At 39.9% G+C, this 50,929-nt stretch overlaps 1 protein-coding gene and 1 pseudogene across 4 annotated transcripts; one reads left to right on the top strand and one right to left on the bottom strand.

The window, feature by feature from the left end:
- Positions 1–9,678: 9,678 nt before the first annotated feature.
- Positions 9,679–37,512, bottom strand: CHRNA6 (cholinergic receptor nicotinic alpha 6 subunit). Of its 4 annotated transcripts, none has more exons than XM_047855806.1 (7): positions 37,502–37,512; positions 26,163–26,268; positions 24,367–24,506; positions 15,512–15,556; positions 14,484–14,593; positions 13,404–14,382; positions 9,679–12,060 (listed from the first exon to the last, which is right to left on the bottom strand). In XM_047855806.1, the coding sequence occupies exons 2-7, from the start codon at positions 26,239–26,241 to the stop codon at positions 11,929–11,931; spliced, it is 1,485 nt and encodes a 494-aa protein (XP_047711762.1). In that variant the 5' UTR covers positions 26,242–26,268; positions 37,502–37,512; the 3' UTR covers positions 9,679–11,928. The 4 variants fall into 4 exon arrangements, with proteins under 4 accessions (XP_047711762.1, XP_047711763.1, XP_047711761.1 ...); XM_047855807.1 differs by having other exon boundaries at positions 26,163–26,262; XM_047855805.1 differs by lacking the exon at positions 37,502–37,512 and having other exon boundaries at positions 26,163–26,312.
- On the top strand, positions 27,594–28,276 carry LOC125163698 (small nuclear ribonucleoprotein Sm D3-like; annotated as a pseudogene).
- Positions 37,513–50,929: the final 13,417 nt, after the last annotated feature.

The raw sequence follows: 50,929 nt of genomic DNA, 5'->3' as shown, positions 1-50,929 counted from the left end.
TGGTAGTTTTATTCCCATGTTTGTTGATTTTTGACATTGTTTGTTTACCTAACAGTGGAAATCATTTCTAATGACAGAATACCAGGCTCCAGTTGCTTTCCTTTACTGTCTATGTCCAAGAAAGCATTTTTCTAGAGTATGTGAGTAGCTCATCTAATACATTCAAGGAACCCCTTTCTTCATGGCAGCCATAAATAATCTTGGGCTAAACTATTTCTAAACTAAACTATTTAACTGACTCCAGTGCTCACTCTGGTTTCTCATGTGTCAGAATGCCCACCAGATGGGACAGACTGTGAAAGCCACTATGAAAAGTAGAGTACTGCTACAGCTGTGCTTGGTCCTTTACTTGATTACTCAACAATTATACCTGAAGTCTCCCCTGTGTATAATCTTAGAATTGTTAGAAAGAAAATAATTTCTTTGGTGGTCCCATCTTTCTTTCATGGGACCAAAATTCCACTGCTCTGTTAGGTTTTATCATAAACCTGATCTGTGCTGCATATTTCAGCTATTCTCCACCAATCTGGTCTGTGAAGATGCCTCAGCCAACTTTCCAGTGCAGTCATGGATGTATTCATTTTACATTTATTTTGATATATCAGTAGGATTTGGAGGACACACACACACACACACACACAAAATGAAACATATCAACCAGCCTTTTTTTTTTAATGTTTATTTTTGAGACAGAGAGACAGAGAGACAGAGAGAGAGACAGAGCATGAGTAGGGCAGGGGCAGAGAGAGAGGGAGACACAGGCTCTGGGCTCTGAGCTGTCAGCACAGAGCCCAATGTGGGGCTCAAACTCATGAACTGTGAGATCATGACCTGAGCCAAAGTCAGATGCTTAACTGACTGAGCCATCCAGACGCCCCCAGCCAGCCATTTTATACTGATCTTTTCTAAATCTCAATCCTTAATATATATGTCCAATTGTATATGGAGACTAGGACACTGAAAAATCACCACAGGTGACACTATGCCATGAGAAGAGTGTGGATCTCTTTTAAGGACTCTGATTAATCTTGACTTTACAGGCTGGTGGATGCTGGACACAATAGGGACTGGAGAGATGATTCTCTTAGGAATAAAATTGCTAATTATTGACCAAAAAAAAAAAAAGTGAAGCACATCTTGAAGTCAGTGGTCCACATATGTTGTTAGATTTGGCAGGATATCCACTCCAGTGGGGTTCTTCACGCCTCGCTGTCTATAATCTCCTGGACATTTGCACTGGTTTCCAAACTGTTTTTCCTGCTTCCAGTCAGATCTCCATCCTCTTCGTACCAAATAGCCCTTGTCCTTTTCAGACCTAATCTCTCCCTCCCTTGTGCCCTTGGTCTCTCCTCCTGGATATGGTTTCTTTAATTACTCTGGCTGTCTTGTAAGGCTCCCTTTCCTAGGCCTAAAAAGTACCCAGATCTACTTTCATTTTAGAACAAACACAGGCCATAGTGAACCGAAATAATAGAATATTTTCAAATAGCCCAGACTGCTTTATTACAGAGATTCGTGCCATTCTAATAACCCTCAAAAGTAGTTATAAATTCCAAAACAGAAATCACATTTATATATATTTTAAGTGTGTAAGTAATATTTGACACGGGCAGTTTATTTTTCAACATATACCAAATTTTATACCATAGAATTATATTTTTATGTGCTATGCACACACATTGTGGAACATTGGGTTCCTTGCTTGGTCTACATATCTATTATTTCTCTGCACATTTTACTGGGTTTTTTAAAAGGGAAGGGCGCCTGGGTGGCTCAGTCGGTTAAGTGGCGGACCTCGGCTCAGGTCATGATCTCACGGTCCGTGAGTTCAAGCCCCGCGTCGGGCTCTGTGCTGACAGCTCAGAGCCTGGAGCCTGTTTCAGATTCTGTGTCTCCCTCTCTCTGACCCTCCCCTGTTCATGCTCTGTCTCTGTCTCAAAAATAAATAAACGTTTAAAAAAATTTAAAAAAAAAAACTCCTTCTTTTAAAAAAAAAAAAAAAAGGGAAACAACATGGTGAGGTGGAAAACAAGACACTAGGACCCAAAGGGCTCTAGACCACCTATTACCTCGCTCTGTGGGCTGTGGGGCCTTAGGTGGGTCACTTGCCCCCTCGGGGGTTTTAGTTTCCTGGTCAATTAATTAAAGGTTAAGACTCATATTTCTCTCCTGCTCTAAAATTCTATACTTAGGAGATTTTCACAATTTTTAAAGCACACAACTTCTAATTAGAACTTTGTTTCTTTGGGAAAATGTAATCTTTTTACACTGCTTTAGAACAGGATTTGCAGGGATACATTGTGATGAAAATCAAGGCTTCCCTGCTTTAAATCCCTGACTGGATTGTGGATTCAAAGGGCAAATCACTGTTCTTTCCTTTATTGAGAACACTGTTGACTTTAACTCATTACTTAACTGTATCTAACTCATTAGTTTGCTAGATAAATGACAATACTAATCTTAGAAAAATGCATTTAAATTCAAATTCAGTTTTAAAGTTTGATAAATACTGCATGAAACACTTTCCACAGCAAGCCTCTTTCTGACCAGACACAAATACAGCAAAGGTCAAACATTTATATGTGTACACACAGCTTTTCAAATATGGAAAAGCATAAATATTTAGACACCTCAATAACCCAAAGATAGTAATGACAAAGGATAACTTTAAAGCAAAGAAATTTTAATTTCAAATGTATAACAAGAAAAATCTATGGGAGTAAAACCTTCCAGCTCTTGCAACCGGGGAGCAGCAGGGGTGCAAGAGCATGTGGCCCAAACAGACCAGCATCAGTCACTCATTGCTGACAAAATCCAAAGGCAGAGAGACTAGTGGCGAAACCAGAAAGGAATGTATTTCCGTGAAGCCAACACCTGAAAGACAGCAGACTGATGTCTCAAAGACTGCAAAGTGCTGAAAATACTTTCAGATCTGTATAAGGAAAATGTGGGGCGAACGTCATGGGTACACGCAGGTAGCCAGTAAAGGTCAAGTGGACCAGTGTCTTGGAGTTGGTCATATGGGGTCTTGCTGGCCACAGAGCAGTCACCATTATTGCTTGAGGGACAAGAGTTTCAGTCCCCATCACGGATGCTGTGCCTGCAGCTAGGTCTTTTGCCTGAGTTAAGAGACGTGCTAGAAAGAATTTAATCAGTTAGAAAGTACAGACTGAGGTGAAAATGGAGGTAGATAGTTGAAGTCCCCCTTCACTACTTCCAACAAGTGGATGTTGTGAGACCCGTACAACTCTCCATCACAAGTGTAAGCGTGTGGGACACACACCTGCACAGACCCACAGAGAGCTGTCCTAAATTGTCCTTATCCTTCACATCTCTGCTCACACCCCACTTCATAAAGCCTTCAAAGAACACGTGGCCCAACTAAGCTGCCTGTCTCTGAGAGCCTGCGGTGTTTTCAGGCTCTGCTAGAGAGTACAGAATGTAATTGTCCCTTTGTATCTTATCAAGTGAATTTTATTTCCTTAGTTATATCATAGCATATCGTTTGTTACAACCCCAACAGTCTCTCTAATAGAGCTGAGTACATGGTCAAGGCCTAATTAATATTTGTTGATTAATTTTTTTAATGTTTATTTATTTTTGAGAGACAGAGAGAGAGAGCACAAGTGGGGAAGGGGCAGAGAGAGAGGAAGACACAGAATCTGAAGCAGGCTCCAGGCTCTGAGCTATCAGCACAGAGCTCGACATAGGGCTTGAACTCACAAACCATGAGATCATGACATGAGCTGAAGTCAGAAGCTTAACGGACTGAGCCACCCAGGTGTCTCATTCATTAATTAAACCAGCACCTAAAATGAGAGCAAACTTGTACTCTTCCTCAGCCTCTTCCAGTATTTCCAGCTGTGCGTGTGTGCTTTTGTGTGTGTAATTTTCAGTGTGCGCCTTAAAGAAACATTTTCTTATATTAAAACATTTCTAGGGGCGCCTGGGTGGCACAGTCAGTTAAGCGTCCGACTTCAGCCAGGTCAGGATCTCGAGGTCCGTGAGTTTGAGCCCCGCGTCAGGCTCTGGGCTGATGGCTCAGAGCCTGGAGCCTGTTTCCGATTCTGTGTCTCCCTCTCTCTGCCCCTCCCCCGTTCATGCTCTGTCTCTCTCTGTCCCAAAAATAAATAAACGTTGAAAAAAAAATTTAAAAAAAAACATTTCTAAAATATTATTATTATACTTTGAAAAATTAATAATTCCACACTCAAATTTCTAACTAGCTGAAAAACAGCCTAAATTTGTAGCTAGCTTGTCTAAAGTAGCATTCAACCCATAGTGTTATGCCTCTTAAATCTATTTTTTTTTATTTTTTTTTAACGTTTATTTCTTTTGGGGAAAGAGAGAGACAGAACATGAACGGGGGAGGGGCAGAGAGAGAGGGAGACACAGAATCGGAAACAGGCTCCAGGCTCTGAGCGGTCAGCACAGAGCCCGACGCGGGGCTCGAACTGACAGACCTCGAGATCGTGACCTGAGCTGAAGTCGGACGCTTAACTGACTGCACCACCCAGGTGCCCCCTCTTAAATCTATTTTAATTTCTTTCTTGTCACTGACTTGTTGAAAGGACCAGATCAGTTTCCTCCAAGAAAGTCTCATTTTGGGGGTTCGTCTGGTTGCTTGCCTCTGGTATCATTTAATGTATTCCTCTGTTTCCTATATTTCCTATAAATTGGAAGTTTTGTTATAATTCTGGCTAAGTAGTTTTGGCAGAAGACATCAGAGATTATACTGTGTAATTCATATTGTACCATGGGAGGAGAATACTATTTGGCTATCTCATCATTAGTGTTAAGACTAATCTCTGGATCAAGATGATGACAGTCCGATTGCTCCACCTACCCAGTGGTAAATTTAGTAGTACAGCCTATGACAATAACACACAGCAAGGTTATGAAGTCTCTTACCTATGACCTTGGGCCCCTTAAAGATGGTCTCTAACCAGCTACATTAGAACACTACAATTTCCACAAAGTAACATTTTTCCGCTGGCTTGAACCTTTTGGCTGTGTCATAATTCTTTCTCAGAGCACCTACTATTATATATTAAAGTGAAATCATTTCATGAACACCATGGTGACTACCATTTATGTTTAACCTAATATGAATTCTTCCTTTTCATTAAGACTTTCTGTCAATAAAACAATGGTGAAAATAAACGTATCATTACTTCTTTAGTTCATGGACAATCTTAGGTTTGGGAAAACTAGCCAAGAGCAGCAATACATCCAGTGGTGTATATTATCACACTCCATGCAGAGTGACCACTATTGGGGTATGGCAGCCTGGCCTGTTGTACAATTAGATGTGCCTCTGAGCTCAAAGGTAGTCTCAGCTTTGGGCAACAAAAGGAGATCCAGCCAGGCCAGAAGAATGCAGTATAAAAAGGGAAATAATATAAAAAAAAGAATACACATTATGAAGATTAACTCAGGCAACCTTCTAAACAGCCCTCTGAGGAAAGCACTACCATCATCTCTGCTCACAGGTAAGGTCCTCTTCATGGGCAAAAAGTCAACCCTCAGGAGAAAAGAGTGTCAACAATCAACTTTACTCTTTCTTCTGCTGGGTGTGACAGGTGTGGTGTGTGACTACCCCTCAAGAAGCCTGCTTAGCATATGCTCCAAACTAATGCCCTCAAGAGGGCTCTGATTTTTCATAGGCGGCCTAATGGGTATTTTGATAATTCTACATTGGCCTGTCCCACACATTGCAGGATACTTAACATCCCTAGTCCCCAGGCCTAAAGGGCAATGGTCATTGCAACAAGCAAAAATGACCTTTTAGACATTTCCAAATACCAACTGGAAATAGAATGTGTGTGTGTGTGTGTGTGTGTGTGTGTGTGTGCGTGTGTGTAAATGGGGTGCAATAGCATTTCTGGTTCACAATGGCTGGATACTGCTGAAGGGTCCAAATGACAGTTTAAGTCAAAAGGGGGGATGGGCAAAGAGAGGTGCTCAGACGTTGTTCCCCTGTTCTTGTTGGCCTATCCCCTCGCTACACACAAGAGGCATACCCTGGGCCCTGTGGAAGGATGGGGCTAGGTGAAGACATCCCAAGTAGATGCTCCCTAGGCCCTCAGGTGGTACCTCCATGCTTCTGAGTCCACTCCTCCCCTTCCCACTTCTCACACTTCCCTCCACCAGGACTTAGCCTCCTCTGGTATGACCTCAACCAACAGAAGGAATCAAGCACCAGTTTGTTCAGCCAAAGCTGCAAACTCATGTCCCTGCTACAAACTCCAGGCCCAGCACATGGGTCTTGTTTGGCTAACATGAGGACATTATTCTTGTTTCTTCATTTAGTTGCCACACTTTAAAACTAGGAGATTTTATATAAAAAGCTGGATTTTCAGCTTTTCTCAAAAAATCCAAAGTTCAAGCCCATACCTATATGCCCTGTCACCATTAAAATAAAGCTTGACCCTAATAGTCCTGACCTTCCCCAAATAAGAGAGTATGTGCAGCTTCATCTCTCTAGCCTCATTTCCATTTCACTTGCATTACATGTCTCCCTCCTTCTGATTACTGTCCGTGAGAGAGGCTTTCTGCTTTGTAAGGCTAGTCTGGGGGTGTTGAGGGGAAAAGATGGGCCACCTCAGGTGAGTTACTATCTTTTTCTATTCCCTTCTCACAAGAGCGACTGAATTGCACTGGGGTCAGGGAAATCGTTTAAGAGTCAGGAGATGTGGAACCTATTAGCTGTGTGATTGTGGGCAAGCCACTCTACCTCTTGAGATTAAAAAAAAAAAAGGAGTTGAGTTAAATAACCCATGAGCTCCATTCCATCCCTAAAAGTCACTGATCTAATAGTTCAGATACACACTGATCTAATAGTTCAGACACTCCCATGCATGTGCACTTGTGTGAACACATACACACACACACACACACACACACACACACACACACACAGATATTGATAATGAAATCATAACCAAGAAAATTCCAGGTCAATCCTAAAAGTCAAAAATCTCAGTTAACAAAGAGTTCTTTAATGTTTTACTGTCTTCATGACCCTTTATGAATTTTCAATCCTTGCTTCCCTTGTTCTTCTGAACAAATGCTGTGACTTCCCTCTAATTCACGTGCTTATCTCATTTCTTTTGCATATGCTAGTTTGTTTACTTGTGAACACAAGATCCTCTCTCATCGGAGGATCACTGAGCAAACTCTGGAGAGTTGGGCTGGAAAGTCTGAGGTATGTTCATGTATAAAAGAAATGTAAAGAAGTCAGGATCAGGGTTTCCCTGCTCCTGGCTGGGAGCATTTTCCTCCCATCTTCCTGCTTTGCAGTTCTTGTAAGTCTTGTGTTTATACCTAATAAGAGGTTAATATCCAGAATATATAAAAATTCCACAACTCAAATGCAATAATAAAAACTAACCAGATGTTTAAAGAGGCAAAGGACTTGAATACACATTTCTCCAAAGAAAATATGCAAATAAAGAGGAGGAGAAAGAAGAGGAAGGAGGAGGAGGAGGAAGAGAAGAAGAAGAAGAAGAAGAAGAAGAAGAGAGGAGGGAGGGGAAGAGGAAGGGGAAGAAGAAGAAATATAAATGGTCAAAAAGCACATGAAAAGATACTCAACATCACAATGATTAGGGAAATGCAAATCAAAACCACAAAGAACTATGGCCACTAAAAGGGGGAAAAAAGTAGAAAATGGCAAGTATTGGTGAGGATGTGGAAAAATGGAGGCTTTGCACACTGATGGTAGGGATGGAAATGGTGCAGCCACTGTGGAAAAACAGCATGGCAGTTCTTTAAAAAATTAAACATAGAACTACCATATAACCCAACAATTCTACTTCTGGGTATAAACTCCAAAGAACTGAAACTCAGAGATTCTTGTATGCTCCTATTCATAGCAGCATTATTCATGACAGCCAAAAGGAAGAAGCAACTCAAATGTCCACTGATGGATCAGTGGGTAAACAAAATGTTGTAAATACATACAATGGAATATTATTCAGCCTCAAAAAGCAAATAAATTCTTTTTTTCAATTTTTTTTAATCTTTATTTATTTCTGAGGGAGAAAAAGAGAGAGCAGAGCATGAGCAGGGGAGGGGCAGAGAGAGAGGGAGACACAGAATCCTAAGCAGGCTGCAGGCTCTGAGCTGTCAGCACAGAGCCCGACGCAGGGCTCAAACTCATCAACTGGGAGATTATGACCTGAGCTGAAGTCAGATGCCCAGACAACTGAGCCACCCAGGCGCCCCACAAATAAATTTTTATGTCAACTGTACTTCATTTTTTAAAATTTAATTTATTTTTTTAATTTACATCCAGGTTAGCATATATTGTAACAATGATTTCAGGAGTAGATTCCTTAATGCCCCTTACCCATTGAGCCCATCCCCCCTCCCACAACCCCTCCAGTAACCTTCTGTTTGTTCTCCATATTTAAGAGTCTCTTATGTTTTGTCCCCCTCCCTGTTTTTATATTATTTTTGTCTCCCTTCCCTCATGTTTCGTATCTTAAAGTCTTCATATAAGTGAAGTCATATGATATTTGTCTTTCTCTGACTAATTTCACTTAGCATAATACCCCCCAGTTCCATCCACGTAGTTGCAAATGGCAAGATTTCATTCTTTTTGATTGCTGAGTAATACTCCATTGTATATATATACCACATCTTCTTTATCCATTCATCCATAGATGGGCATCTGAGCTCTTTCCATACTTTGGCTATTGTTAATAGTGTTGTTATAAACATTGGGGTGCATGTGCCCCTTTGAAACAGCATACCTGTATCCCTTGGATAAATAGCTAGTAGTGCAATTGCTGGGTTGTAGGGTAGTTCTATTTTTAATTTTTTGAGGAACCTCCATACTGTTTTCTAGAGTGGCTGCACAAGTTTGCATTCCCAACAGCAGTGCCAAAGAGATCCTCTTTCTTTGCATCCTCACCAACATCAGCTGTTGCCTGAGTTGTTCATGTTAGCCATTCTCACAGGTGTGAGGCAGTACCTCATTGTGGTTTTGATTTGTATTTCCTGGATGATAAGTGAGCATTTTTTCAAAATGAATTTCATTTGATTTTTTCAAAATTCAAAAAATTGAGCATTTTTTCATGTGTCGGTTGGCCATCTGGATGTCTTCTTTGGAGAAGTGTCTATTCATGTCTTTTGCCCATTTCTTCACTGGATTCTTTGTTTTTTGGGTGGGGAGTTTGATAAGTTCTTTATAGATTTTGGATACTAACCCTTCATCTGATATATTGTTTGCAAATATCTTCTCCCATTCTGTCGGCTGCCTTTTAGTTTTGCTGACTATTTCCTTTGCTGTGCAGAAGCTTTTTATTTTGATGAGGTCCCAGTAGTTCATTTTTGCTTTTGTTTCCCCTGCCTCCAGAGACATGTTGAGTAAGAAGTTGCTGCGGCCAAGGTCAAAGAGGTTGTTGCCTGCTTCCTCCTCAAGGATTTTGATGGCTTCCTATCTTACATTGAGGTCTTTCATCCATTTTGAGTTTATTTTTGTGTATGGTGTCAGAAAGTGGTCCAGGTTCATTTTTCTGCATGTTGCTGTCCAGTTTTCCCAGCACCATTTGCTGAAGAGACTGTATTCCATTGGATATTTTTTCCTGCTTTGTCAAAGATTAGTTAGCCATACGTTTGTGGGTCCATTTCTGGGTTCTCTATTCTGTTCCATTGATCTGAGTGTCTGTTTTTGTGCCAATGTCAACTGTACTTAAATTCAAATTAATTATTTTTTTAAAAGCAAAGAAATTCTGACACATGCTATAACATGGATGAACCTTGAAGACTATACTTAGGGAGATAAACCAGTTACAAACAGACAAATAGTGTATGATTTCACTCATATAAGGTACCTAAAATACTCAAATTCATGGCGACAAAGTAGAATGGTGGTTGACAGGGGTGACAGGGTGGGGAGGGATGGGATGAGAAGTTGCTATTAATGGGTTCAGATTTCCAGTTTTACAAGATGAGAGAGTTCTGTGGATGGATGGTGATGAAGGCTGTACAACATGGTGAATGTACTTAATGCCACTGAAACATATCCTTAAAGTGGTGAAGACGGTAAATTTTGTTATGTGCATTTTACCATAATTAAAACTTTTTAAACAATGATATTAAATATTTATTTGGTTTAATACTAAGAAAAATGTATGAAGTAAATCAAACCCATTGTAAGAAAGAAAGATAAAATATAGATATGATCACAAATATGAGAGGCAGTAAACATACTTTAAAACAGAGTTCCAGCTCAAGTTCAAGACCTCTGCCTGGTACACCACAGAGAGCCTTATGCTCCTGGATAAGGAAGAACGAACATGAGGTAATAGAAGTTATGGAGTATCAACACAATGGAGATTATGCAATCATAAAAAGTATACTTCAATGTAGAGGCCGTTTTTGGGCAACGGGCTTGAGCAATGGAAACCTAAGCAAGGCAAAAGGGCCCATGAGGACTGCCAGCCATTAAGTGACCCACCTCAAAATGGCCATAGGCCCTAATTGACCAATGGGCTGCTTACAAACAGGCACAGGTACCAAAAAAGAGAAAATTGCATATGTTCCCCATACCTCCTCATCTTCCAGCTTTAAATATGGCCTCTACCCACTGCCTCCTTGCAGACAGTCTCTCCTCTGCTGTCCTGCTCCCTGGCCCTGTATTCAATAAACCTTTATCTCTGTTGTTCTGCCTTGGATGAAAATTCTTCCACGGCCCGCACTGCCAGCCCCCACAAAGTCAGGACACCCCACATTCAAGGCTACGTAACATCTTGGAAAAATGTCGCCTGACATGTTTTGAGAAAACAGCAACATACAAAATTAGAAGGTAAAATTGAAGTGTAAAATTATGGGTGCACAGAGAAGAGGATGAGACGAGAAAAGGCAGAAATGAAATTAGTTTCTTTGTTAGGGTAGATTTATTTTTTTCTGCTTTGAAATACATCTTCAAAATTACAATAATATTTATACAACAAATATGAAGATAAATTAGAGTGGAATAAAACAGAATTCCTAAGGTGCTCCTTCTCAGAAAAGGTATTGCTCCAAAAAGGTACAAAATCACAATTTCTTGCAGAAGAAATAACTTTATTTGCAGTCTCAACTACAATGAACATATGGAAACTGCTGGCAAGAACAGACACCTCTCTGACCTGCCGCAAAGCCTGCTTTATGTTTGCATGGCCATACCACATCATGCTCTCCTTATTTTGGCTGCTTTAGTTACATTCCCATGATACCTGGTCTTGGAGATCTTTGTGTTTATGACTTTTCCTAAAAAGCTGCAAGCACTTGGGGACAGAACCCATTTCTGTTGTGCTTGCAATGCCTAGCACAGTGCTGGGTTACCACTCAAGCTGCTTGCCAGATGAATGCTAACTTGATGCAGCCTGCTGAGATAGACTCTGACTACCTGCTATTACTTTTTGCCAATTAATATATCAAAAAGTGTTGAAGTGTGTGAGTACATCCCAGAGGCACGTATTAGAAAGCAAGCACATAACAGTTCCCAAGCATTGCAGATGCCAGCAAGGTACAAGCTGCAGAGTTTTGTGTCTGGCATGTGTCAATATACTGACAAGTAGCATAAACTGGAGGTACAAGAGAATGCCTTTTTAGCATGGCTTTGATGTTGATTACATGGCTTGTTGTACTATGGGTTGTTGATGTCCCTGGAAGTCAAACATGTACAGAGAAGAGAAGCCTGTGGGTGCCACCAATTCTGGGCTCCAGTGTTATCAAACATCTTAAATGTGCTCTGTGCTACAAAGGAGGGCATTCAGCCTCCAAATTTGCAATAAAGTCCTCTTTTTCCATCTAACCATCAGCTTCAGTAGATGGGGGACTTAGGTGGAAAGTTTTGTGTCCCTTTCCTCATGGAAGGGAACATAGAACAAATACAGCATCTGTAAGTTTCAAAAGATAAAAGGAAAATACATCCTAAGACTTTCCAGTGTTCCCCAGTAGTGGCTGTAGAAATAGCCCTGCAGTTCCAAACACACAGACAATTATAAACACCCAAAGAAATACTCTGTCCACCACCATGGCTACGTATTTCCAGTTGTCTTCTACCTGAAAGGCAAACAAAAAGTCAAAGCAATGTTAAAAAATTGAAACTAGGTAATATGCTCTGTTTCATAAATAAGCTGCTTCCTTTTCAAAGACTTCCTTGGCAATTTTTGAAGCAAATAGTAGTTTTATCGTGGTTAACCCATGTTGCCTATACAGTTCATAGAAGAACTTTTGTTTTGTCTGAAGAGGGTGGATACACATGCCCCTTTGGTGCCTCATACAGATGGCTAGAGAGTAAGCAGGATTCCACAGGTGACAAATGACTTTTCCTGCAAAAACCATTCCCAAGAATGCTGCTCAGACAGCTCAACTTTTGTCATTGGCACCACTGGATATTCTGACACCTTGGCAAGTCTGGAAAATGGGTTTGAGGCAGGGGGTATAGGACATGAGGAATGGAGGACACTTTATCAGGAATAGGCAGCCTTCTAGAGCTCAAAGTCATGCTGCTTGTGGAGAGTTCATTGCATTTCTCAAGTCCTTCCAGTTCCTGACCTCCAACTCATGCCTGAGACTTAACATCTCAGATTGTGTCTTGAGGGCCCTACCTGGTGGTGTTTAAGTCAACAACAACCTTCCCTCGATTTTATGAAGATGTTACCATGAAGGCACAGTTCTGGGCTCACTTGTCCCATGATGCATCCCCTCCAGCCCCTAATTTGTGACTTGCAGTCATAGTATCCTCCCCTGCACCAACGGTGTGGACTTCAGTTCTCAAGACATCCTTTCACCAGGAGATATGGATGCCAGCAGCTGCAGTATAAGGTCAAACCCAGACACCTGGCATAAGTTTTCAGATGCCCTCAGCTTAGGATATGGAAAATTGGCATGATTTTCTTGAGCTCTCTTTGTGGAGGATGGGAGACGTTCATGCTGCTATAGTTAGACTCTGGACAGCAAGAGCAGAATATGTTGATGCTAAGAATATGCCTGAGGTTCATTCAATAAACACCTAAATCCCTCTCAAGTAGAATAAGTGGGGTTGGAATTTCAGAGGACTCACTCTGCCTGCCCCCACCAGCCTCAGACTGCAGGCTGCTCTGCAGGAATTTCATCTGTCACTGTATTTAAGAAACAGTTTCATTAACCAAGCCTGTTTTGAATATTTATTTTAACTAGATTTCACCTGAGTTAACATTTCTGGAGGTGGAGATTTGCTCTGAGGCTATACTTTACTCCACCCAACCCCCAGGTCACTTCACCCATAACTGCATAATAATAGAGCTGGGTCTTAGAGTACTGTTCCCTGGCCCTCTTGTGAACAGAACTCCCAATGAAGATCTGATCTTAGGTCTGATCTAAACCAGCTGAGGGATGCCAGGCTAGAGGAGACATGCATTTACCTTCTTTGTTTCATTTTGGTTCTTCATGTTTTCTGCTATGAATTGTACACTGTTAATTACATCTTCAACATCAGACAAGTGCTCTGAATTTTCAGTCATCCATTGTAAAGGCTGATGACTTAATCTTCTCTTGCTGGTGGCAAGCTCACTTGATTTATGACAGTGGCAGCATTCTTTAGGAAGTTTGGTCTCTCTGCAATTATCAAAATTGACTTTGGTGGGCCTACCAGAAATGCCTTTGGAATTTTTATCTGAACTTGTCTCCTTCATCTTGTCCAGAGGCCTCTTCATCATCAAGATCTGGGGTAACAGCTGGAGGAAAACTGTCTTCACCCACTTGGGCATGGTGTGTGTCATTGGGGTGCGATAATGAATGTTCAACACAAACACAGTCACCGCAATGGACAGGGTGACAAAGATCATGGTGAACAGTAGGTACTCACCCACCAGTGGGATCACAAGAGACGTGGATGGGATGGTTTCCGTGATTACTAGCAAAAACACAGTCAGAGAAAGCAAAACTGAAATACAAAGTGTCACCTTTTCACCACAGTCAGAAGGGAGGTAAAAGACAAGCACAGTTAGAAATGAAATAAAGAGACAAGGGATGATTAGATTAATGGTATAAAACATTGGCAATCTTCTAATGTAAAAAGAATAGGTTATATCTGTGTATATCTCCTCACAACAATTGTATTTTATGTCATGCTTGTAGCCAGAGGCATCAACAATTTCCCATTCGCTGTTTTCCCAAAAATCATTCATATCCACTTTAGATCCAATGATTAGAAGATCAATTTCGGCTTTGTCATATGTCCAGGAACCAAATTTAAGGGAACAGTTTTGATGATCAAAAGGGAAAAAAGTGATATCCATAGGACAGGAACTCTTGAAAATAGCTGGTGGAGTCCAGGTTATCATGCCATCATATTTAAGAAGAGCTTTTGTCTTGCCTTCAACTTGGAAGTCACCAACAGCACTACAAAGTAAACCAGACACCATTAGTAACACCCCCTTGCCTGGGTCAGCATGTACCAAAGGCAACTTTGGAACAAGTCTACTGCTGTCAGAACCCCATACTTGTTGTAGAGAACGATGTCAGGCTTCCATATCTTATCTGCAGGAACACGAAGAGTCTCAATGCCATCATATTCCATTGGGTCCCAGCGCAATTTATAATCATTCCATATCTAAAGGCAATAGAAGTCAGTTGAATAAAAAATTCTTAGTAACTTACAGGGAACTTTCTTCCCATGTTAATTCTATGTCGGTTCAGTGTTTTGAAAAAAAAATAAGTTCTCATTTAAAGAATACACTGGAGGACACCTGGCTGACTCAGTTGGTAGAACATGCAACTCTTGATCTCAGGGTCGTAAGTCCAACCTCACTTTGGGCTTGGAGCCTACTTAAAAAAAAATAAAGAGTGCATTGGTTTCTATCAAAAGTTGGGATATTAAATCCATGAGGAATAGGGGGCTAGGCAGCTGGGCTGATTTTGGCAAATATAAATCATCTGACATTAGATAATTAACTATTGATTATTAATTAGCTGACCAAGGTTATAGACTCAACTTCCATGTTCCATAAACTGTATTCACACTGGAGTAGCAACTCATTTCTAATATCAAAAAGATAGTTCAAGTGTACGATAATGAGTTTGTTATAAATCTGTGTAAAAGATTAAGACAAGAAGGAAGAATGAAGTGGTATAACTGATAAAAACAACTGGTGGGACTCTAACCCACGTGTTCTCATGCTCAGTTCCTTACTTCCCTTGGCCTGGTGCAGCAGAGTCAAAGACTGGGCAAGCTTCTGACACTGGGGCTCAAGTTACAGATAAAAATAGGAGACTTGAGGGCAGAAACCGGAAGGGACAGGTCTCTATGTCCCAGAGAACTTTATCACTATGTTTTTACACCTGTGAAGTTTGTATCAAGCAGCTGTCCCAGAGCTGAACTCTAGGCTTTGGAGAAAGATTATAGTTTATACTCTGTTATAAGTTGGAGATGGAAAGAATTAATTCTAGTGGAATTTATCCATTAGACATTGTTAGGCTATCACACAAGTAAGACAGGTCCAAGAGAAGGACATGTGATGCAGACACATACGTGACGTAGCCACAGATTGGTTTCCATGATCTGGTTTACTTCATCCTGGGAAGAAGAAATAATATTTTTAGCCTTAAATGAACTTGCTAATAAAGGTGGCTCTTAGAACAAGAATTACAACAAAAGAGAGCCAAATCTGAGTTATTCATACTAACAGAGGAAAGCAAAGAAGACTAAAAAGGCAACTTATAAAATGCATCCAGAAATATGATATTTTCACATCTGGTTCCAACTCTGTTGACTTTAAAAGAAAATGTGGCTTAAAAAATGTCTTTCAAATCTTAATTAAATCTCACCTCTTCAGTGAAGCCTTTCTGACCACCGCAGCCCATTAGAGGCGTCTGATTCCATGAAAGAAAGGAGGAAGAGAAGGGACAGTAGAAAAGAGACAGGGAAAGTACTGCAGATGGTGATAGGTATCAGAACTTGGTTCTTTGTTTTTACTGTATTCTTCCCCCTTCCTTGAAAACCTCCCTCTTCAACTGTGCTCACCACTCTCTAGGCTCTGAGTCCTGAGCCCAGTTGCCTTTTGAAATGTCAGCCTCTGCTCACCATGGAGTTTTCCAGCTGGAACCTGCCACTCCACTTCAACACATCTCAACTCTCATCTAAGCCATGCTGATTGCTTCAAATATTTATTGAGTACCTACTATGTGCTCTATAAATTCTGGGACTACAGCAGTAAACAGGATTGAAAAAACCTCTACCTTCATGCATCTAAACTGTTAATTTGGGAGACAAAAAATCAATAATAGATATATAATATAATGTGTGATAGTTATAAGTCCTTGTGAAGAAAAATAAAGAGAGATGGAGTGGTGTGTGCATGCATACACACACACACACACACACACACACACACACATCTTTTTTAGACAGAATGATCAAAGAAAGCTTCTCTGAGGAGATTTAAGCAGGTACCTAAATGACTGAAGAGAGTCATACAGCTATCTGGAGGAAAAACATTTCAGGCCAATATCCCAAATACAATGTGTTCCTAAGCAGCTACCAGCCTTCAGTGGGAAAACTACTGAAGACACTCCAGAACCTTCAGCAACCTTACAGCACAGCAGCTTGAAAGCTATTGGGTGTTCCAGTGATCATCAGTGGGTTCCCCAAACTTACCAACGTTGCTTTATAATATACGTGAACACCCTCAGAGTAAATGAACTCAACTGTGGTTGACAGAGCCATGGCCAGGACTGACACCAAACTGCTCTTTTTCACTGAGCTGCTCTGAAGTTCTCCACTCCCCCTGCCAAGCTTCCGCCTTCAAATGTGTTTGTGTCTAGTCATGGTAAACCCCAGGGTTTTAAAAGGTCAACAAAAGGAGTTACAATCATGGCTTCTTATTAGTCAAGAAAAGCAAAATAAATAAATAAATAAAATTTAAAAAGGCTATACTTATCCATTGGCCAAGTATTACCCAAGCTTAAGGTAATTGCCTTCTGCTCATGAGAGGGTGATGCTGTGATCTATAAATTCCAGCAGGGGCCATGTCAGTAGATCTGTTCGCTGTCAATCAAGAATGGACTAGCTATACAGTCTTATGCATCCTCTTTGTATTCTGTGTTCACAGAACTAGTGTACACTGTTAACTAGTATTCAAAGAATTAAAATCTGTTGGCAATATCATCCTATCAATCTCTCTCTCTTTCCCCAACACTTCCACAGGCTGGTGAGGCTCAATGTGGTGTGGACATTCTTAGGGGTGTCAGCCAGCTTTATGGACCAGGACTTGGTCTGGCAAGTCTTGTTCTCCATGCAATTCTGTACCACACTGATGGTCATGAGCATTACCATCAGACAGCCCAGCTGGAGGAAGCAGGGACCTAAAATACCACTCCACATTCCTGAGACCATTGCTCTGTATCTCTTTCTTGGGAAAATAAATTAGTTGGCACCCTGCCTGTATTAGAGGATTGGAGTTATAATTTCAAAAGGATTAACTTCTGAAGCAGCAGAGATTGAGATCAGAAAGCCAGGTTGGCTACACTTTATAAGCCTTTAAGTTAGTCACTTCAGATAGTGAGGCCATCAAAACACTACACAGGGGCTTTGTCTTGGATCCTTGTTGGGGGGACAGCAGACATACTCTTACATTGAAAGATCATTCACCCAGAAAACCTTCTGGCCAGAGTCATTCTGTATGTTTGCAGCACACTTCCATGTAGAGCAGCAAAAAAGGCCTTTGCTAAGGCTTTTGATAAGGGAGTTGGTAATTGCGCATCCTGACTGTCCTGCATCACAGAACCATCCCCAGAGCTCACCATGGCTCAATGACAATGAATATGACCCACAGGGGCTTCTGGTGCCCCCCATGAGAACAGGTAGCTTCCAATACACCAATAAGAATAGCTATATTAATATCTGACAAAGTAGACTTCAGAAAAAAAATTACTGTAGACCAAGGACATTATATAATGATGGAAATATAAAATCACCAGGAAGACATAATGATCCTAACTGTATACACACCAAACACTAGTCTTAAATTACATGAAATAAAAATTGATGAAACTGAAAGAAGGAACAAACTCCCAAATATAGTTGGAGCCTTCAACACCATCCCTCTCAGCAACCAATAAAACCACTAGGGGGGAAATCAGCAAAATATAGAAGATCTGAAGAACATAATCAACAGGATCTAATTGAAATATATAGAGCACTTCTTTCAAAAGCGCAGAATACACATATATTTCAAGAATGCATGGGATATTAACCAAGATAAACCATATTCTTACCATGGGCCATAAAACAAACCTCATCAAATTTAAAAGAACTGAAACCATACAGTGTGTTTTCTGACTATAATGGAATCAAACTAGAAACCAACAACAAAAAGACAACAGGAAACACTCTAAACCCCTAGGAATTATACAACACACTTCTAAATAATCCATGGGTCAAAGATCAAAATGGGCTTAAATCTCAAAGGAGATTTTTAAAAATACATAGAACTGAATGAAATGAAAACACAACATATTAAAATATGAAGGTCATTGCTAAAAACAATGTTGAAAATAAAATTATAGCATTATATGCTTACATTAGAAATGAGGAAAGGTCTCAAATCAATAATCCAAGTTCTTACTTCAAGAAATTAGAAAAAGAAGCACAAAATGAGCCCACAGCAAGCTTAACGAAGGAAAAATAAAGATAAGAGTAGAAATCATGGGGCACCTGGCTGGCTTAGTCATTGGAGCATGCAACTCTTGATCTCCAGGTCATGAGTTTGAGCCATATGTTGGGTGTGGAGATTACTTAAATAAATAAATAAATAAATACACTTTAAAAAAAAGAGTAGAAAACAATAAAATTGAAAAAGGAAAACAATAGAAAAAATCAATTAAATAAAAAGCTAATTCTTTGGGATGGGGACCAATAAAACTCACAAAGTTGTCTCAAGATCGACAAAAATAAAAACAGAGAAAACACAATTCACCAACATCAGGAATGAAATAGCTATCACTACAGATCCTGTAGCCATTAAAAAGAATAGACAATATGATAAACAGCTTTATTATACAATCAAATTTTTAAAAGAAATAGACTAAAACTTCAAAAACCACAAACTATCCAAATTCAAAGAAGATGAAATTGACAATCTAAATAGCCTATAGCCATTTTTAAAAATTGAATTTGTAGTTAAAAACTCCTGAAAAAGAAATCTCTAGGCCTAGTAGGTTTCCCTGGAGAATTCCACCAACTATGAAAGAAGAATCAATATCAATTTTACACAGTCTCTTCCAGAACATAGAAGAAGATGGAACAATTCCAAATATTTTTTATAAAGCTATATTACCCTGACACAAAATCCAAACAAAGATAATACAAAAGAAGAAAATTACAGATTAATGTCTGTCATGAACTCATCAATAAAATATTAGCAAAGTGAATCCAACAATGTACAAAAAGTTATACACCATGACTAAATGAGATGTAAAGCTGTTCAACATTCAGAAATCAATGTACTTTACCATATCAACAAGGTAAGGAAGAAAAATTATCTGATCATATCAATGGTTACAGAAAAAGCATTTGACAAAAATTCAACATCAATTAATGATAAAAACTCTCTGAAAACTAACGAATAAAGGAGAACTTTCTCAATTTGAAAACCTCTATAAAACACCTACAGCTATCATTATACTAGAAGGTGAAAGACTAAACAATTTTCCTTAAGATTGGGAACAGGGCAGAGATGTCCACTCTCACCACTCTTATTCAAAACAGTACTGATAATTCTAGTCAACACTATGCAATAAGGCAAGAAAAAGGGAAAAAACAGCATAGTTTGGAAAGGAAGAAATAAAAACATCTCTATTCGCATATGACATGGTTGCCTATATAGAAAATCCCATGGAATCTATAAAAATACTGAAACTAATAAATGATTCCAGCAAGATCTCAGGATACAACATCAACATACAGAAACCGATTGAATTTCTATATACTAATGATGAACATGGAGAAACCAAAATTAAAAGTACAATATTATTTTCAATTGCCTTAAATAAAACAAAGTACACATAATAGTACATGGACAATAAAACAAATATACACATAATAATATATGGACAGGATCTGCATGCTGAAAATTATAATATGCTGATGAAAAAAGAGCTAAATAAATGGAGAAATATCCCGCATTCATGGATGGGAACACTCAACATAGTAAAGATGACATTTCTCCCCAAATTGATCTACAGATGAATGCAATTCCTTTCAAAATCCCAGCAAGCCTTTTTGTATACATAGGCAGCTTATTTGAAGGCATAGGCCCCAGAACAGTGAATATAATTTTGACAAAGAAGAATAAGGTGGTAGGATCACTCTGGCCAACATTAAGACTTACTATACAGCTACAGTAATCAAGATTGTGTGGTATTGGTGGAGGGTTCATCACATAGATCAACGGAATAGAATAGAGGACCTGAAATAGACCTGAAATAGACCCATACAAGTACGCTCAACGGATTTTTCACAACAGTGCACAACCAGCTCCATGGAAAAAGGATAGCCTTTTCAACTAATGGTATTGGAGCAATTAGACACCCATAGACCAAAAAAGGAAAAAAGCCCAAGTCTCACATTTTACAAAAATTAACTCAAAATGGATCATAGTCTCAAATGTAAAACATAAATAAAACTTTTAGAAAAAATATATGAGAAAATCTCTAGGATCTGCAATAAAGGCAAGGAATGCTTAGGCTTAACACCAAAAGCACAACACATAAAAGGAAAAAGTGATAAATTGGATCTTGTCAAAATTGAAAAGTTTGAGTGAAGGTCCATGTGAAAAAGATGAAAAGAGAAGCTACACACTAGGGTAAAATGCAGCTGACCCTTGAACATACAGGTCTGAGCTGTGTGAGTCCACTTACATGTAGAATTTTTTACACTACAGTGCTGTAAATGTATTTTCCCTTCCTTGTGATTTTCTTAATGACATTTTATTTTCTTTTACTTTATTGTAAGAGTACAGAATATAACACACGTAACATACAAAATATGTGTTAATCAACTGTTGATGTTACCAGTAAGGCTTCTGCTCAACAGTAGGCTATTAGTAGTTAAGTTTGGGGGGAGTCAAAAGTCACATGCAGAATTTTGACTATGGTGGAGGCCGATGTCCCTAACCCTTGCATTACTCGAGTTAACTGTATTTGCAAACCACATACCTGGCAAAGCATCAGTATCTAGAATATAGTAAGAACTCTCAACACTGAACAGTTAAAAAAGAAAAAAATCAAACAATCCAATTAGAAAACAGGAACAAAAACATGAGGAAACATTTTACCAAAGAGGATATACAGATGGCAAATAAGCACATGAAAAGATGTTCTATATGATGAGTCATTAGGAAAATGCACATTAAAACTATAATGAGATATTATTATATACCAAACGGAATGGCTAAAATAAAAAAATAGTGACAACAACAAATACTGGTAAAGATGTAGATAAACTGGATCACTTATATATCGCTGATAGGAATTTAAAAGGGTACGTTCACTCTGGAAAGCATTTTAGCAGTTTCTTAAAAAATTAAACACACAACTACCGTATGACCCAGCAATTGAACACTTGGGGATTTATCCCAGGAAAATAAAGACTTACATTCTCACAAAAACTTGTATCCAAATGTTCACAGCACTTTTATTTGTAACAGAACAAAACTGGAATCAATACAAATGTTCTTCAACCAACAAAAAGTAAATAAACTGAGGCACATCAATACCATGGAATACTACTCAGCAACAAGAAGAAATGAGCTATTGATATAATCAACAACTGGGATGAGTCTTTAGAAAATTATGCTGAGTGAAGGCACCTGGGTGGCTCAGTCGGTTAAGTGTCTGGCTTTGCTCAAGTCATGATTGCATCTTTCATGAATTCAAGCCCCACGTTGGGCTGTCAGCACAGAGCCTGCTTCGGATCCTCTGTCCCTTTCTCTCTCTCCCCCTCTCCAACTCGTGCACACGTGCTCTCTTTCTCTCTCAAAATAAACATAAAAAAATTTTTTTAAATTATGCTGAGTGGAAAAGCCAATCCCACAATGTTACATACTGTATCATTTTTATCTAACTTTCTTGAAACGACAAAATTTTAGAAATTGAAGACATATTAGTAGTTGCCACTGGGAAACTGGGCAAAGTGGGATCTTCCTATTATTTCCTACAACTGCATATGAATCTACAAGTATTTCAATAAACAAAAATTCAACTTAAAAAAACTACATTTCCCAAGTCTCCCTTACAGCTAGAAGTTGTCGATGATATAGGAAGCAGAAGATATTAGTAGGACTTTTAAGAAAACACCTTAAGGAAGTCACATATGTCTGTTATGTCCCCTCCTCCCTTCCTCCTGCTTCTTACGAAGGATGTGAATATGATGAGTGAAAATCAGCAGTTATCATGGACCATGAGGCAACACTGAGGGAAGAAACCATATGCTGAAATAGAAAGATAGGAACCTTGCTCACTGTCACCATGTATGGTTTATGCTTTTAGCATCGTGGTCTGTGTGATTGGCATCCCCTGGAGTTTTGCAGTGCCCAACCTAAGCAACTGAACACAGTGGTACAATCACCAACACCACAAAGCCACCTGGCGTTAACCTTCTAAACTTTTAACCTTTAGATTTCTGTTACACAAGAAAGAAATCAATTTGTTTTATTCAAGCCATGTTATTTTTAAGTTGCTGATAGCAACCAAATGCAAATGTCAAAATCTGTATTCCATTATCTCCACACACCATCCTCAGAACAATGTCCTGAAAGGGTGTATCAACCAGGAATTTGAAGTGTTGCTATATAGTGAAATAGACTGACTTCAGGTGAAACTTACTTTATAATACTCCACAGCAAATTATGGCTCCCAGCCCAGTAGGAGACCAGTAATCAGTACAACACTATTTGGGGGTGAAAGGGATCAGATTAGGTACCAAATAAAATGTTTTTTAAAGAAATGAGTATATCCATCTATACAAAAGAAAACTGTGACTTTTTTATTTTTATTTTTTTTACCAATATGTACCAGTATATACATACTTCCAACCTGGGTCAGAAGCTAGAGGACCAGGCCAGGGTAACCTAGTCCACCAGGAAGCATGGACCGGAGAAACATCGTGAGCCTTGAGTTCACATCTGTAACTAAGGTCTTTCCTCCAGTGAACCTGAAGAACCACCACTGTTTCCTACAGGGCAAGTCTGGAAAGACAGAAGGTTCCTTCCCTATGCATAGGCTGGGACTGATAAGATGAAAGGGGCTCCCTTTGTAGTCTCAGGAGCTCTAGAATCTCTCTCTGGAGATGCTTTAGCCTCCCCCTACTTCCTGCGCCTGCCTATTCCTGGAATTTGGTTGGCAAGCCAGCGCTGTCCCCTCCTATGCTTTTGAGCCCAAAACCCTGCTCTGTGTTATAAATACCAGGCCCTAATACCTCCTCTCCCGGCAACTAGGGCATGAAGATTATTCAAAGGAAAGAACTGTAGTCACTTGTCCTTGAACATAGTAGCAATAAATTTAAGAACTCCAAATTGCCATCTGTTTTCTCAGGGCTGGATGGAAGCTATATGAAAGCAGGTGATTTTTTTCTTTCTTGCATAAAATAGAATATTTAAAGCAGTTCTTTTTCTTTTCTTTTTTTTTTAAATTTGTTAATGTTTATTTATTTTTGAGAGAGAGAGAGACAGAGACAGAGTGTGAGTGGGGGAGGGTCAGAGAGAGAGGGAGACACAGAATCCCAAGCAGGCTCCAGGCTCTGAGCTGTCAGCACAGAGCCTGAACCCATGAACCACTAGATCATGACCTGAGCCGAAGTCGGAGGCTCAACCGACTGAGCCACCCAGGTGCCCCAAAACAGTTCTTTTTCTATAGAGTAAAAAGAACATGAGCTTTGGAGTTGGACAGGCCTGATTAAGATTTCAGTTCCACCATTTTATAATTGTATGACCTTGGGAAAATTCCTTCCTGAGCTTCCCTTCAGCTATAAAATGCAAATGACAGCCACTAAGTGTAGACACAGTGACTGGTGAATAGGTGCACCATGAAGTTAACTCCCTCTGTATTATCCCTTCAACTTCCCCTTCACCTCTCTGTTTCATAAATTGGTTCTGAAAGCACTTCCAGAAAGACCCTGCCTTGATGTGAATAATTACAGCATCAATGTCTTCTTCCCAGCAGGAAGGCTTTGAATAGCCAGCATTCATGGAGATGTGTGTTTGTTCATATTTTAAAATTTCTATATTTGCCGCGTGCAATAACTGCGACAGTGTTCAGGAATTGCTCTGCCCGCACCCCCACCCGAGTCAAGGGTTCTCCACGTACATGTGGTGAACTGGCAGCACTTACCACATTGGCCAGCTGTGTGATGGCCACTTCAAAATGCACCGTGACTGGTTCAGAAACGTTTTCCACAGGCCTGATGAACTGGTTATAATGAGAAAACAGTTTGTGAAAGAGCCTCTCTTCAGATGCACAGCCTGCAGAGCCTGCATGGCCAAGCAGAGGAAGAGTTAGAGAGGCCAAGAGGGTGTTCACAGATGGGGAGGTTCTGGCAGCTCCCATCGCCAGGCCACTAGGACAGTGGGGTGTCCCAGCCACCTGAGCACTCCTGCCCCTGTGTTCTGTCCACCCACACAGGCTTCCCCTGGTGCCCATTGTACCTAGCCTCTCAGAGCCCTGAAGATAAGAAGAGTAATGCCTACATCCCAGAACTATTATGATATCAAATAAAATACTATTGTAAGAGCACTTTTACAAGTCTAATGCACCACAAATACAAAGGGACAGCATGAGCTCCAATTTTTGCTTATGTCATTGAAGATAACTCACGATCTTACTGATCTGGTTTTTAAGGAAGAGTCCTGCCTTTTCTGGTCAAAATGCTGATCCAACCACCTGTTTCTACAACCAACAAAGTGTTTAGCTGGGGAACCTCCACCAAGCAAACCGAAATAACTAGTAAGTTTATTAAGACCTTAGCAAGCCATATTTCTTTTTAAAATCTGATTCAGATTCAATTATTTAGGAGACTTGTGTCAAGTGCAAGGTTTTTAAGGCAAACTTATTTAATTGGTTTTAAAAGAATTCAATACTAGCTCTTAAATAACAGAGTTTTCAGTCACTAAAATTTACACAGTTTATGTCTGTATTTTTCCAAGAATGCATCAAAAGCAAGATACTTGCCTTCATTTGACATTATTCATTTCATTAATACCCCTTATAGAACTCAAATTTGACATCAGAAAAACAATTCTACAAATTTCCAAAAGGGATTTATATCTTGAAAGAAAGAAGATTAAAGGCGCTGAAAACTCATTTGGCAAAAATGAACAAAAGGATAGCTGTTATATTACTAAATAAAGAGTCGCTGACAAATGCACTTGGAACCAAACTCTGAGATTTCATCAGGAAAAAACAATTTTAAATGTGAAATAGTACTCTTGCCACCATAATTAATAATGCTAGAAATATTTCTATGTAAAATAGACAATTAAAAAAATCCTCTCCACTACTCCATTACCATTTCTCCCTCTTTGAGATATTGTAGATAAACACTCTTTGAATCTTGAAGAACAAGTCCCCTGCAAAGCTAACATGGGAATGTGGTTTTCTGCAGCAGAACAGCACTTGTCTATTTCCAAGTCTTAACTTTTAAAATGAATTATCTTACTCTTAGGACACATTCCAGCATAGTAATATGACATGTTTCCCAAAACAAAGATGATCACCTTCAAAATGGAAGGGTTCATGGACTAAGTCTCAGCTAACAAACAAATCATAGTTGTAAAAAAAAATTAAATACAAATACAGATAAATCAGTTGAATACATCCATACCAGAGATGGATAGAAAACTGCATCACTATTATTACCATATTTTTTATTGGAACAATAAAATAAGATATGGTTTACAATGTTTCATTGTCTTCCCTGCACCATCTCCAAAATCTCATGTTCAGTGTTAAAACCTAACCAATAAGAAATAGGTTAATTAACAGTTATAACAGTAGTAATTCCTGTGCAGACCCTCTACATATTTACACAAAGAATATTTCATCTCTGCTCAATCAAACACAACTAGAAAAGAAGAATAAATATATGTAGCTGAAAAGAGAATATGAGATAAAGCAGAAATAAAACCTACCTTTAAAGAAAGGTATGAACATACACAACCAGAGACACAAACCAAAGTGAAGGAATCCCTGGCCCTCGCTGGTCAGCATGATTGAAACACACTTTGATTTCTTTTTCTGGTCAAAGGATTGTGGAAAACAAAGAGCTACCAGACAGCCACACGCATCAGACCTTTAAATCATCAGAGTCCCACTGCAATCCATGTGTGTCTTCCGTGAAATAAAAACATTCACAAACATAACACAGATGTTCCCAATATCAGAGACTGAGGCCAACAAAAGGGCAAATAAAAAGGACTCCATCTGATGTCAGATGAATCATCACTTTCCTGTCACCCTAGATCTCTTTCGTGCAAGAACAGTGAAGAAAAGCAGTGAGAGAACGCTAAGCAGGCAGGACATAGAGAGGACGGAAAACACTGCCTGCCTTTGATCTTTCTGTAGTACAGTCTCAGCAGTAATCCTTGGGAGAAGGAACACCCATTTTGCGACCTCCAAGTCCAGGTAAAGCACGTGCTAGGTCCCAGACAGTATGGTCTGATTCACTGAGTTGTCTAGTTAATCAAGGCTTACCCTTGTTCTTAGAAAACTTTCCAAAATATGAGTCTCTTTTCCTGTCTTAATAGGTGTGGTTTAGAGAGAACAGCACTCATCTGATTTTGCCTGACTCCAGGGCTTCTAGTGTCTTGTCTTTCCGAGGTCAGAAATCACCATCCAGGATTAGAGATTAAGTGTCAGAATGAGAAGGATGAATACCAAACACAGGATGCCACCTGGACAGCCCTATATTTATTTAAACATCCCTGTCACCAACTGGTTTTCCTAGAAGTTTCTTTTTGCTTCTGTAAGTTCAATGTCAATAGGATTCTGGTAAGATTTTGGTGTTGGTTAAAGAGAAGTCAGACGCACAACAAAATGAAAAGGCAACCTGCAGAATGGGAGAAAATATTTGCAGCCATATGTCTGACATGGAATTAATATCCAAAATATATAAGGAACTCAATATCAACTCAATATCAAAAAAAGTCCAATTTAAAAATGGGCAACAGACTTGTATAGACATTTTCTCAAAGAAGACATACATATGGCCTACAGGTATGTTGAAAGTGAGTCACTAATCATCAGGGAAATGCAAATCAATCACAATATGACATTACCTCACACCTATTGGGATGGTTATGGTCAAAAAGACATAAGGTAAAAAGTGTGAGGGTGTAGAGAAAAGGAATCCCTTGTGCACTGTTGGTGGGAATGTAAACTGGTGCAAGTGCTATGGAAAACAGCATTGGGGGGGGAGGTGTTCCTCAAAACACCACAAAGAGAACTGCCAGGCACACAGGGCCCGCCATTCGCTTGGCTCATGCCTTTGCAGCCACCAGAATTGCCTCTGCACCTGAGAGGAAGATTATGCCGGAGCCAGTGAGAACTCTCTTCCTGCTAAGATGTCTTATAGTGTGCTGATTAAAGTCCTACACAAGGCTGCGGGTCATATCATGACATGTGAGACCAACACTGACAAGATGTATCATGGGAAGCTCAGTGGCAGGGAGGACAACATAAACTGCCGGATGTCCAACATCGCAGTCCCATACAGGGAAGGTCCAGTGGCACAGCTGGAGAAGATGTACATCCGTGACATTAAGATATGCTTTGTCAGACAGATACCATATGTTTTCACTCTTATGTGGATCCTGAGAAACTTAACAGAAACCCATGGGGGAGGGGAAGGAAAAAAAAAAGAGGTTAGAGTGGGAGAGAGCCAAAGCATGAGACTCTTAAAAACTGAGAACAAACTGAGGGTTGATGGGGGGTGGGAGGGAGGGGAGGGTGGGTGATGGGCATTGAGGAGGGCATCTTTTGGGATGAGCACTGGGTGTTGTATGGAAACCAATTTGATAATAAATTTCATATAATAAAAAAATAAAAAAAATAAAAAACGGAAAAAAAAAAGATCTGCTTTCTCACTTCGCCTGACATGCTGACAAATGTGCCCATGTTAAAGAGCATGAAAAATAAACACCAAGGCTCAGGGTCTGGCTGAGGAAAAGCTGCTATGCTGAAGGCCCAAGTGGCTGCAAGAGGAAGAGGACGTAGAATGGGGTGTGGAAATGTCTTCCAGAAATAAAGATAAATTTATCTGTTAACAGAACTTTGTGCTATTTTTTCTTTTAGGTTTTCTGGGTTCAGGAGTGTGTGCACTTATGTATATATTCTAAGTTTTCTTTTTGACATCTTTCACTTTAGATCAGATCTAAATATATATGGTGATGATGGTTGGGTCTTTTTTAATATTTCAAAAACAATAATAAACATTAAAATTTTAAAAAAATTCCACATGATCCAGCAGTTTCATTTCTGGATATATATCCAAAGGAAATCAGTATCTCAAAAAGATATCTGGGGGCACCTGGGTGGCTCATTTGGTCAGTTGGTTGGGTTTCTGACTCTCAATTTGGGCTCAGGTCATGATCTCAAGGGTCAAGGGTTCGAGCCCAAGTCGGACTCCCCATTGACAATGTGGGGCCTGCTTGGGATTCTCTCTTTCTCCCTCTCTCTCTGCTGCTCCCCCCCACCCCCCGCTTGTGCTCTCTCCCTCGAAATAAATAAACTTAAAAAAAATTTAGAGAGATCTGCACTTCTCTGTTCATTGCAGCATTATTCACAATAATCACCGTATGGAAACAACTTAAGTGTCTGTCAATGGATGAATAGACAAAGATGTGGTGTATATATGTACATGTGTGTGTGGAATATTGCTCAGCCATGAGAAATTCTGCCACCTGAGACAACGTGGATGAATCTGAAGGACAGTGAGCTAAGTGAAATAAGCCAGACACAGAAAGCCAAATACTGTATGATCTCACATATGTGTGGAATCTAAAAAAGTCAAACTCATAGAAGCAGAGAGTAGGCTGGTGGACACAAACTTCCAGTTATAAAATTAATCAGTTCTGGTGATCTAATGTGCAGAACAGTGACTATAGTTATTACATATGGCTTGCTCAGTTGGTAGAGCATGTGACTCTTGACCTTAGGGTTGTGAGTTCGAGCCCCCCCGTAGGGCGTAGAGTTTACTTAAAACAATAAAATTTAATTTTTAAAAATGTTTTAAGGGGCACCTGGGTGGCTCAGTCGGTTGAGCGTCCGACTTCGGCTCAGGTCACGATCTCGAGGTTTGTAAGTTCGAGCCCCACGTCAGGCTCTGTGCTGACAGCTCAGAACCTGGAGCCTGCTTCGGATTCTGTGTCTCCCTCTCTCTCTGCCCCTCCGCTGCTCATGCTCTGTCTCTGTCTCAAAAATAAATAAAACATTTTTAAAAAATTAAAAAATAAAAAATAAAAAAATGTTTTAATCCTTCTAAGAGAGGGATCTTAAGTGGTTTCCTCAACACACACAAACACAGTTGGTTACTAAGTGAGGCAATGGATATGTTGACAAGCTTGACCGTGGTATCATTTCATAATGCATATGCATATCACATCATCACATTGTGCACGTTAAATATATACAATTTTTATTTGTCATTTGGACCTCAATAAAGCTGGGGAAAAAGAAGAGAAGTTAGACCCGAAGATGATCCCTCAGGGCCTTCCCATCCAAACATTCTGTGACATCATCACAAATGTAGCACATTTTGCCATTGTGCAGAGTTCAGACCAATGACTTTCCTCAAAATTCTATTAACCTCATATCTCTTGACAGAATGAAAGAGGAACCAACATTTAGCACCAAACTTAGACCAGGCCAGTGCTGGCTGACTGCTTCAGACATGTCATTTTAAGATGTCACTCAAGCACTTCCTTAGCAGATGGGCTTCTGTCCTTTGCTGAAGTATCCTGTGGAGTTTGGAGAGAATCGAAGGTGATAAAGAGTAGAAGCCTGGACACTTTACCATGAGGGATAACGTGCCACATCACACCCCAAAATAGCACAATGCCTCACTCGTTTATAGAGTAAAACCCATATCAAGTTGGCTGTTTTCCAAAACACCAGCAATACCCTCAACCATTTCTATTTCTTAGGCTTTGATTGATTTGTTCTTCACACTTTCTAACAGATGCACATTGCAGTCTGTCAAGAAAACTGTTGTTTTACATCTTTTGTTTTATCCAACAATCCTTCTCTATAGCCATCACCTGTCACTTTAAAGAACCACTCCAGGGGAGCAATCCTCTGGGATGGGCCCCACATCAGCTCTGATTTCTTACAGGAGCAGTCTGTCTGTCCCCATGAACCAAGTGCAGAGTGGGAGGACCAGGGACTTTATGAGGGGAGGTCACAGAAGAGCCTCACTGGAGGTGAAGAATATAGAGGGAAGAGATTGGACTTTGGAGTCAAACAGACCTGGATTTAGATTCTGGCACTGATACTTGGGGGATATTTAGACAAGTTATTTAAACTCCCTTAGCTCTGTCTTGAGAAAAATGTGATCAAATTCAGTAATATAAATCATTTAATCTCTCCCTATCCATTTTTTCATGTAATTTTTGTTTTAAATAATTCATTTAAGTAATCTCTACACCCAGCATGGGGCTTGAACCCAGGACCCCAAGATCAAGAGTCACACACTCTGCCGACTGAGCCAGCCAGGTGCCCCTCTTGCCTTTCACCACTACAAACAGATTAACACAATTAAGTAGCTCTTGGGCCTGAACTTGTAGGAAAAATGTGCTGTATTTTAAATGCTTATATAGAATATACATTCTCCTAGTCAAAGGAAATTTTATACTATCCTTTATCATCAGAAAAATTTTAAGTTTTGTAATTCAATTATGGGTTTGCCTCCTGCCTTAAATTCTTTCTGAAAATTGCAGGGATAGAAGTTAAAACCAAATACACAGGAGAAAAAAAGTGCATTTAAAAAATTTTATTTTATTTTATTTTATTTTTTTTTAGAGAGAGAGAGAGAACGGAACTTGCATGCATGCACATGAGAGGGAGAGGGGCAGAGGGAAAGAGAGAATCTTAAGCAGGCTCCACACTCAGCATGGAGCCCGATGCAGGGCTCAATCTCATAACCCTGGGATTATGACCCATACCGAAACTAAGAGTCAGACGGTCTACCAGCTGAGCCACCCAGGAGCCCCCAAAAATTTTTTTAAAATTTAATTCAAGAAACAAAAGAATTAAAGACATTTTATCTTTTCCTGGTGTTGCTGGTTGCCATTTCATGTTCACATTCCTGTAATTAGTTTAGCTGCATTCTTGAACCAACCAAAAGCTTAATGCCGGTCATGGTTTTTGGAAGTGAAAAGGCTGAGTGAGAGGTTACCCAACACGGGAAGAGTCCTGTCTTGCCCTCCCCACTCTCAGCCCCTTCATTCCTCTTAGCCTGTTCCAAAAGGAAAAAGGAAGAAGCAATGGAACTTTTTTCAAGGTCCATGAAAACTATGGACCCTATGCCTCTCCTCCATCCCCTATGCATACCAAACACAATTTGACATCTAATTCCTAGAGATTCCTAACCCTGGGGAGGGGGTAACCATAGCCGGTTTTATGGTTTTCCCACTTTCTGTTCCCAGTGACCCCACATCCTCCCTTTAAAAAATAACATTCTAAAGAGCTAATGTGTCAGGAAACTGATAAGCTTCAGAGACTAATTGTTGGGTTCCCTTTATTCGGGAGGGAGGTGGGGCACAAAGCCCAACTCAATCCTGAGATCAAGACCTGAGCTGAGATCCAGAGTTGGACGCTTAACCCACTGAGTCACCCAAGCGCCCCTAGTTCCTTTTTCATTTTTATCTGTAGACGCTAACTTCAATTTGGAAGTTTTTCTGAGAAAAAAACCCAAACAAACAGTGATACTGCTTAATATGAAACTTTTAATTATTAATATTTTTAAGCACCCCCCCCAGTTGCTAAATTAAAGTCATTGCTTCGTTCATTCTAAAAACAAGGGCGACTATTTGATAAAACTCTATAAAATTGGTTATGTGCTTATTTGAAGTCTGAAGGGTTTATGGCGTAGAAACTGCACGGATGAACATTTTGTTGACCTTTCTCCAACTGTCAGTTCGCTTTAAACTCAAAACGAGAAGACTCTTCAGTTGTCCCTAAAGAAATGTAAAGGAAATAACACTTTAAACATGTATTATTTATAAATCCATTGCAGCAAAACATCATCAATAATTTAATGATCCCATATGCCGGTTGTTTTTTTTTTTAACTACTGTCATTAAAACTGTCACATGTTCAGTATCCTAGTCAGTAGTATTTCACATCCACCTCACTTGACATTTCCCACACAGGAAAAATAAAACAGCAGTAAGGTAAGTATTCAAATTAGATGCTAATTTTTAGACCACGAAGAAACATTTAATAAATAGCTCATAAGAGAGACTCAAATTAATCCTTACGATACCTATGTTTTGTCCACCTGAATTTTTTTTTTTTAAAGAGGAAAGCCTTAGAACCTAGGGTGGGGTAAAGCAGTGAAAGAAAGTTGAAACTGGGTTGAAATGCTAAGATCGTGCATAGCAATGATGGATCCTTCTTAGCAGCCTACATGCCAATCAGCAGGCTAAGTAAGCCCTTTACATTCTCTCTTTTAATCCCCACAGTAACTCTAGGAAGTGAGATTCAATGTCATAGGTGAAGACACTGACACTCAAGCAGGTCCTTGCTTAAAGGTCCAATGGCTGAGTTAGGATTCCAATCTCAGTCTGTCTGAATCTACAGTTATGCTTTCACCTTAAAGCCATCAAGAGCTTTTAGATCTATGAATACCTTATAAGTTCAATATATTTTTAGAGGGTTGTTATTGAAATGGACCATGGTTAGCACTAACTTCATTTGCATTCGCCATGGATCCCTCACATAAGACAAAGTTAATATATAAAGGGAGTTGTAGTGGAGCACGTAATGCCAAACAGAAATGAAAGACCAGAGATTGCCCCACTTAAGTCACAAGCTGACATCAGGCAAGTTCCCAACTCTGGGAGCGTGGGTGACGGCAGCCACATCACATCTTCGGGGGTGCTGTTGCTGGCTGTGTTGTGAAGGTCGATAGGCCAAGCACTTACTGGTGAAGGGCATGATGGGCCACACTCTTCCAGCCAGAATGATTCCTACATAGACCTTTGGGAATTCTGTAACTTCCCTCCAGGCTTTCCTCTTCACTAAATGGGCAGCAATTATCTCTGGGTTCTTCAACTTAGAACGGAATGTACTTAACTCATAAATCCCCTAAAAGGAAAAATCAATTCAAGGTTACCATTGTCCCAGAACCCAGCAGTAATAGAATTGTAACAAAATTTATCACACTTACAGTAGACCCAGCTCTATGGTGGTAAATAGGAATAACAATGCCAATTTGTATCCATTTCTGAGGGCTGTTCTAACAAATGACCACAAAGTTGTTGGCTTAATGCAACAGAAGGTTACTCTCTTGCAGTTCTAGAGGCTAGAAGTCAAAATCAAGGTGTCAGCAGGACCACGCTCCTTCTGGAGGCCTTCAACTGTGGTCTTATTGGGTAATCCAGGATGAACCCATCTCAAGATTCTTAACTAAGTTACATCTGCAAAGCCCCTTTTTCAAAGAAGGTAACATTTACAGCTACCAGGGGTTAGGGCACAGACACATATATTTTTTGCCCGGGGTGGGGGGTGGCACTATTCAACCCACCACAGAATCTCACGGGATTGTGGTGAAGATTTAATTAGAAAGTGTATGTAATAGCAGCTACTGAAGTGCTATAGGGACAAATACACATTCATTTTCATTTTCCAGAGAACAGTGCTCTGACGTGTACAACGGACTTTGCGGACCAGTGGGGAGGCCCAGAAAGTATGACTGCTTTTGAATAGAGTGGGAGATTCCTTGTTCTTTCACAGAAGACATTCTGAAAAGTCCTGATTTTCCTGATTAGTAGTTCAAATGTTAGTGTGCATCAGAATCAAGGGTAGGAGGCAATCTTAAAAGACCAGCAGGTTGGGCGTCCAACTCTTGATTTTGTTTGGGTCATGAGCTCATGGTTCATAAGACTGACCCCCTGAGCTGCATGGGGTTCTGTACTGACAGCGAGGAGACTGCTTGTGATTCTCTCTCTCCCTCTCTCTCTCTCTTTCCCCCTCCCCTGCTCTCTCTGTCTCGCTTAAGATAAATAAATAAACACTAAAAACAAAACAAAACAAAAATAAATTAAAACAAAAACAACAACAACAAAAAAAACAAAGATCGGATTCTGGGGGACGTCCTCAGAAATCCTGATTCACGGGTCCGGGATCTGGAAACCGCATTTTTAAAAGGCTCTGTAGTTGATCCTGACGCAGGTGGTCAGTGGTACACACGTGAGGAGCTCCTCCAGTGAGCTACAGGATTTCCACACGGTCCATCTACGGTGTACTTCTGTGATATTATAGAGTTAGACGTTTCTAGGACATACGTGTCCCCACAAATGCATAGGTTGTAAAACAGAAATGTTAGAGATATTCTGAAGTTGCTATACAAGCACTGTGTTTTGTGTGGAGAAGCTCATTCAACATAGGTGTTTACTAAGTCTTACTGTGCTTTGGGCACAAGGATAGATGCTAAAACATAGCTGTAGAAAATACACATTTATGTTTTCAAGTAGCCATGGAATATTTACAAAAATTGACCTCTTATTAGGACCAGAAAAAGTCTCACAAAGTAACAAAGAATCTACCATATGGAACATTCTCTGTCCACAAAAAAGCAAACTAAAAATTCCAAGATAATGCTCCAAACTTCCCTTTCTTGAAGATATCAAAATGTTGTGTCAGTTTTCTCTTTTTCTAGGGTCAGGGAGGTAAGGCTAACAGTGGATGGGAGTCATGTGGCTCAGGTTTCAGTCCGAATATAACAAGGATCATATCAACCCTAAGGTGCTGATCACACCAGTTCTGCAGCATGCAGCCCCTTCCCAAAGATGCCTTGCTATTCAGGCTGCTGCCCAGGCCTCCGTGAGGCTTGCCTCTGCCCCCAAGCCTTCTTGCTACTTTGCAGAGCATGGCTGTCTTCCCAACATCAAAGCCTCCCTAAGGTCTGAGAGGTAGAGATGAGGAATGGGGGATGGGAGAGAGGATCTGGGCAGGGAAGAACCACAAAGAATCACCAACCCCACAAATCGTGAGGCTGTTTGTGCCCAAAGCCTTACCTGGACTTTTATAAACATGACGTTAGGGGTGTCCGCTGGGCCCTCAGCTAGGATACAGTCTCCACTAGCTAAACCCTGCACTCTCAATGCACTCTCTCTCCTGGAGCCCCCACACCAGAACACCTCCTTCTTCCTCAAACTAAAAAGGCAGAGGCCCAAAGACTTACCTATGGATGTGAATTGCTGGGGAGAAGGTTGGCACCAGGAAGCTCCAACATCCAGAAGCAGCAAGTGAAAGAAGGGAATGAGGAGAGAGGAGTGAGGCACTCCTCACAGGGGCCACTGGGGTGGCTCACTCTACGTGCTGTTACTCATAAATAGAGTTACACGGGGAGGAGAAAGAAAGTCAAACTTGTGGAAGAGGAAGTGTACTGTTGCCTAGAGCTTTGCCTAGAGCCCCATGGCAAAGCAGAAAGCAGTGTGCCAGAGGCAACCATGGCTGTGTCAAGAGACATGGCTCTGCCTCCCCCAACACCTGTGCCCCGTGCACAGTAAGACCCTGATTTTACCTCTCTGGGCAACAACTTCTTCCTTCAAAGGAGGTGAAAGGACAAGAGGAACTCAAGGCCCCAGCTCTTAGTTGTACTCAACGAAATATAGCAACATGAGCAGTGGTAGCCTACTGTGGGCAATGTTTTCTTTTTTTTTATTATTATTTTTAATGTTTTTTATTTTTTATTTTTGAGAGAGAGAGACAGAGCGAGAATGGGGGAGGAGCGGAGAGAGAGGGAGACAAGTAGGCTGTCAGTACAGAGCCTGACGCGGGGCTCAAACTCACAAACTGTGAGATCATGACCTGAGCCGATGTCAGACACTTAACTGACTGAGCCACCCAGGCACCCCACCAATGTTTTCATTTAACAACTAGCCTAATATTAGAAGGTGCAGAGAGGTGCCTTGAAAGAAAGCAAGAAAGCATTCATTTAAATGAGATGAACTAAGGGGAGCAGTCAGGGCAGGGGGAAAAAAGAAGTGAGAAAGCACGGTATCTGGAGATGGTTAGTAGATCAATTTGGCTACTCAACTGAGGAGTGATGATGCCATTGAATGGAGAGCTCGGAGCTAGATTTTGGAGGAACTTGAATGGTAAGCTAACAGATTTAGTCTTTGGGTAATAGGAAACCACTGGAAAGTTTGAATATGGGATTCACATGATGGAAACTGTGTTCTGAGAGCATTAACTTCCACTTTGTAGTGTTTGTTTTGATGTATCAGATTTTTGTTTTCAATAATTTATAAGTATTTTCTCTAGCATATTTCAAGGAATTGAAAAGGATTGAAATGCATTAAACTAATTCTCTTAAGACATCTTAAGACTTTAAAACCCTGTGTTCTTTTCGAGTCCAATGCTCTCATGACTTACAAGAAAAATTTTAGAATCTACTGCAAATACATACGTTACTACAGTTTATACATTTTTGTTTGGACTTAAGGAATTTATAACCTAAGACTTGAATTATATAGTTTCCGTGTGCTCTCTAGAGAGTTCGAAACTAAGCAGGTTAATTTATCTGACATCTTATAGTTCAGTTGAAATGATTGACAAGGCCATTTTTCACTTTCCCTAACAAATATGAGGTTACACCAAAGGAATTCGGCTATTTTGATCTGTTTTTGAGCCTAATTTTGTATGGCTCAGCCGATTATATTGTTATATGTTCTGTTAGTATACACTTAATGTTCTCTTTTCCTTTAAAAGTGTCCATAGAGTATATAATATATGTATGGCATTGGGGAGAGGGAGAGGTTACTGGGATAAATAGTAATAATCCTTACCCTCATATACCATAAAATCTAGAAGATTCTCAAACTTTCAAGTATATAAGAATTATCTGGAGATATTTTTTGAGGGGGAGATTTTTTTTAATTAATGAAAATCCCCAGAGATTCTAATTTTTACCCAACACATAAAGTCAGAGTTCTCAGACTATCCTCTCTCAAACACTGATCTACAGAGAGAAGCATTTTAATGACTAATATGTGTGGGATGTGGGATAGCTACAAGTCAGAGGAGGACCATTTTCTCCCTGGAACTCTGAGGAATTCACACAACATTTAGAAGCTATTGTCTACTCAATGTCCTCCCAGAAACAGTCAGGGATGACCTTTGGAGAAAAGGATTAGGTAGAAAGAAGAATCAACTTTGCACTGTTAATATCACCTCCCTTGCCAATGGGTCTCCCAAGTTAGTAACAGTCTTGTTTTCAAAAATGGCCCAGAAATAGATCACTAACCTAACTGTCTCAGCTTGGTAAAAGTATTCTAAATGGCCAAACTTCTATTTTCTAAGTAGAAATTTCAGATTAGAATTCAGTAGAAATTCAGAATTTTTATTTCCAGCAATATGACATACACTAAAAGTATCGGAAAGCTTTTGAGAACAGAACACTTAAAATGAGATTTAAAATACAAAAAAAAAGGGGGGGGGCACCTGGCCGGCTCAGTTGGTTGAGCATTGGACTCTTGATTTAGACACAGGTCAAGATCTCATGGATCATGTGTTCAAGCCCCATGTTGGGCTCTGTGCTAACAGTGTGGAGCCTGCTTGGGATTCTCAGTCTTACTCTCTCTCTGTCCTTCCCCCCATTATCTCTTTCTCAAAAATAAATAAACATTTTTTAAATACCAAAAGAAAATCTTTTTAAATTTTTTTTCAATGTTTATTTATTTTTGAGAGAGAGATGGAGACAGAGAATGAGTGGGGGAGGGGCAGAGAGAGAGGGAGACACAGAATCCCAAGCAGGCTCCAGGCTTTGAGCTGTCAACACAGAACCTGAACCCATGAACCTTGAGATCATGACCTGAGCCAAAGTCAGAGGCTTAACTGACTGAGCCACCCAGGTGCCCCGCAAAAAAAATTTTTTTAAAAATGTTTATTTATTTTGAGAGAGAGAGAGAGAGAAGGAAAACATATGTGCATGCGGGGTACGGACAGAGAGAGAGGGGGAGAAAGAGAATCCCAAGCAGGCTCCACGTGGTCAGTGCAGAGTCCCACGGGGGGCTTGATCCCAGGAACCATGAGATCATGACCTGAACCAAAATCAAGAGTCAGATGCTTACTCAACTGAGCCACCCAGGTGCCCCCCCTCAAAATCTTTTTAATTCATGGATGAGATGGCAGGAAAGAGAAAATCATGAAAGTCACTGAAAGAGTGAGAGAAGAAAGGAAAGGAAAGGAAAGGAAAGGAAAGGAAAGGAAAGGAAAAACATTACAGGCCCCAAATCCAGATAGGTATGTCAGCCAAACAGGTAATGAAGCAATAAAGAGAATATTTGCCCTAAGGTAGCATCTGTTGATCCCTGGTTTCAGAGAGGAGACAAAGCTGTAGAGCCCCCACCCCCTCACACCATGAGTTTAGGGCTGGTGCTCACCCTATTTCAGTTACACAGGAAACCCCAAGGGGAAAATCCAGTTTAAAATGCACAGAGTGCACAGGTTGGCACCTGCCCCCTTCCCTGCAGGTACCTGAAAGAAGCAAAGCGTATCTTTTTTGGATGCACCCTTTGAAGCCCAATCCTCAAAAACTTCAGACAGATAAAACTCCATATAATATGAGGAATAGTTTTTAAAAAATCACAGACACATAAGGGCGACTGGGTGGTTCAGTTGGTTAAGCGTCTGACTTCAGCTCAGGGCACTATCTCGCAGTTTGTGAATTCAACCCTTCACGGGCTCTGTGCTGACAGATCAGAGCCTGGAGCCTGCTTCAGATTCTATGACTTCTTCTCTGTTCACTCTCTGTCTCTCTCTCAAAAATAAATAAAAAACATTATTAAAAAATCATAGATGCATAAAAAAATAAGCCACTCTGAGTAGAAGTCCAAAGAAACAGTAAACTACAGAATAAAGCTTGCAAAGATTTAGTTAAAAATTATTTATCAGATACAGATTCTGAAATATATTTTACATGTTTAAAGAGAAATAAAAGATGGTTATCATAAATACGATAAAGGAATAGGAGACTCTCAAAATAACCAAATGACAGATACAAAAAAGAATCATATAGAACTTCTAGAAAAGAAAAACATAATTAAAATTAGAAACTAAATAGATGGCTTAGACTGAAATTAGACATAATGAAATAGTAATTTGAAAAACTATTTAGAATGCAACACAGAGACAAATAAATGGAAAATATAAAAGATATTAAGAGACATGGAGGAAAGAGAAAGAAGGTCTAAGATTGATACATCTAATTAGAGAGGATAGGCTAGGATCACAAGGGAGTCGGTACGACAGGTGAGATAATAATGGCTAAGGGTTTTCTAGAATTTATTAAAGATATTACATTTATAAATTGGTATAAATACCAAGCAGGACAATTACAATGAAATCCACAGAGCAGTAAAAATACAGAATGCCATAGGAAAAAAAAAAATCTCAAAAGAAAGCAGGTAGGAAGACAAATCACATACCAAGATATGATATTTAGACTGAATATAAATTTACCTATAGCAACAATGGAGGTAAGAAGGTGGCGGAATAGTATCTTCAAAGTGCTTAGAGAAAACTATTGTCAACCTACAACTGTGAACCTTATAACACTGTCTTTCAAAACTGGGGTGAAATAAAGACATTTTCAACAGAGATAATACAACCTAAGAGTTAACTAAGAGACCCTCACTGTGGTATCTTCTAAAAGATGTACTTAAGAAAGAAGGAAAGTGGGGTACCTTGGTGGCCTAGTTGTGTAAGTGTCCAACTTTTGATTTCAGCTCAAGACATGATAACACAGTTCGAGGAATCAGGCCCCCCATCTGGCCTTTGGATGACGTCACAGAGCCTGTTTGGGATTCTCTCTCTCCCTCTCTTTCTGCCCCTCTTCCTCTCATTCTCTCTTTCTCTCTCAAAATAAATAAACATTTAAAAAAAAAAAGAAGGAAAGAGATCATATTAGATTAGAGAGGAAAGAAGAAATAGCAAGCAGCATCATAAACATGTAGATTGATGTAAACAAACATTACTTGACTATCGAATTTTTTTGATACTCTCTTAAATTTTGTGTCCAAGGCAAGAGCCTCACTCACTTCACTATGCCCTGGGGGGGGGGGGGGGTGTCTCATCATTCAATGGGAAGAATTTCACTTTATCTCCCTATTTTCAACATGGTACCTTCCTCCCAGCCTCATCCTTGGGCCAGACTCCCTTTGGTTCAATATCTCAGGATAATGAAACTCTAGCCCTTTGCTTGGAAGAAGAAAGGAGATCTGGGGTCCAGTGTTTATTATCATATATCTTCCTGTATTTGTCATATGCATCTCTCATTTCATAAGTATCCAGTGTTTCCAATTCCTGACCTTTCTGGGGATCTGCCAATCAATCGAGGGCTTTTGCCACTGCTGGCTTAAGTTTCAGCTTTCTTGGGTTCATGAAGTCCATTATTACTCATCTATCTCTCTTCTAGCTTCCAAAATTTTGTCCTTCTCTTCCAACATCTTTACCCTGTGCTTATTCCTAGCATTTTAATGGAGTTTCGGTTGCATGAGAGGCATTTTTCAATCCACCATATTTTAACTACAGCTTTGTCTCCTGTGACTCTTCAGAGAGAGAAGAATCCCCAGAGGCTCCACCAGACTTCCCTGTTCATCTCAACGGTCAGAACTAAGTCACACACCCAATCCTAAACCAGTCACAGGTTAAGAGGAAAGAATTGTCAACGCTAAAATTCAAACCTTATTATCTGAGGTGGAATGGATGTTTGAGATCAACCACACCCACAAGAACCTTAATCAGGGAGTGGAAATACCAAAGTCCAAACCACTTACCCAAGCCAGAAAATGACCTCTTAAAGGTAGTGGTCATATTTTTACTCTTTACACCTTTAGTAGTGAATGTTGGTGTTTAGTTGACTGAGGGAATGATCTATTTCATAAATACAATGTACAGAGATCATCTTTATGTATAAAACCATGAGATGGTGAAGGCAAGATGATAGAGGTTATCCACTCAGAAAAGACCTGGAATCATGGAGTGAGGAAAGTTTTAGAGACTGTGATTACCTGCCTGAATCCTTCCAGGCTAACCAGTAACAGTGACTTCCTGTGTAAAGAGGCATTTTAAATGTCAAAGAGCTAAAAGACAGGATTATGGTAGCTCTCAAGCTAAACACAAAATCAAATTACTTCGAGGATTCTAGCCTGAAGGTCATATTTATATAACGATGGCCAAATTAGACTAGACAAAAAGTTTGGACTGTTTTGTTTAATGTGGCTTATGTGTATATACATATGTGCATATCTGGAATACTCCCTGTTCTGCAAGGCGTTAAAAGTCTCTAACAAATTTTATCAAGTGAAGTTTGGGTCTGAAATTAAACTTTGTCATAATCATAAGGTTTGGGCTTAATATGAAATTTTAAGAGAAAGTCAACAATTTATCAGAAAATAAAAGACACGGTTGTATTGGTTGCCTAAAAAATAAGCAAAAACCATGAGAAGTCATGTGTTCTCATAATTCTGAATTGTCTGCTACAAAAACCTTGTAGTTTAAGAAAGAATGTATGAAATTAAAGAGGTTTCATTTTTTGTCTCGTAAATGTCTTGTTAGGAGCTGTTTAAGTGAGGGGTGCTTGGGTGACTCGGTTAAACGTTTGTCTCTTGATTTCAGCTCAGGGCATTATCTCATGGTTTGTGGGTTCAAGCCCCGTGGCTGGCTCAGCACTGACAGTGTGGAGCCTGCTTGGGATTCTCTGTCTCCCTCTCTTGCTGTCCTTCACTCTCTCTCTCAAAAATAAATAAATAGGGGCACCTGGATGGTTCAGTCAGTTAAGTGTCTGCCTTTGGCTCAGATCATGATCTCATAGTTCATGAGTTCAAGCCCCACATCTGGCTCTCTGCTATTTTAAAGTCAAAGCCTGAAAAGCCTGCCTCAGATCCTCTGTCCCTCGTTCTCTCTGCCCCTCCCCTGCTTGTGCACACTTTCTCTTTCTCTCTCAAAAATAAATTAAAATACATACATACATACATACATAAACTTAAAAAAAAAAGCTGTTTAAGTGTGTTTGTAAATGCATATTTTGGCAAGATTTGGATGCATATTTGAAAAAGAACCTGGGGGTCTCTGAGAAAGATATTTATCTATACCGTTATTTGAGTTTATTGCTAATGCAGAAATCCAAAAAGTCACTGACCACTTCTAACTTCAAAGCTGCTGAGCCACAAATTTTTGAAAAATGAAGAAATATAGAAACTACACAAGCACCTTTTAAAGGAGAGTGCACAGTGGATTACATTCAAATTATATACAAATAAGTAGTGCAAATACTTCAGTACTATTTTTTTAGAAATGTGCTTTATACTGATGATAACATTTCCTACAATATCAGTTTTTATGTGCTATGCATATGTGAAAAAAACAATACATTTCTAAATATGATGTCCCTTGGGGCGCCTGGGTGGCTCAGTCAGTTGAGCATCCGACTTCAGCTCAGGTCATGATCTTGCGGTTGGTGAGTTCGAGCCCCTCGTCGGGCTCTGTACTGACAGCTCAGAGCCTGGAGCCTGTTTCAGATTCTGTCTCCCTCTTTCTCTCTCCTCCCCTGCTCATGCTCTGTCTCTCTCTTCTCAAAAATAAATAAATGTTAAAAAAAAAAATTTTAAATAATAAAAATAAAGAAATAAATATGATGTCCCTTTCCAGTAAATTCGTGAGTTTATGACATCGTCATGGGGAATTCACTCAGTTTCACAGAAGAAAATATATATATATATATAGGAAATCTTCTAAACTTTTGAAGTCGATGGGTGATATAGCTAAGAAAAGAAGAAAACTGCATCACACTGGTCTCTGATATTTAAAAAAAAAACAAAAACAAAGAAACAGTATCATAAATAAGATTTTTAAAAAGGCAACAGAACTGCAGACGTTTGCAAATACTGATCTGATATTCTCAAGCTGTTCTCATTGTGGATAATCGGGAGAAATAGGAGATGGTGGACAGTATACATGAAATCCAGCTTCTCCACTGCCAGCCTCTATCCAGAAAGATTCACATATATGGTGAATACCATACACGGAAATGTATGGTGATGGCGAGAAAATATTTACTATTCTAAAAGCAAGCTGCAGCTTAAGACTGTTGCTCTAAGCAAGACCTGCCAACTCAAACACCTTTAGAGCCCAACAAGCATCGGCCAGGAGTAAAAGGGCAGGTGGGGGAAGTTGCCCCCTGTGGGGCTGCCACAGCCCTGCCACAGCAAGTGTGGCCACGTGGAATGGCGTTGCCAGGATTGATTTCTCAAAAGAAACACAAACTTTCCATTATATGTGATTCCTCTTGTTTCTTTCTTCTTCACCTTCTCCTCCTCCCCCTCCTCCCTTTCTCCTTCTTCTTTTTCCTTTGTTCAAGTAATCTGTATGTCCAATCTGGGGCTCAAACTCATGACTCCAGGGGCGCCTGGGTGGCTCATCTGGTTAAGCATCCGACTTCGGCTCAGGTCGTGATATCACAGTCCATGAGTTCGAGCCCGGCATTGGGCTCTGTGCTGACAGCCCAGAGCCTGGAGCCTGTTTCAGATTCTGTGTCTCCCTCTCTCTCTGACCCTCCCCCATTCATGCTCTGTCTCTGTCTCAAAAATAAATAAAAACGTTAAAAAAAAATTTTTTTTTAATTAAAAAAAAAAACCCTCACGACTCCAAGACCAAGAGTCACGTGTTCTACCAACTGAGCCCACCAGGTGCCCCTTTCTTGATCCTTAATTTTAACAAATTAAAAAACATTTTATTTTATTTTATTTTTTAAATTTTGTTTAAGAAACATTTTTAATAGCTTGTGGCCCCACAAAATATGTCTGCTGGCTAGATTCAGACCATGACCTAGAATTTTCTAATTCTGCTCTAGAGGAAAAACAATATCTGTAAGTAGAGAATTGCAGTGCCCACTTAGGAAAATATGCAAATGGATCTTTTTGCTGAGCTAGTGTGCATTGCTTAGTTCATCCACATAACAAAAGTAAGGTAAATGTGTAATTTTGGTGGAATTTGGGGGCCAAACAAAAACAAAATTTCTTGGGAGTGAGTGAGAAAGCAGATGTCAACAATATGGATGATGGTCTGCACTTAAGCTGAGGGAGATGGCAAGAACCCAGGATAACTGAAAATTTGCCCCGCGCGCTTGAGTTGTGTGTGTGTGTGTGTGTGTGTGTGTGTGTGTGTTAGAGAAAGGGAGAGAGAGAGAGAGAAACACTGCATTAACCCTCTACTACCACAGACCTTCAGGTCAAGCCCGGTTCACAAAAGCACAGCAGAGGTGGCACTCAATACAAGCCTGAGTTGCCCCACCGTGAAGTTAAGAAGTTTTGCAAGAAAGATCACAGTATAACTATTAAGGACAATGGCTACCAGAATGCAAGTGTGTATGGAAAAGGAAGACACTAGTTTTGGCTACTTCGTTTTAATTTGGAGAGTGACATGTGATCACAAGGACTTTAAAGGAAGCATTATTTTTCTGTGATTAGGGGGACGGAAGAACCTGGGTTTTTCCCTTTTAGACTCTTCAAATACCAAGCTTTCCCTGCCACCTGCTGGTTATTGGTTGCAACTTAAAAAAAATATCTTCTGAATAAGTCCTAAAGTATAAAAAACATCACCACAATGTGCCAGCTTAAGAAATAAAATAGTATCAATGAAGTTTAGAATTTCCTGTATTCCTCTCCCTGATTGCATCCCCCTCCTCTTCCTAAGTACATATCTTGAATTATATGCTTATCATCCCAACACACCTCTTTATTTTTCTGTGTATGTATCTCTAAGCTATGCGGGTGTTACTTTGCATGTTTTTAAAGTTCACCTAAAGAGTATCATTTTGTATAGAATTTTCTATATGAAATCTGCAGGTTACTTTTTTTTTAAAGTTTATTTATTTAGTTTTGAGACGGCCGGGGGGGGGGGGGGGGGGGCGGGTAGAGAGAGCATCCCAAGCAGTCTCTGCACTTTCAACGCAGCTGGTCTAGACCATGAGATCATGACCTGAGCTGAAATCAAGAGTAGAATGCTTAACCAACTGAGCCACCCAGGTGCCCCTGCAAGTTACTTTTTGAATTCACATTGTGTGTATGAGATTCATCCATGTTTGACCAGTGTATTTTCACTGCCATATAGAATTCTGTGTAATGGATATGTCATAAGTTATTTGCCCATACTCTTTTTGATATGTATTTAGATAGCTTCCAATTTTCTTACTAATACAAATGTTGCTGCTCTGATCATTCTAGAATATGTCCTCACATGTAAATGTTGAGTTTCTTAGTTAGCAATAATGCAATTGTTTTGTACTTGATATTGATGGGATTTTGGAATGATGGGGGTTCGATGCTGACAGCCAAGAAACAATTCTTAAAGACGTATTTGGTGCAAAAAGGTGATTTTATGAAAGCACAGGGACAGGACCCATGAGCAAGAAGAGCTGCACTGGGCTTGTGAAGAGTGACTGGTTACATACTATGGAGTTGGGGGAGGTAAAGTCAAGAGGAAGTTTCTTAAAGGGATTTCCATATGCTAAAGAAGACTCCTAGGATACTGGATGCCTTGCTATTGTCAAGCTGAGGTTGTTTTTCCCTCCAGCAAAGCAATAACATTAAGAGGGTAGGGAGTTCCTGGAGATAAGGCTATTGATAAGATTGTTCTTTTTCTTGTAATATTACTAAGATATTTGTAAACTGATGGAGACTATCAGTTTAACCATTTGTTTTCTTTCCCTTTCCTTTGTTCTTGGGCAGGCAGGAGTGCCTGAGGGATGTCACACAGATTCCTGGGGGGGGGGGGGGGGGTTGGGGGGGGCGGTGCTGACTTGTGCTTTGCCCTCAGTTTGCCTTATGCTCCCTCATCAGTATTGTCAGATTTCTGAATTTTTGTAGTTCTAGTGGGTGTGCAGTGATATCTCTTCGTGGTTCTAGTTTCATGTGTTTGATGGCCTTTTGCACAGGATCTGTGAATCAAGTTTTTTAGGGCATCTTGAATAAAGGTTTATAATTGCCTCTGTAAAGATCTTTCATTTCCTTTATTGGATTCATTCTTAAGTATTTCATATTTTTATTGTAAATGTATTGTTTTTATTTTTTTAATTATTATTATTATTTTATTTTAGAGAGAGAGAGCATGAGCAGGAGAGAGGGGCAGAGGTGGAAAGTGAGAGAATCTTAAGCAGGCTCCATGCTCAGCATGGAGTCTGATGCAAGGCTCAATCCCATGACCCTGGGATCATGACCTGAGCTGAAATTGTTAGGAAATAAAGTTTTACACCATAAGATGGCCGACGGGACTAAAACAAGCTCTGGTCTCTAGCTTGGAGACCCCTCTTCCGGGTTCTTCTTGCCCTGTTTGCCAAGCGCGTGAAAACCCCCAGATATGGAAGCTGACAACTATAAATTACACTTCTCACTTGCATTCTGCACTCAGATCTTTGGATAAACGGACTCCTCTGAGCCTGCCACTGTTAAATAAATCTCCAATCCACCAAGATCTCTGAGTGCCCCTTGGTTTTTCCACCAGCATTCCAGCCTGGTTCTGTAACAAAATTAAGTCAGATGCTCAACCAACTTAGCCACCCAGGAGCCTCTAAATGGATTATTTTTAAATGACATTTCCTAACAGATTTTCTTTTTTTTTTTTTTTTTGGTACTAGGGTATATTAATGCAACTGATTTTTTATATTGGTTTACTGTCCAGTAACATTGTTAAGTGCTTTCATTAACCCCTAAGACTATATTTGCAGATTCTTCTGGATATTCTATGAAGGCAATTATATTTTCCATGGGTTTTTATTATCTTTTTTCCTTTTTAAATTCTTGTTCTTGTTACCTGTTTTTCTGATCTTATTCTACTGTCCTGGGATATAGTACAGAGTTGAATAGAAATGGTGAAAACCAGCACTTTTGGATAGCCCATGATACTATCAGGAAGTTCTCTTTAGTCCTAGTTTTTAAGAGTTTACTTTTTGTTGTGTTTTTATCATGAATGTGTGTTAAAACTTATCTTTCTAGGGGCAACTGGGGGGCTCAGTCAGTTAAGTGTCCAACTTCAGCTCTGGTCATGATCTCACAGTCCTTGGGTTTGAGCCCCACATCAGGCTCTGTGCTGACAGCTCAGAGCCTGGAGCCTGCTTCAGATTCTATGTCTCTCTCTATCTCTCTCTCTTAGAAATAAATAATTAACTTAAAAAAAAAACTTATCTTCTTAGCCCTGCATATATGGATAATTCTATTTGGTTTGTCTCTTTTGACAAAATTTGAAGTGGGATTCATGAGCAAACAGCTAAGAAAGAATTCTTGAGATGTCTTTGGTGCAAAAAGGTGATTTGATTAAAGCACGGGGACAGGATCCATGGCAGAAAGAGCTGCACTGGGGTTGTGAGGAGCTACTCACCATATATTTTTAAGTTCGTGGAGGGAGAGAGGGATGGAGATAATGTTATTTTTCAAGGAATTTCTGGATGCTGAAAGCAGGGGCTCACAGGACCCTGAAGATTTAGCTATTATCAAGATAAGATTGCTTGTATTTTTTAAGAAAGTGTGAACATTAAGGCAGCCATAAATGTCTTGGGGAGTGTTACACGCTGCAGGTCTCTGACATCTCTGAATGGGCTGCAAGCTGGAATTTCATTTAAACTATATTTTTCTTAGCACTACGAGAAATTTATCCTAAGGATACAGGAGTGCTGATGCATAGGGGCACATGTACCCCGATGTTTATAGCAGAACTTTCAACAATAGCCAAATTATGGAAAGAGCTTAAATGTCCATTAACTGATGAATGGATAAAGAAGATGTGGTTTATATATACAATGGAATACTACTTGGCAATGAGAAAGAATGAAATCATGCCATTTGCAGCAACGTGGATGGAACTGGAAGGTATTATGCTAAGTGAAATAAGTCAGTCAGAGAAGGACAGATATCATATGTTTTCACTCATGTGTGGAACTTGAGAAACTTAACAGAAGACGGTGGGGGAAGGGAAGGGGAAAAAATAGTTACAGAGAGGGAGGGAGGGAGGCAAACCATAAGAGACTCTTAAATACAGAGAACAAACTGAAGATTGATGGGGGGTGAGGGGAGAGGGGAAAATGGGTGATGGGCATGGAAGAGGGCACTTGTTGGGATGATCACTGGGTGTTGCATGTAAGTGATGAACCATGGGAATCTACCCCCTAAACCAAGAGCCCACTGTACACACTGTATGTTAGCCGATTTGATAATAAATTATATTTTAAAAAATTTAAAACTACATTTTTCTTGCCTTTCTTTCCTTCATCATCTTTCATTCTGTTACTCCAGTAAATAACATTAGCAGATTTTTTCAGACTTAAGCCATTCTTGCATTTGGGGGATAAACTTAACTTGAGTTTATCCCAAAATTAATGAACTCAAGCCTGATATGTTATTTTCTTACATTGTCTGGTTCTGGCTTATTGGCCACATAAATTAATTGGGTCACATTCTCTCATTATCTTTTCTCTGCCAATGAATATTAAGACTTAGTAGAAATATTTGTTCCTGAAATCTGAGGCATCAGTGGAAACATTTAAAGAATGCCTCACTTCACTTTGCAAATGTATAGTCTACTGTTAAAAAGAAAGCCACAGGCCCAAAATGGTGTCACTTAGGTTGAGGCCCCAGGTCAGTAAACCAAGACCTAATAGCCAAACTAACTAGAGTTACAACCCCCCAGAAATGTGGCCGTTAGGCTGTCAACATGGGAATTTCCTGGTCAGCTCTAGGAAGTTTACTGATAGACCTCTTCCATCCCCCTTAGGGGGAGGGCAACCTTGCCTAAAACAATGCATTCTTTGCTAATAGTTTCCTTTTTACCACTCCCTATCTACCTTTAAAAATCTGTCTTTTTCTGTAGCCCTTTGGGGTTCCTCTCTACCCCATCTAGCAGATACTGCCAGATTCATGAGTCGATTAATAAAGCCAGTTAGATCTTTAAAATTTATTCAGTTGAATTTTTGTTATTTTTAAAAATATTTGTTATTTAACAGACATATGTCAAAGATTCATTTAACTCCTTCACGAAGGAATCAGCAGCATAACAAAGCTGGTTCAGTGTTTGAAAGAATGAATAGGTACTGAAGCCAGATGTTGGAATATGATGGCTAGATTAGATTCAAAACAGGTTAATGTCTACACAGGAAAATAAAACTATAACCTTTGGGGTTATCTCTTCTACCAGATAGAAGTCTCGTGCAACCTTATTGGGCAAAAAATGTACAGGTTAGCCTGCAACTTCAAAGAGTCTTAGTCCTAATCACTACTACATAGTCAATCAGACAAAGGTATAGTTTTTTAGAGAATGAAATAGTCTTTGGTGAGCCTGTTAGATAATGCTCTAGTAAGACACTGAAGAGACTTGCAGGCATCCTTTGCCCTACTTCCACGTTTTGGCTTTGATTTCTTAACCATTGAATGCCCATGGCAGGCTGAACACCCTATTGGGGACTAAGGTGAATGACTTCAGACTTGTTTTCAGATATCTTACAGTCTAGCAGAGAAAGACAGCCATGTAAATGACTAAGTTCAATACTGTATTATAGGTTCTATAATAAAAAGTCTCCCAGGACACAGGAGAGACAGTAAGAAGGAATAGTCCTGTGTTAGTAGGAGAGCAAAAAGGCCAGAGGCATTGCCCAGGTGCTGGGGAGGGGAGTCCATTCCAGGGAATAACAAAGTCAAGAAGGTGTAAAAAAACAGTCATTTTTCTCGTCATAACCATTGTTTATAGCCTCTAATTACATGTTGCCCTGAATTGTCATTCAGCTGCTTTCTGTAACAGCAACATTTCAGCAGTATCATATCCTCCTCATGGGGAAACACTGGACAGAGATGGTCATATACTTTTTGAAAAAAGTCAGAAGTCATGGGTAGATGATGAGATTTGTAAAAATCAGGAAAGTTGACATTTGAAACCCAGGTTCAAATCCCAGCACAACCATTTACGAATGCGAGACCTTGGGTAAATTAATGAAGTTCTTTCTGTGATTGCTTTGTGCAAAAGGGTCCCCAAACCACCTGACACTAGCACCACGAGGTATAAATGAAGCAGAGCATTTCCTTGGAAGCTCACAGGTAGAAAAGCAGCAGAGTCCACTCCAAACTAACAATCTAGCTATGTTCAGGGGAGGGGGGAGAGTGAGGGGGAACATTTAGGTGAAGCCATAATTACAAGAACTTCCTAGAGGAGGAAATGACCTTTTTAGAAGGATGAACCTCCAGAGGCGGCCTCTGGTTTCTGCCTATTGGATGTGTGTTCAAAAGTTATACCTGCAGGGGCGCCTGGGTGGCTCAGTTGGTTAAGCGTCTGACTCTTGATTAGGGCTCAGGTCATGATCTCATGGTTTGTGAGTTTGAGCCTGGCATAGGGCTCTGTGCTGGCAGTGCAGAGCCTGCTTGGGATTCTCTCTCTCTCTCTCCCTCTCTCTCTGTTCCTCTCCCACTTGTTCTTTCTGTCTCTCTGTCTCTCTCTCTCTCAAAATAAACTTTTAAGTTAAAAAAAATTACACCTGCAGGATTTTAATTCATGAAGGCCAGGACCAAGTGCCAACAGGAGAGGCCAATGTCACTGAGAGAATTTATCACTTATATTTCCCAAGAGAAGAGGACACACAAGGCTACACAGGGCCACAGGGGAAAGCCAGAATTGGTCAGGTGGGAGAAGACAGGAGAGA

Source organism: Prionailurus viverrinus, chromosome B1 (genome assembly GCF_022837055.1).
Source record: "Prionailurus viverrinus isolate Anna chromosome B1, UM_Priviv_1.0, whole genome shotgun sequence".
NCBI classification, from domain to species: Eukaryota; Metazoa; Chordata; class Mammalia; order Carnivora; family Felidae; genus Prionailurus; species Prionailurus viverrinus.
Note: the sequence above shows the minus strand (reverse complement) of the source record. Positions and strands in the feature narration are given on the sequence as shown.

Excerpts from the sequence above, each read along its gene's own strand:
- CHRNA6 (XM_047855806.1), bottom strand. The coding sequence starts at position 26,241 with ATGCTGACCAGCGAGGGCCAGGGATTCCTTCACTTTGGTTTGTGTCTC. Across the intron at positions 24,507-26,162 it reads GTTCATACCTTTCTTTAAAG|GCTCTGCAGGCTGTGCATCT; the intron begins GTAGGTTTTATT and ends TTGGCCATGCAG. Across the intron at positions 14,594-15,511 it reads CCAATCTGTGGCTACGTCAC|ATATGGAATGATTATAAATT; the intron begins GTATGTGTCTGC and ends TATTGCCTTTAG.